General features: G+C 42.9%; 3 protein-coding genes across 11 annotated transcripts; 1 reads left to right on the forward strand and 2 right to left on the reverse strand.

Moving 5' to 3' along the window:
* Positions 1–169: 169 nt before the first annotated feature.
* On the reverse strand, positions 170–3103 carry LOC100669524 (armadillo repeat containing X-linked 6). The gene is made up of 3 exons (XM_064278622.1): positions 2948–3103; positions 2551–2628; positions 170–1826 (listed from the first exon to the last, which is right to left on the reverse strand). The coding sequence occupies exon 3, from the start codon at positions 1681–1683 to the stop codon at positions 778–780; it is 906 nt and encodes a 301-aa protein (XP_064134692.1). The 5' UTR covers positions 1684–1826; positions 2551–2628; positions 2948–3103; the 3' UTR covers positions 170–777.
* A 6689-nt stretch (positions 3104–9792) lies between these two features.
* On the forward strand, positions 9793–16654 carry ARMCX3 (armadillo repeat containing X-linked 3). 7 transcript variants are annotated; one of them, XM_023541186.2, is made up of 5 exons: positions 9793–9970; positions 10476–10583; positions 10821–10900; positions 11161–11232; positions 11517–16654. In XM_023541186.2, exon 5 carries the CDS (start codon positions 11663–11665, stop codon positions 12800–12802), a length of 1140 nt encoding a protein of 379 aa, XP_023396954.1. In that variant the 5' UTR covers positions 9793–9970; positions 10476–10583; positions 10821–10900; positions 11161–11232; positions 11517–11662; the 3' UTR covers positions 12803–16654. The 7 variants fall into 7 exon arrangements, with proteins under 7 accessions (XP_023396954.1, XP_023396951.1, XP_023396956.1 ...); XM_023541183.2 differs by having other exon boundaries at positions 10821–10888; XM_023541188.2 differs by having other exon boundaries at positions 10824–10900.
* Positions 16655–31664: 15010 nt separating this feature from the next.
* ARMCX2 (armadillo repeat containing X-linked 2) lies at positions 31665–38579 on the reverse strand. 3 transcript variants are annotated; one of them, XM_064278625.1, is made up of 3 exons: positions 38084–38579; positions 36813–36865; positions 31665–36565 (listed from the first exon to the last, which is right to left on the reverse strand). In XM_064278625.1, the coding sequence occupies exon 3, from the start codon at positions 35732–35734 to the stop codon at positions 33782–33784; it is 1953 nt and encodes a 650-aa protein (XP_064134695.1). In that variant the 5' UTR covers positions 35735–36565; positions 36813–36865; positions 38084–38579; the 3' UTR covers positions 31665–33781. The 3 variants fall into 3 exon arrangements, with proteins under 3 accessions (XP_064134695.1, XP_064134694.1, XP_064134693.1); XM_064278624.1 differs by having other exon boundaries at positions 31665–36865; XM_064278623.1 differs by lacking the exon at positions 38084–38579 and having other exon boundaries at positions 36813–37899.
* Positions 38580–71776: the final 33197 nt, after the last annotated feature.

Below are 71776 nucleotides of genomic sequence, written 5' to 3' on the forward strand. Positions count from 1 at the left end.
TCTTGAAGCTTTTACCGAGCACTGCAGCCCACTTCAGCTTCTGCCTCCTGTAAGCACTGGTGAGCGTGCTTTTGTCAGGGAGCCAATGCCCCAGCTGGTTAGCATTTAGTGTGTGTGTTTGTCTTTCTCTTCATGTGGACTGTTAACTCGAGGACGAGGACCATGTCTCTTTTTTTTGCCAATCAAAGCACACAACTTTATTGATGATACACACAAATGAAGACTTGGGTGAGTAAAGTGAAGTCGGTACAATTGACAAAAGCGGAGTGTATGAATAGGTTTTTGATGAATAGTCAGCTCGCAGAGAAGAAAGAGTAGATTTGAAAAAGAGAATTCAATCTAAGCAGCAACAAATGCGTTTCCAGCACAAGCTCTGACATGTGTCTGGTCTCCACAGAACAGTCCAGCTTAAACAGGGAGACCACCACAGGGAACAACATCGCTCTGTGATGCTGTAATAGGATGTTTTTTACCCACAGCTGGCAGCTGTAGTGAGCCCTTCACTAGAAGAAGGCTGCAAGGGAGGGATATACAATGCGCATTGCCTGCAGACTTATAAAACCAAGAGGTTACTCTGAGCTCTGTGGGCACCCCTGCCTGGCCAGTGAGAGTGTGGTCCCTGATTCAGCAACTGTAACTTTCACCCAGTGATGCGGTGATTGGCTAAGGCTGCATCTTCTACAGCACCCACTGCAGATTCCTTGAGTGAGAACACAGGTGAGTGCTCAACAAACGGGCTTTGGGTGGATTCGGTCCATTGCTGTTTGGGATGGCCATTTAAGGGGCCAGGGTGTCCAGGAGAATCTCTCTGTTTCCATTTCTGATAGAGAGGGGCATGAATGACAATAGCTCGTGGGCCCCGAGCAACCCCCCTGCCAAGGCTGGCTTTTCAGACAAACCCATTAGTGGTTTCAAAACCTGAGCCTTAGTACATCCACTTCCTTCTGATATCAAAGGAAGCTTCAAGTCTGAAACGGACTTGGCAAGCATGTTATTAATAGCTGTCATGCTTATTAACACATTTAATCCTGCCTGCTGCAGAAATGAGTTGCAGCAACGAGACACAGTCTCGCGACACACTTGGTTGATGTACATCTTATTCTGGGCCTGATTTTCGGCACTCACGTTGAAGTTACCCAGGGCACAGAAAGCCTTCTCCTCAACAGTGGGGTTGGGAGTGGGTATCATGTTTCCAACAATGGAGAGGCTGGCCAAATGATTATTGATACCGTGGCTACGTGAAAAACCAGCATCCTTGGGCTGAGCAAACAACACTTTTACCTGAATGAAAGGACTCTTGGAGAGGTCAAGAACACAGCTGACATTATTAAAGCCTTGGGGACTCCAAGTGTTTTTATGTCCGTAGGGGAACGGACGCTGTTTAGTAGGGTGTGTTCGGTTGGCCTTGCCTCCACCTGAGTGCCTGTCCTCATTGCCACCTGGGGCCCCAGGTTTGGTCCAATCCCCATCATCAGTCCACGGCCGAGCCATAGTTGTGAAATCAAAGTGCATCTCAGACTCTTCCTCACCCAGTTCCTCATCGCCATCCCATTCTTCCTCTTCTTCCTCCTCCAACTTGTCACTGTCCTCTCTTCCCACGGTCAGTTTGTAAACGCAGTAGCAGGCACCAGCCCCAATCATTAGTCCTGCTGCCATCCAACCCACTTCCCGAGCTCGACTCATACTCAAGTCTATGGCAGCCTTGGGGCAGGATAGAACACCTTGCTCAGCCTGATTGAAGGGGTCTTTTAGGGCCCAAATGAGTGGTGGTGGAGGGTGGTAGTCTTCAGCCTTTCTTAGGCTCCTTCAAGTCTCTTGTGATGAATCTATGCATGAAAAAGAGCGTTAGGGTTTTGGGCTAGGGTTTGTGCCTCACCAGGCAGGCAGACAGTTGGTGAGAAAGGTGAATTATTAGCTAACTATTTCTTTCTTCCTTTTTGTCACCCCCTATCTATCCCCAGGGCCCATCATTTCTCTTCTAGGCCTCACGGAGAAGGTGGAGAGATGGGGTCCTGCTAAGATGACCAGAAGGGTGCCAGGGAGAGGCAAACCCTCAGCTAGTCAGTTTCACCTACCAAACTCTACCGATAAAAATCTCTACCTGAGTCAGGTAAATTCCTTTTTCCCTTGTTCTGTTGGCAGTGCTCCCTACACAGTGATGGGTGGGCAGTTCGGCAGAAGGACAGATGGAAAGACTGAAAGGTGGAAGTGGAAAACTGAAAGTGTAGTGCATGTATCAGCACTGAGGACATCGGTCCCAAGACTCGCTTTTCTGAATTCTTGACCCTGAGTTTAAAATCTTTCCCACACTCTTCCGACTTTTCCCAGCCCGACTTTTCCCAATGCGAGCTTTCCCGGCCCCCCTCGTCGTCCGCCATTTCCCCTGCAAAGGCCGCCACACCCCTTTCCTTGCACTGAAATGGGAGGGGGTGTGGAGAAAGAAGGGGCCGGGAGAGGGCGACTCGGACCTGGCCCGCACAGATTCCAGACCCGCTGCCACCACCGCCACCCCCACCCAGGGTCCCGGACTAATCCCTCCTTCACACCGACCTGTATGGTTCCAGCGCAGTTTGCTCTTTCCCTCTCCGCGACTGGAGCTGCGACCTACAGGCCAACAGATCTACAAATCTGCAGAGAGACAGGAGACAGAGGGGACGGACGGTTTGGCTGCTTGGTGGACGGACCAGCACCAGGGACACGGGTGCCCTGTTTGTGGAACCTTTCTTTCCTCCGAGTCTCCAGAACCGCCGTCCGCTTCCCCCACCCCCATTCGAAGCCTGCCAGCTTTCTCTACGAACAGGGGCAGAGGACAAGAGGGGGGAGGGGTATTAAGAAAGTAGGCTAGGAGGGGACAACAGCCCGATGGGTCCGATGAGCCTGACCCCGTGGCGCTCTTGGCCCTCTCCCACCCCTCCTCCCTCAAAGCAGCGCCCACCCTCACACAGACCTGCATGGTACAGAGTTTCCTTCTTCCTTCAACCCGCCCGCAGAGTAATAGGGGGCTGGTACCCAGACGGAGGCGACTAGCAGGACTTCTGCTCTAAGCAGCCCTTGGTCACGTGAGGACCACGTCACCAGTGAGCTCTGCCCCCCAATTTCCACTCCCACAAGCAGTGCGGCAGGCGCCAGTCCGCCCCGTACCTCCCCCCACTACCCTGGGCCCTGTCACTCTTTTTCTCTTTAACAATACCAGAGACCAGAAGTGGCCCTGCCTCCCTGGAGTTTGAATTTGCTTTTTTGTAATTACAGCAAAGGAGCCCGGGTGGCGCAATGGTTAAGCGCTTGGCTGCTAAGCGAAAGGTTGACAATTGGAGCTCACCTAGCGTCTCCGCGGGAGAAAGATCAGGCGATCTACTCCCCTAAAGATTACAGCCTAGGAAACCCAATGAGGCAGTTCTGCTCTGTCACATGGGGTCACTATGAGTCTGAATCAGTGGATGGCACCCAACAACAATTACGGGAAGGGGCAGCATCTTTTCCTGGGGCTACCATTCGCTTACATACATCTTGGGGGAATTGTCTCATCCTTTTCTAGGCTCTGAAACTTCTGCACCCCCTCTCCTTGATTTCTACCTCTTCCATCCAGTCCCTGCACCAAATGGGGAGCGGGGTTGTCAGAAAAGGAACTCCAAATAGTAGTGAGATTTTTATTAATATTTTTGATACGTTTATGTTCTATTTCTTCTGCCCTTTTTGTATTGGCTTAAGCAACACTTTTGTGTAATCAGAAAATACAACAAAGCTATTTTCACTTGGAGAAAAAAGAATAAAATATTTTTTAATGAAAGATATATAAAATAAGTAAGCATTCCCAGTTCATTGGAAGACCTCATTGACTTGGTTAAGCTAATTTGTATCGCATTGAAAACATCTTCTTCTGGCTTCATAGGCAATAGCAGCTTTTACACAGTAAGTGTGTTAAAATGATAATAATTATATAAGCCTTACAAACAAAACCAGTGTGCTTTCAATCTGAGAAGGTCAGTGGTCTAATTGTGGCCATTTTAGATAAGTAAACCACTGTTCCTTTTCCTCCTGTCTCAATTCATGGTATTAGATGTCAGTCAGCTGAGATGGTCTTCATAGACAGTTGCTAGATGGCTTTCACTCTGGCTGCAGACCTCCAGCTCCAGCTGAATCTTGCTGTTGTTACTTGCGGTTGAGTCAATTCCGGCTCATGGCAACCCCATGTGTGCAGAGTAGAACTGCTCATAGGGTTTTCAAGACTGTGGCCTTTTTGGAAGCAGATTTCCAGGCCTGTGCTGAAGTTCCTCGGGTGGGTTTCAGCCGCCAACCTTTTGGCTTGTAGTGGACCACATTGAAAACCTTATGGAGCAGTTCTGTTAACTCCATGGCAACTAACAACAAGTCTTAACAGAAGCATATCAACAGAGCTTTTCTTCTGCTGTACCACCGAGTGGGTTCAAACTGCCACCCTTTAGGTTAGCAGCCCAGTTTGCACCACCTAGAAACCTTCAGGTGAATGCTGAACCTTACAATTAGTCACTTCATATATTAGCCTGCTTTCCATTAAAAGGGCTTTATTTAAAATCTGTTCAGCAGTGGGATGTAGACGTCAAATTCTCATAAAAAGATCAGACTTAATAATGATCTGAGACTAGAAGGACCCTGGAGGTCATGGTCCCCAGACCTTCTGTTAGCCCAAGACAGGAACCATTCCTGAAGCCAACTCTACAGACAGGGATTGGACTGGACTGTAAGGTAGAATATGATACTGGTGAGGAGTGAGCTTCTTGGATCAAGTAGACACATGAGACTATGTGGGCGGCTCCTGTCTGGAGGCGAGATGAGAAGGCAGAGGGGGATAGGAGCTGGCTGAATGGATGCGGGGAATACAGGGTGGAGAGGAGGAGTGTGCTGTCTCATTAGGGGGAGAGCAACTAGGAGTACATAGCAAGGTGTGTATAAGTTTTTGTATGAGAGACTGACATGATTTGTAAACTTTCACCTAAAGCACAATAAAAAAAATTTAAATGGAAAAAAAAATCTGTTGAGAAGTTTCATGGTGCAACTCATAAATCATCCAGAAATTTGAGAATTCCCTGATTTCTCACTGATGGAAATTAGGCTTAGCTGGTGGAATTTTCCTTCTATCATGGCACTGGTGAGAGAGATATCTCCAGTGTCCATCACTCATGTAACTATAGCAGTGGCTAGGTCCCTGGGTATTGCAAACAGTTTGCGCCCAATTACTAACTGAATCGGTGGTGGTTTGAATCCACCCAGCGGTGCTGTGCCAACTTCAGGAAGATTACAGCCATTGAAAATACTATGGAGCGCAGTTCTACTCTGAAACACGTGGGGTCGCCATGAGTCAGAATTGACTCCCTAGCAACATTTTTTTTTCCTTTTTTAGTGCTCAGCACTTTCCAGTGGAGATGGTGGTGAGGGCCTGTGGATGACTGCAAATCACTGCAACACCCCTTGGATGTCCGGGTCATTTTTCCCTCATGTAGAAGGACAGGATCCCAAGCAGTCGCCAGGAGAAAGAGACCCTTTCATTCCCTGTTTTCTGTTCCAGTTTCACTGTACCACCCACTCAAGCCCCTCAGAATAACCCCAGAACTCAGGGACAACATATGCAGAATTTAGTCCCCAGACATCCACCTGTCCCTGCCCAGAGTCATACTCTAAATATAGACCCTCCAGGCAGCCTCTTTCTTAGAACGCTGAAATATGACACCCTAGCAGGAAGCTCCCCCTTTTAGGGGCCCCAGTGTAAGGAAGGCCCTTCCCTGAGGCTAGCCAGGGAGCCTACAGAGTTTTGCTGGTGAATTTTCAGAAGAACATGTCCCCACTTTCTGGTCTTTCTCAAATTTTTCTAATTCACACTCACCAATCTTATATTCCACCTCTCCTAGACTACTACCACATTTGTTTCCCCAGCATTCCCTTGGAATGTTCTTTTTTTAGTGTACATTAGATGAAGGTTTACAGAACAAACTAGTTTCTCATTAAACAGTTAGTACACATATTGTTTTATGACATTGGCTAACAACCCCACGACATGTCAACACTCTCCCTTCTCAACCCTGGGTTCCGTATTACCAGTTTTCCTGTCCCCTCCTGCCTTCTATTCCTTGCCCCTGGGCTGGTGTGCCCCTTTAGTCCTGTTTTGTTTTACCGGCCTGTCTAATCTTTGGCTGAAGGGTGAACCTCAGGAGTGACCTCATTACTGAGCTAAAACGGTGTTCAGGGACCATACTCTCAGAGTTTCTCCAGTGTCTGTCAGGCCAGCAAGTCTGGTCTTTCTTTTTGAATTTAGACTGTTCTTTTTATCACCCTTTGTTCGCTTCTCCTAGACAAATGAATTCCATTTATGACGCCTTCCAAACAGGCATTTCAGATTTAATTGGTCATCATTCGGTTTTTGGTTCCTAGGTACTTATATAAGTGGGTCTTATTGGTTTTGAATATATACACTAGAAAGGACTAAAAAGTATGTAAAGCTTAGCAAAGACAGGTGTCTTGTCATAGACATGGTTCTATAATAAGGACTCATTTTCACAACCCTCCGTCAGGCTTCAAGGACAAACGCTTCACTTTTACCTCTCCTCGCTAGTGATAAAATATCCCCCTTTGTACATTCTCCAGTTATTTCAGTGTATGACTCCCACTCCTCAGACCCCCATTCTCCCACAGTCTGTCAGAAAATTTACAGGTTTGAATCTCTATCTAAAAACCCCACAGGCGTGACAACCTTTTCATTTCTCTCACTTGGTCATTCTGACCCATAATTCCTACCAAGGAACCTGGGAACTAGTACTTAAAAATGACTTTGCTCTCCATTATAGATCTACTAACATTTATTTCGGGGCATGTTTATGCCTGCCATACTCTTTCAAAAGCAAAAAGGGAAAAATCCTTAAGCAATATTTCAAACACGCCTGTTAAAAGTTCCTGAGCCTGCAAAAGAGTATGCGAAGCCACAGCCAAAAGGAATGTTTTGGCTTAAATCAGTATGTGGTCAAATGTGGTATGCTGTATAGTGCCTGAAAACAAAAAAGGGATCTGCAGATGGTAACACTGATGGAATTGGAGAGGGTGAGGAAAATACATTATAGAGGATTGTTATCTTGAAAAATGATATTACTTTCTGCATTGGGATATTGATTATTAGTTAAGCTTCTTTGGTTGCAAGCAATATAACCCAAACCTGGTTAACTTAAACAATGAGAGAATGTTGACAACCAGGGTCAGCTCTCAGGGGTCTGGGTAGCAGGAATTGATAGATGGTTTTGTCAGGATACCATAATTCCAATGATTTTCAGCTTTTTATCTCTCTGCTCAAGATTCAAATTTTAGCAAGAGAGCATTTGGTTGGCCTGTTTTGGTCACATGTCCAGCCTTTTGGTGGGAAAATGAAAAGGTATATCAAATGTAAAATGAACTTCTTTTCCCAGAGAGAAATATGAACTATTTCAAACGTTGTTTATTTGTAGGAGCCCTAAAAAAAAATTTTTTTTTTCTGGCATAGTGGTTAAGTGCTACAGCTGCTAACCAAAAGGTTGGCAGTTTGAATCTACCAGGTGCTCCTTGGAAACCCTATGGGGCAGTTCCACTCTATCCTATCGGGTCATTATGAATTACGAGTTGGAATCGACTTGACAGCAATTTTTTTTTTTTACCCGCTTTGGATAGTAAACCTTTGTCTAGCTGTGATTGAAGCACTGGGGGCCTATCGACAGCCCAAAAACCCAGTGCCGTTGAGTCGATTCCGACTCACAGCAACCCTATAGGACAGAGTAGAACTGCCCCATAGAGTTTCCAAGGAGCACCTGGCAGATTGGAACTGCCGACCCTTTGGTTAGCAGCCGTAGCACTTAACCACTACGCCACCAGGGTTTCCCTATGGACCACAGCATATCTTAATTGTAGTGTAACCTAACATTAGGGGGGTACAGTTCAGAAATAGTGATACACACGGTTGTCCTTTGACCCAAGGCCACCTAGCTTCCCTGACAGGATACCACAAGGTTGTATCTCCAGTTCAGTCTTGTCCTCAGTGTTAAGTGATCAACCTCTGACTCTGTACAATAAGAGCAAATGCCTCTGTCAAGGGAAGTCTCCCATTCACAGAAACTTACATAAATTTAGATTTGCATGCTCAAACCCATGGATCTCTGCATTCTGTCTCTGTAAGTAGGCCATGAGGGAAGCTAAGTCTTAACAGAGTACTAGCTGAATAATTTACCCTGAGAAATACAACTGTGAGGGGGTACTGGAGGTTTTTGTCAGTCAGCCTGTTCTCTCCATGTAGGCAAGCTACTATTTGGGAAGTCACATCTTCAGAAGGTTGCTTGGTGAGCCTGCGATCAGAGAAAGGACAGTCGGTTCACCTTAAGAAGTAGCTTTCAGCTAAGGGAGCTTGAAGCACTTACACATCATGGGGATGGCTCTGGCAAGGAAAGCTAAATGTTCCATTTATCTTAGCCAAGGCTTCTCCCCAGACAGTGCTTGGGTTGGAAACTACCAACATTTCACTCTGACTTTCCTTTTCATATATTTCTATGCTTAAATAATTCCCTTCACATGATATATCTGTAAACACAGAGCCATATAGTTGATGTGGTTTCTGTTTACTAAATTTCAATCATATCCTAGTACTGCCTTCCAGAAGTTACTCGATATGAATTTTCTTGGAGCTTTACCTGTTCCCAAACTCTGCAGACTCTTGATTTACTCTCATATTGTCTGTAGATTTTTAAAAGTTATACACAGGCCCTGTTCTGACATTATTACTTCTCCCATTTAAAAAAAAAAGTTAAATAATTGGTGATAGATGTATCATTGAGATCATCAAACCAGTCAGTGGAAGAGTTTCACTCTATTGCTAGATGCAGAGTTCAGCCAATTTTGTCTTGGTCTCAGTGTTCCTCAATATCTATTTCATTTCAAGGTGATATTTTCTATTTCTACCCAAGACTATCTTGTAATGGTCTTTGCAGGTCACTCACTTTGTCAGTGTGCGTGCTTCTTTATCTTATAGATACCCACCAAGAAGTTGTGATTTCTACTCCACCTTTTCTGTGCTTCTGGCTTCTGAGGGCTCAATGCCTCTTCCTTGATAACAGATGGGGGCAAAAGTCTGTAGCTTTCCCATGTAAAAGACCAGCCTAGCCAGAAGATTTACAAATTCTCAGACGCAATGATTAGTTAGCTTGTTCAGGGTTGTGTTATGTGCCAGGGCCCAGAAAACATTAAGATTGTTTTAAGTGAAGTGGGTAACGCTGCCCATAAAGGGAGAAAATGTGGAACTTTTGGAGGCCATCACCTAACGTCAATCTCCCACTCCTCCTTTTTTCCCACTCAAATGAAAATAGCTTTATTGTATTTTTTTTTTCTCATAGAAAGAATGCAGACTGGAGGTGGGAGCAGGGGCAGACAAAAAGAACAAAAAAGTATTAAGAAAGTAAAAACCACACTCTCACTCCTAGGCCTCCTTTTCCGATGGCTTGTGCATTTCAGATCTAGGACTAGATTTCAGAGGAAATGGTAGACATTAATAGCTGGAAGGAGAGGAGGTGGAGGGAGAGTCTGCTGTCCCAGGAGCCCAGGAAGGAGGAGGTAAAATTTCAAAAAAAAAGTACAAGTAGCCAGTAGCCCCAGGGGAGGATGCTGTCCCTTTCTGGTAGTCAAAGGAAGGCGAATACAACCACAGGGAGATGGGATTAGCGAGGAGGAAAGAAGTGACAAGGCCGAGTACAGGGGAAGGAAAGGAGGGGGGCGGGCCCTCTTCTGCCGCACTGCTGGTGGGAGGGGAAATTGGGGACCCGAGTTGGTGGATGACGTAGATATCACGTGACCAAGAGCTGACGTGTGCAGAAGTCCTTCTTGTCCTGGTCGTTGTTCCCGTCTGAGTACCAGCTCCCCATTGCCCTGAGGGCGGGCGGGCCTGCTGCAGGGGGAAGAAGGAGGAGGAGAAGGAAATTGTCCCGGATTCTTGCAGGTCAGTGCCTAGGAGATTCCATAAGGTGGGGTTAGCCCAAGGCGTAGGGCGGAGACCGTCGCGGGTCCTGGGGCGCCTTGGTCCGTCTCTCCCCCTCGCCTCCCGCTGTCCGAGACGTATGTCCCGCTCGCAGGCCGTTTAGATGCTTCGAAACGGTGAGCAGGGGCATATTTGGGGTGGAGCCCAGAGATCTGGAGGTGGGAATCTGCTGGGAGCAGAGGCTTGCAATCCGGAAAGGGAGCTGCAGCCTGGGTGTTGGCTCCCAGTTTACCAGGACAGTGCCGGCGGGTAAAGCTGGGTATGGGGAGGTGGTGGGGTGCAACGCGGTGTGTTAGCGGAGCCCCGAGAGAGGTAATAAGGGTGGGAACCCTTTGACAATCGGGCCTCCGAATTTGAAAAGAGTTTCGTGTTCTGGGGACTGGTCCGTCCAGCAAGCACTCAGTAGCGGCTGTTTCCCGTCTTTCTGTCTGTGTCTGTGGCTTCCTGACCGTGGCTCTGTGTCTAGTGGGTCCGATCCTCTCTCGGGTGGCCAGTCTTTACGTAGGTTTCGGCACAACGCTGGGCAAGAGAAGAGGAAGGAAATCAACCTCGATCGGTGAAGGTCGATTTGAGGGTAAGGTCATCTGCGGACCCCAGGAGGGGCGGGCGTGGGGGTGGGGAGAAACCAGAGATGGTAATCTAGGTTCAGCTCTGAGTCTGAGTATTTTTCTCACTCCCGGGACTGTGGGGAAATGGCGTGCGTTGGGGAAGAGGGGAGAGGGTGGCAGGAGGGAAACCTATCAGATAGTTTGTTCATAATCCTCCTCTCTCATCCAGCAGTTAGTCCCCATGTTTTCGATCTGTCATCCAGCAGGTCTGCTGTAGCAGGTGGCACCGCTTGAAGCGAGGGAGGAAGTTTCCCCCCCATCAGCAGTCGAGGTTCGTGTGGAGGTAGGGGCTGTCTGGGGGGGGGGGGGCGGAGATCAGCTGAAGTTTGGACCAGCTCATCCGCTGCTGCCTTATTTTCCTTCCATCCCTCCCATTTCAGGCTAAGGGAGAGGGGCAGGCATGAGCATGTTTTGAATGGAGTAGAGGGGTAGAGAGGTTAAAGAAAATGACAATCGGATTGTGAATCGGGAAACTGACAGGGGAACAGGGTACTAGTCTGTGCATGGAGCCCTCAGTCCTCACTGGCTCTGGTCTCTCTGCAGATCCCAAGGGTTGCTGGGCGTGGCACACCTCCAGGGGAGGGAAGAAGGAGCAAACTGCCCTGTCTTGTGGAGGTTAGTGAAAGGGTGCTATTCCCTGGGAATGGCTGAGGGGCGAGGGGTGGGGCTGAGCCCTAGCAGAGTCCCTGGGCTCCATTGCTTTTATCTAGGTCCGGGTGGGAGTGAGCTGGGAGGGGGGCGGTGCTGGGAGAGGGTGAAATGAAGGGCGTAGAGTTTAACAATCCACCTTTGACACCAAGCACTCAGTTACTACTCTCCTGTCCCTTGGTGCAACTCTCCTCTTGGGAGGACACAAAGAGAAGCGAAAGTCAAATTCCGTTTCATTCCTCCACTCTTAGGTCCACCTGCAGTATCAGCTGTTGTGGCCTTGAAGTGGCTGAAGACTACTACCCTCCACAGGCCTAAATCCAGGCCCACAGCCATCCTCCCCCGGCCTGAGTGACTACTCTGTTCCTTGGTCCCTGCTATTGTCAGGGACGATTGCATGGGCTACGCTAGGAAAGTAGGCTGGGTGACAGCGGGACTGGTGATCGGGGCTGGTGCCTGCTATTGCATTTATAGACTGACCAGAGGAAGAAAACAGAACAAAGAGAAAATGGCTGAGGGCGGGTCTGGGGATATGGATGATACTGGCGACTGTTCTGGGGGCAGGTACAACGACTGGTCTGATGATGATGACGACAACAATGAGAACAAGGGCGTTGTATGGTACCCGCCTTGGGCCCGGATTGGGACTGAGGCCGGGACCAGAGCTAGGGCCAGGGCCAGGGCCAGGGCCACCCGGGCACGTCGGGCCGTCCAGAAACGGGCTTCCCCCAATTCAGATGATACTATTTTGTCCCCTCTAGAGCTGCAAAAAGTTCTTTGCTTGGTTGAGATGTCTGAAAAGCCTTATATTCTTGAAGCAGCTTTAATTGCTCTGGGTAACAATGCTGCTTATGCATTTAATAGAGACATTATTCGGGATCTGGGTGGTCTCCCAATCGTTGCAAAGATTCTCAATACCCGCGATCCCATAGTTAAGGAAAAAGCTTTAATTGTTCTGAATAACTTGAGCGTGAATGCTGAAAATCAGCGCAGGCTTAAGATATACATGAATCAAGTGTGTGACGACACAGTCACGTCTCGCTTGAACTCATCTGTGCAGCTGGCTGGACTAAGACTGCTTACAAATATGACTGTTACCAATGAGCATCAGCACATGCTTGCTAATTCCATTTCAGACTTTTTTCGTTTATTTTCAGCAGGAAATGAAGAAACCAAGCTTCAGGTTTTGAAACTCCTTTTGAATCTGGCTGAAAATCCAGCCATGACTAGAGAACTGCTCAGGGCCCAAGTACCGTCTTCACTGGGTTCCCTCTTTAATAAGAAGGAGAACAAAGATATTATTCTTAAACTTTTGATCATATTTGAGAATATAAGTGACAATTTTAAATGGGAAGAAAATGAACCTACTCAGAACCACTTCGGCGAAGGTTCACTTTTTTTCTTTTTTAAAGAATTTCAAGTATGTGCTGATAAGGTTTTGGGAATAGAAAGTCACCATGATTTTTTGGTGAAAGTAAAAATTGGAAAATTCATGGCCAAACTGGCTGAGCATATGTTTCCAAAGAGCCAGGAATAACGTCTTAATTTTGCAGTCTAGAAGCAATGTGTATTATAAGCTAGTCCTTTTCTCCACCTTGTTTATTTGGTAAAGGAATCCTTTCAGCTGCCAATTTTGAATAATGAATATCATACTGTATCATCAATGCTGATATTTTCCAAGTTGGCCTTCAGGTTTCAGCTGGATGAATGAATATTATACTTGTTCTGAAAACATGTTTGTTGCTTTTTATCTTGCTGCCTAGATGGAAATGTTTTTACTATTTTCTCAGCATAAGTGACAGTGAACCAATTCATCGTAAGTGAGCTCCTTTCTGTCATTTGCATTGACTTCATTCGTGTCTCATCAATAGAATTGTGGAAAGAAAAGGGGAAGGAAAAAAAGGGAAAGGACGACAGAAACCATCTTTGTCTTTTGGTTTATAATCTAGTTGAAGAGATAAGAAACGTACAGACAGAAAGATAACAGAATAGCTTGAGCGTATGCTTGTTGTCAAATGTGCACTCTCAGAGTACAGAGGAGACAGAGGTTTCTGTGGGTAAGGATAGTCAGCTAAAGCTTCTTGGAGGAGATAGGAGTGAGGGAGGATGGGGTGAGAAAAGCATAGAGGTAGGAACCCTGTTTCGGTGAGGAAACCAATCTGTTTACAGTGGAGAGTGTGGGAAGCGGGAGTAGGGCGTACATTTGGAGGGCTGGATGAGGCTAGTTTGTGGAAAGCTGTTTGAATATTATCTCATTGAACACTGAGAGCCTCTAAATATTTTCAACTAGATAGAATATTTGGGACCCATATAAAAATCTTTCTCTCCTACTGTGCAGTGTTGGAAAGAGCGTGGCAAAATGGACACTTTCAAACCCTGGCAATGGGAATGAGTTTACGCTGGCACCAGGTTTGCGGAGGGCCATTTGGTAATATATAGCATAAGCTTCAAACATGTAAACTCTTTGACTCACAGGAATTTGTCCTAAGTAAAAAACTGAATAATTGGCCAAACAGTATATGTACAAGGCTGTTCATCCTAGTGCTATCTAAAGTAGTAAAAATTGGGAACAACCTAAGTGTCTAGTACACTGGGTGGGTTAAATAAATTATGGCATGTTCACACAGTGGAATGCAATAAATATGTTGATGAAAATTTACATTGCCAGGAAAAGATATTCACCATGCATTGTTGAGTGAGAAAGGTAGAGTTAGATAGCAGTAATCATAGTATGATTGCACTTTTTTTTTAATAGTAAAGCATATGTTTAAATAGACATTACAAACTCTGGAAATATAGATACCCAAACAGTCTTATCTCTGGGTGGGAAATGAGTGATTTTTACCTTTTTACTTTTTATTCATCTATGTGTTCTCATTTACCTATAATGAGCATTGATTTTTAGGAAATTTTTGAAAAAGAAAAGTATTGGGAATGAAGCAGGTGATCGACTGGAGTATGTACTGAGTGGAAAAACATTTGGATTAAAAATTCAGTGCTTCCTCTCTGAAATCGAAGCTTCCTCTCTGAAATGACAGATAAGTGGAGAAGATGGGCCTTGTCATGAGGATTAAATGAAGTAATACATGCAAAGTACTTACAATGTTCTGGCACATAGCAGTTAATCGAGAAAAGTGAGCACCCTTAATTCCTTAGAATGCAGGGGTGATAGTTTTTTGGTTGACCTTTGTTTTGCTGGGGTATTCTGCCATGTGTCAGTGTCATTTAATTAAAAAAAATAACAATAAAAGTTAACATTTATTAAGTGACTATTTGTAGAGTTCTGTCATTCCTGCAAAGCAACCTTCCAAATAGTTTCTCAAAGGAATAAAGTTTTTGTTCTTTTTTAAGAGACCAAGTGTTTCCTCAGACATGATCTCACCAACCTCCACAACATAGTCCTACTTGGTTTGGAAGGCCAGATGATGGTATCCTATTTTATTGTATGAGGCCAGGAAAGAGTAAAATCTTCTGGCTAGTTCAATACTAGTTTTAACTCCAGGTCTCTAGATACTCTAATGTCTGTAGTAGACAAAAGGATCAGAGACTGGTTGGTTTACAGTTATTGGGTATGGTGACCCTACTGAACCATGTACAAGTGGGGACTCATTTGACACGAGTTTTAAGGGGCGGGGATGAGGGGAAGGGAATTAAAATTTTCCTTGCTCCTATTGTTAGGTGGAAGAAACAGATTTGGGAGGGAACGAGGATGAATCCAGCTTAAAATAAATAGAGTTTGAAAGGTACCTAGTTAGCCCAGATGGTTTGCACTTGGCTGGTAACCAAAAGATTGGTGGTTCGAATCCACCCAGTGGCACCATGGAAGAAACAGGCCTGGCGATCTGCTTCTGTAAGTTACAGCCAAGAATGCCCTGTGGAGCAGTTCTGCTGTGTAACACAGGGGTCTCTTAAGTCACAAATTAACCACAACAACAACAACAACAAAAAAACGAAAAACCAACAATAAAATAATGTTTGAGGTACCTGTTGGGACATTGAGATAGGAACACACTGTTGTCATTTGAATGCATTAATCAGAGTTCAGAGGAGAAGTCCGGGCTGCAAATAGGATTTGGGATTGAGGACACAGGAGTGGATGTGGTCCTTCAGAGAGAAGATGCAGAGTGAAGGGCCGAGGGCTGCAAATAGAATTCTGTAAGGGACTGTGACAGCTGTGGAGTGCAGGACAGAATTGAAACTGAGTGTATACCCTTCCAGACATTTTTACTACACATATATCTATATATTCTTCACATGAGGTTGGATCATGCTGCAGATACATTTTCAGAATCTGATTTAATTTTTTCCTCACAAAAATAATAAATAATAATAAATATTTACTAGAGATAGTTGAGAAAATAGAGGCAATGACTGCAAACTTGTCCCCTGACCCAGATATGCAACTTAAGCATCTAAGAAATATTCATTTCAAGGCATGTTGATCTTGAGGTGCTGAGTGACTCTTGCAGCTGGGGTGAACATGACATTAACTTCCCAGTAATAAGAAGCCAAGGGGCCCTGGTGGCGCAATGGTTACGTGCTTGACTGCTAACAGGAAGGTCAGCGGTTTGAACACACGAGTGGGAGAAAAGACCTGGCAATGTGCTCCCATAAAGGTTACAGCCAGAAAGCCCTATGGAGCAGTTCTACTCTGACCTATAGGGTCGCTGTGAGCCGGAATTGACTCTACAGCACACAACAATGATAATAAAAAGCCACAGCGAGGCAGGGGCACAAGCCTTCGGGAGAAAGATGTGGCAGTCTGCCTCTGTAAAGATTTACAGCCTTGGAAGCCCTATGGAGCTGCCCTATAGGGTTGCTATGAGTCAGAATCTACGCAACGGCAGTGGATTTGGTTTGGTTGTCCCTTCTCATTTTTCTTTCTTCCTCCCTCATACTTTTTTATTTCCTCCCGGAGAGATAATTGGTGATAGTTTTTAGGGGTTGATGTGCTTCTGTGTCTTTCGAGATGACCCTTTAATTCTCATGAAACTATCGCACACACCAAAAACAAACCTGTTGCTGTTGGGTTGATTCCAACTTATAGCAACCTTATAGGACAAGAGTAGAATAGTCCCATAAGGTTTTCAAGGCTGTAATCTTTACAGAAGCAGATTGACACAGCTTTCTCCTATGGAGTGACTGGTGGGTTCAAACTGCCAACCTTTCTGTTAGCAGAACCGCTGCTTAACCACTGTGCAACCAGGCCTCCTTTCTCATGCACCATTGGGCATTTAATACGGAATAGTAATTGTCGTTGTTATAGTCATAAGGTGACTCTGGTTGCAACTGAATACCAAGATTTTTTGGAACCCTTGTTGAACAGAGACTGGGAAAGAATGAACTAGCCTTAGACTGACACAGCCCTCCGTGCACTGCATGCACTTTTGACGTCCCCCACCCGGCTTTTCTGGCCTTCGAGAGAAGTGCTGTGTGAGCCAGTTGCGTAACTGCCTGATCCAGGCCGGTCACAGGGTCGGGCTACACACCAATGTCCTAATGTTTTCACTTTGGACATTACCACTCTCACACTTTTGGGGGATTGTCGTGGTGAACTTGTTCATGAGGACAGGGAGGAGGCAGGATCCTCTCTTTAGACACGATGGCTGCTCCTGAGCAGCTAAGGAAATTGGAAAACTCAGAGAAAAGCCTGCTGTTTTGTTCTCATTTAACTGTTTTAGGAATAGGGGAGGGTCCTATCTCAGTTCAAATTTTGCTCAAAGTGATTTTACAAGGATGGGATTCAGCTCGCTTATCAAAACATAATGCCCAAAACATAATATTTTACCAGGGCTCCATTTCAGTGGCAGATAATATAAATTTTGAAATGCACAATGAATATGATTAATGACCTATGGAAATAATACAAGAGACTGGAGAATTCTGGAGAACTGAAAATTCCTAGGAAGGTCTTGTGGGAGCAGGACTAGGATTTGAGTGAGATTTGATCGAAATCAGTTTCATGGTTCTGTGTTTATTCACTGCTGCGTCAGTGCTTTGCTTCATATATTGTTCTTTAGACATACCGAGAGATGTCTGGAAACCCTGGTGGCATAGTGGTTAAGTGCTACTGCTGCTAACCAAAAGGTCGGCGGTTCGAATCCACCAGGTGCTCCTTGGAAACTCTACGGGGCAGTTCTACTCTGTCCTATAGGGTCCCTATGAGTCGGAATCGACTCGACGGCAGTGGGTTTGGTTTTTTGGTTTAGAGATGTCTACCTGAGAGGTAGATTAAAGATTTTCAGAAAGTCTTTTTACACTTCTACCCATAATTCATTTTGTTTTTTTTTTTTTTTACTCATAATTCATCCGTTTTCCCACTCTGTTCCCTCTTCCCTTTCCAGGTCTCTAATATTTCACCTAACAGGCACAGTGCTGCAACTACCATTACTGTATATTGATCATCTTAGTTGTAGCATAAAAGAGATGTGTTCAGGATTTAGTGTCTAGGAGAAAGCAAGGTGCAAACAAATAAGCTAGATAGAGATTGTGACAGATACCATTTCCCAGTGGACTCATTCTACTTATGTACCCAAGGGAAACCTCTGAATAGTCAAAAAGAAGAATATATATAATGATTTACTAAGGGGTGGGGTGACAGACACAAAAAGCTATTAAACATTTCTATGTACTCCCTGACTGGAATCCTGGAAAGAGAGTGTCATTTCTTCTTTTGTTTGGAGATGATTTCTTATTTATTGTTAGAGATAGAATATTACACTTGAGATTAAACATGTAATATCACACGCAAGCAAAATTTTGCTGAAGATCATTCAAAAATGGCTGCAGCAGTATATCAACAGGGAACTGCCAGAAATTCAGACCGGTTTCAGAAGAGGATGTGGAACCAGGGATATCATTGCTGATGTCAGATGGATCCTGGCTGAAAGCAGAGAATACCAGAAGGATGTTCACCTGTGTTTTATTGACTGTGCAAAGGCATTCGACTGTGTGGATCATAACAAACTGTGGATAACATTGCGAAGAATGGGAATTCCAGAACACTTAATTGTGCTCATGAGGAACCTTTACATGGATCAAGAGGCAGTTGTTCGGACAGAACAAGGGGATACTGATTGGTTTAAAGTCAAGAAAGATGTGCATCAGGATTGTATTCTTTCACCATACCTATTCAATCTGTATGCTGAACAAGTAATCCGTGAAGCTGGACTGTATTAAGAGGAACAGGGCATCAGGACTGGAGGAAGACTCATTAACAACGTGCGTTATGCAGATGACACAACCTTGCTTGCTGAAAGTGAAGAGGACTTGAAGCACTTAGTAATGAAGATCAAAGACCACAGCCTTCAGTATGGATTGCACCTCAACATAAAGAAAACAAAAATCCTCACAACTGGACCAATGAGCAACATCATGATAAATGGAGAAAAGATTGAAGTTGTCAAGGATTTCATTTTACTTGGATCCACAATCAACACCCATGGAAGCAGCAGTCGAGAAATCAAAAGACACACTGCGTTGGGTAAATCTGTTGCAAAGGACCTCTTCAAAGTGTTGAAGAGCAAAGATGTCACCCTGAAGACTAAGGTGCACCTGACCCAAGCCATGGTATTTTCAATCACATCATATGCATGTGAAAGCTGGACAACGAATAAGGAAGACCAAAGAAGAGTTGATGCTTTTGAATTGTGGTGTTGGGGAAGAATATTGAATATACCACGGACTGCCAAAAGAACGAACAAATCTGTCTTGGAAGAAGTGTGGCCAGAATGCTCCTTAGAAATAAGGATGGCCAGACTGCATCTTACATACTTTGGACATGTTGTCAGGAGGGATCAGTCCCTGAATAAGGACATCATGCTTGGCAGAGTACAGGGTCAGCGGAAAAGAGGAAGACCCTCAACGAGGTGGACTGACACAGTGGCTGCAACAATGAGCTCAAGCATAACAACGATTGTGGGGATGGCTCAGGACCGGGCAGTGTTTCGTTCTGTTGTGCATAGGGTCGCTGTGAGTCAGAACCGACTCGATGGCACCTAACAACAACACATTTATATGTGTGATTATTTGACAGAGTATTAGGCAGTTGCAGATTAATATTTATGTTAGTTTATGGCATTTGGGTTCCTTCACATGCAGAAACTGTGAATTCAATTCCATGCCTATGGATAGAGTTGGCCTGTGTTCCTATTGCTCCCAGGGTTTCTTTATCAATCCGTTAAAAAACCTCCTAAAACCCATTGTCGTCGAGTAGAATTCACAGTGACCCTATAGGACAGTGTAGAGCCGCCCCATGGACTTTTCAAGGCTGTAAATCTTTATGGAAGCAGATCTTCCTGGAGTGGCTAGTTTAAACTGCCAACCTTTCAGTTATCAGCTGAGTGCTTAACTACTGTGCCACCAGGGCTCCTTATCCACCCGTGGTCTCACACAGAACACAATTATATTTCTTGTCAAGTATCTTACTATCTTTGGTGTGGGGAAGGTTTTTCTAATCATGATTTAATGTCCTGGTTGCACTTCAGGCGGGCCTGGATTTAGAAAGGAGCTCAGTACCAGATTTCCATCTTCCCCTGCTTAGAGACATCGCCTCCTGTCCTTATGTGGAATTAAAACACTGGTCCCCAGCCGTTAAAGCCAATATCCATTTATTTGTCTTTAGCTCCTGCTCTGCTGTTAATTCTTTCTTTTTTCGGAGATTTTCATTTCATGATTATGAACTTGACCATATTACTATTTTTAGAGGGATACATATTCTATCATTTCTGTGAATTTTGAAGTGGGAAGGAGAAAGCTTTCCAAGTCAGTTCACTCTGCTATTGACTAGAAAGTTCCTAGGATATGTTAGTTGGACTGGATTGTGTAGGTGACTTGTGTCATACCTTTTCAGAGACAGTTGGGGTGGGGGGGATGGCTGTTTTATATTGCTTTCAGACAGGTAGTATAGGTTCCTACCAAGCTTTCTATCCTAGCATGGCAATGGCCCAGAAGCAGCAGAGAAAGTACCAATCCCTCAGGGATGACACAGAAGCAAAATAGAGAGCTCACATATCTGAAGGGACCATGAAGAAGGAATGAGAGTAGTGAATTGTGTAGAACAATGACACTAGGACCACATGGACCTTTTCCTTGAACAACTCTAAGGCACTTTGTAAGCATTCTTGAGCTGAAACCCAACCATGGGGAAAATAATAGATCTTGCATGGATTTAATTTCAGCCACCCCAGTGGAATGGTAGGACAAAATGGCAATTATAAGTATTAATATAACCCCAAAACCAAACTCATTGCCATCCAGTCGATTCTGACCCATAGTGACCCTATAGGACAGAGTAGACCTGCCCCATGTGGTTTCCAAGGAGCGCCTAGTGGATTTGAACTGCTGACTTTTTGGTTAGCAGCTGTAGCTCTTACCCACTTTGCCACCAGGAATTCCTTGTACATATATGGAATTATAATTATACACGTATTTGTGATTATTTGATTAATGTATACCCCCCTCTAGTCTGTGAGCTTCATGAATGTGAAGACCTAGTCTGTTTTTCTCACCAGTGTGTTCTTAGTGTCTTGCACAGATGATTGATAAAAACTTATTAAATGAATAAAAGAAAACATTTCTGCATTGTTTGAATATTTTTACAATGACTATGCATTAATTTTATTACCAAAACAAAATAAAAATATCCTATTAGGAACAAATTTAAACATAGAACTTCTGGGCGAAAGATCCGTATTATTTTGGGGGTCACCCTTCCACACTTGGTAATTATGGCCTTTCTTTATGAAAAATCCACATACAGCCTCCCTCTACCACCAACACACAACTTTACATAAGTTTCCAGGAATTCATAGACTTGGCCAGTTGAGAACACCTGATCTAAGTTAATCAGCATCATTAGCAAGTGATTTCCTTGGACACTGGCCCAAGTCTGGCTGAGGGGTCACTGGGGAGAAGGTGGATTGGCAGGCAGCAATCCTGCAGCATATCTAGGCTCCTCCTGGGTTCCTGGAGATGCAGAGTTCAAAGATGAGCGACCAAGCAGGCTGCACCTCTCAGTACAGGTAAAAGGTAGCAGACAGCATCTAGGAAGTTTTCCACCTGGGCACCATGAGTAAGGGGAGATAGCAGGCAGGCCTGGAGGGTTCTCCCCACAGCAATCACCTTTCCAGGCTTCTTGAAAACCATCAGCTGCAGTGGTAAGTGGGAATAATCCCTTCTGTGCTTCCTCTGGTCAGCAGTTCAAATCCACCAGGTGCTCCTTGGAAACTCTATGAGGCAGTTCTACTCTGTCCTATACAGTCGCTATGAATTGGAACTTACTAGATGGCAAAGGTTTTTTTTTTTTTTTTTATGTTTCCTCTGAGTTACCTCTGTGGGAACTTGGTGGAGGGAGGAAGAGTGGGAGGAAAGGAAGGAAAGAGCCAAAGGCATCTACTCAGGTCATCAACTTGGTCATCTGTCCGTGTATATTTTTGGAGTGAGCAACAGAATCAAGAGCCTGAAGGCAGGGGATAAGAGGCTCTGGAATATGGGAGGGGTGGGGGAGCAGAAGCTCCCCCAACTCTTGACAGGGCAGGAAGGATCAGATCATTAGCTGCCTCAACCTCACAGTTCTTCCCTTGGTTGAGAGCTAAATCTCACTGTTTAGGAGGATTCAGTCTAAAAACTTATCAAATACCTTAGCATGTTTAGAAATACTTCTTGTGTAGAAAAACAATACATTTGTGAAAATTTAATTGGACTAAGGCACTTTCATGAAGTGGTGCCTCCCTCTTAAGTTGAAAATCTTTTTTATGATAGATTTTTTTTCCCCAAATAGATTCCTTGTAAATTTTCCAATGAAAATAACTCTATTGCTTTTTTTTCTGATGGTAAAAGATTGCATGCTGATGCTTATCTTTTGGGCTGCAATAATACTGGAAAATAGGAGAAAGTAAGTACAAATCATGGGGCCTCTAGGTGGTGCAAATGGTTAATGCGCTTGGCTGCTAACCAGAAGGTTAAAGGTTCAAGTCCATTCAGAGGTGCCTCAGAAGAAAGGCCTAGCCATCTACTTCTGAAAAATTAGCCATTGAAAACCCTATGGAACACAGTTCTACTCCGACACACATGGGGTTGCCATGAGTCAGCAACTGGTTAAGCACAAATTTTAATGTTCACTCCTTGCCTCTGCTTCCTACTTTCACCCTCTTCCTTAGAGACAACGGTTCTAATATATTCGATGTGTATATTTTTGTTTGTCTGAGTTCTTTTAAAACTGACATTATTGTGTATGCATGAATTTTTAATTTACGTAATGGTGTGATGCTGTGATTCGCATCCTAAAGTCTCACCATCCTCGCTACCAAGGAGCATTCTGGTCGTACTTCTTCCAAGACAGTTTTATTCATTCTTTTGGCAGTCCGTGGTATATTCAGTATTCTTCTCCAATGCCACAATTAGAAAGCGTCAATTCTTCTTCGGTCTTCCTTATTCATTGTCCAGCTTTCACATGCATATGATGTGATTGAAAATACCATGGCTTGGGTCAGGCGCACCTTAGTCTTCAGGGTGACATCTTTGCTCTTCAACACTTTGAAGAGGTCCTTTGCAGCAGATTTGCCCAAAGCAATGCACCTTTTGATTTCTTGACTGCTGCTTCCATGGCTGTTGATTGTGGATCTTCTATATTATCTTCTATTTACTTTATAATTTTACCTTTCATATTTAGGCCTTTCATCCTCTGGAGTTCAGATTTATACTTGGTGTTAGGAAAGGATCCAGTTTTATTTTTCTTCAAAATAATGAGCCAGTCTTCCCAAGACCTTATACTTAACAGTTCACCCTTTCTCCATTAATTTGTGGTACCGGTTTTATAGGATATTAAGTTTCCACATGTATACAAGTCTGTCTCTAAGCCTTTCCATTTATTTATTTATCTCTTCTTGCACCAATACTGTATTATTTTTATTTCTATGATATGACAGAGACTCGTGAGTTATTTAGAAGCATGTTTTAAAATTTCCAAACACATGGGTTTTTTAAGTGCTATCTTGTTATTGATTTCTATCCTAATTGCATTTTGGTCAGACAATGTGATCTTTATGATACTGATTTTTGAAAATGTGTTGAAACCTGCTTCATGGTCGATTACAAGACCAGTTATTGTAAATGTTCTATGTATGTTTGAGAAGAACGTGTATTCTTTCATTATCGGATGCAGAATTCCAATTATGTCCACTAAATCAGCATATTTCTGTAGCTTTTCTTTTGTTCTCCTTGTCCTTAAAGTACTTGAGAGAAGTCTGTTGAAATCTCCCGCGTGATTTTAGATTTATTCGTTTCTTATTATAGTTCCATAACCTTTTTCTTTGTATATTTCGAGGTTACTTTATTAAATGCCCATAAATTTAGAATTGTTTTTATATTTTTAGGTGAATTAAACCTTTTATCATCCAAAAGCTTTTTACTCTGGAAATAATTATAGATTCACAGGGAGTTGCAAAGTATAGAGATGTCTCATGTATAGGGTTGCAATGGGTTGGAATCGACTTGATGGCAATGGTTTTTTTTTTCATATACCCTTCACCCAGTTTCCCCCAATGGTTAAACTTTCCACAACTATAGTACAATATCAAAACTACGAAATTGACATTGATACAATTATCTCACTACTTCAGTCAAAATACGTAACCATTCTATCACCACAAAGATCTCCCTTATGCTACTCCTTTACAGTCACACCCATTCCTCTGCTTCTCCACCATCCCTAACATCTGGCAACCACTAATATGTTCTCCAGCTCTTTAATTTTTTTCATTTCAAGAATGTTATACAAATGGAATCATACAATTTGTGTCCTTTTGATGTTGGCTTTTGTCTTATTTTTATTTTACTCGGCATAATGCCCTTGTGATTCATCCAAGTTTTTGTGTGTGTCAATGGTTCATTCGTCTTTTTTGCTAAGTAGTTTTCCATGGTATGGATACACCACAGTTTGTTTAACATTTCGCCTATTCTTTATCTTTAATAATGCTTTCCATCTTAAGATCTATTTTATCTCATATTAATTTGATTATGCCATCTTCCCTTTGGTTAGTGCTTGCATGATATAACTTTTCCTGTAATTTTATTTCAAAGTTTTATGTGCTTATTCTTTAGCATACAGTTGGATTTTTAAAATCTGACAGTATGTTTTAACTAGTAAGTTTAGACTATTTCCACTTATTGTTGTTACTGATACATTTAAACTGTGTGCTTTATATTTGCCTTGATTTTTTGAGCCTTCACCTTTCTCCTTTCTCACCTTCTTTTGGAGTAAATGTTTTTTTCTTACTGCATTTTTTTCTTTACTGCTTTAGACATTGTACATTCTATCTCTATTATTTTAGTAGTTTGTCTTGAAATTTTACCATTCATATCTAATAAAAGTCTAGAGCTAGTCAATATATTATCAATATATTTATAATAGGTAAAAGTCCTGTTTATGATTAACATGGACTCGTCTAAACGTAGGCACACTCATAATCTATAATTCTTCTCTTCTTCATACTGATATTGCAATATCACCCTTAGACCCAAGATGTTTTCATATTTCCAAGTATGAATCTCAGTGAGGGTCTATGAGGCAAAGTGCTATTTTCCTTGTAAGGGAAGAACAGTGGGAACTATTTCCAAAAGGCCCAAGGAGGGTCAGGATTTCTCAGATCACCCATTTCAGTTACCAGTGTTCCCAGTTGCAATAAAGAACTCTGGTAAGGTGGTGAACTCAACTGATCCTACAATTACTTCACAGAAAAGGCCAGTTCCTAAACTCATTCTTCAAGTGGTGTTGATAACTTTAAGTAGAAAGGCATTCCTGCAGTAGGATTCTTCACATTTAATCAGGAATTCCATCTTCTTTCCTGCTCATTGTCGTCACTGGAAGTTGTTCAGTGTCCTTAGAAACAACATCTGATCCCACCCAATTCCTCTTGCCCATGAAATCATTCTATGAGAGCAACTACCTTGTCACCTAGAACCTACTGTCAAAAGGAAAATACTCTCAGTTAATTGTAGGCTGTTAGTTTCCAACCCCAGACTGTGGAAGGAAGTGTCATTATACATTGCCCTACCTCATCTCCAATATCCCACGTTTTGTCTGAGACTCTATATTGCTTACTACTTCATTTCTGGTCTTAGTCTGTAGCCATTTGCTTAAAGCAGAAAAAGGGAGTTAAAGGTAAGATATCGTGATATTTCTTTCCACTACTTTTTTTGTGGTGAATGCATATGTAACAAAACAGGTGCCATTTCAACATGCTTCACATGTACATTTCAGTGACATTCATTGTATTCATCAACTTTTTCCTTCCTTAATAGAAGCTCAGTGTCTCCAAAGCAGTGAGTCTCCTTTCCTCCCTCCCTCCTACCCTCCCCTGGTAGCCACTAATAACCTTAGGTCTATATACATTTGCCTGTTCTCACCTTTCATATAAGTGGAAACACACAGTATTTGTCCTTTTGTGGCTTATTTCACTCAGCATGATGTTTTTAAGGTTCATCCACGTTGTAGCATGTATCATTGTGGTATTTCTTACAGGTAATGGTAAAGTTGGATAACCTGGCCTGATAAAGGGTGGAAACAAGTGCAGCTTCAGGGACGTGAAAAGGAGTTTGTATTGCTTCATCCTTGTGCTCTGCCACTAAAATAAAAGCTCTTTATTCTCAGTCCTTGGATTTATCAGTTCATATTCTCATAAAAAGAGAACATTGTCACTTCTTGATTCAATTGTTCACCCAGATCAATAAATTAAAGCAAGGAAGGCAGGACTATGCAGTGCAAACATGGCTGTGAGAACTGCCCCACTTCACCCATGTACTGAACATGCAATATAAAAGGTAAAAACTATAGTATAGAATACCCGAGGAATATTTCACCAGAAACATTTTAGGAATAATGTAGCTGATGCTCAATCCTTGGTACCTATTGTTATTATTTTACTAAGTTAAACCTTTAAAAAAAATTGTTCTTATAAGACTCAGCCACACTTGAACTATGCTGTTGATCTTTTACATGTGATGTGATTTAAGACACAAAACTCCGGATTTTAGGAAATGAGGTATTTGCCTATTGCTTGATTCTTAGCTCATTCAAAAAACCAGACAACACAATTCTGCATGGGAATAAGTTTCACCTGAAGGAAATGGAAGTTTCTACTGTTAATCAGAGCAAAGAAGCTGGTTGGGTTACCTTAATAAGCCAAGAGATGCTAATGCAACCATCTCATCATATGAGCTCCAATAATCACCTCTACTTCACCCAGAAGAAGACATTATTGTTTCAGGGCTGACATCTTTTCAGCTTCTCCCTATTAAAGGTTCAAAAACATCTTGGGTTTCGTCTCACTCATCCAGGGGCATCTTGTTATGACAGCAATGATATTCTTTATTAAATGGTCATGGGTTCAATGTTATACGGGTTACAACGGTCACAGTAAAAGTGAGTAGGATCAACATCGGGCCCTAGGGCACTCCATCATCTTAGAAGGAGAAAAGGAAGAAAAGCTGTCTCCACTATTATCTCCAGCAATCTTCTTGAGAAAAAATCTTTACGTATTACAAGCTGTCAAGCTCATGGTTGAGGATGCAAGTTCCCGAAATTCTAATTTTGCTTCAGAGCTCAAATTTTATTTTTGGTGACAAATATTGTCAGTTGTTTTCTTTGAAAGAGAACTTTATTAATTTTCAAGAAAATATCTGCCAAATATCCAAGTCTGAAAAACCATAGTTTGTCTGCCAGTCATTCTTTTAAGTAAAAATGGTGTTTCAAGAAAAAAAGCAGCTAATTCAGCGCTCACTCAAACAATCATGCAAATATGTTCCTCTGAAACCAACATTATATTAACCTATGCAGCCGAAGTGCTTTGTGCATACTTCTTATTCCGTTACACAGAATATTAAGACATGGATTCAAGCACTGATATTTAATAAAATCTATAATATTTACAGTTTTATTAACGGCATTTGAAAATAATTTATTTTGTTCTTATTAAAAATACACACAGCCGAACATACACCAATTCAACAATTTCATTTTCTTTTTATTGTGATTTAGGTGAAAGTTTTCAGAGCAAATTGGTTTCTTATTAAACAGTTAATACACAAATTGTTTTGTGATATTGGTTGACAACCCAGCTATGCGTCAACACTCTCCCCTTCTCCACCTCGGTTCCCTGTTTCCTTTCGTCCAGTTTTTCTGTCCCTTCTTGCCTTCTCCTTTTTGCTTTTGGGCTGGTGTGCCCGTTAATCTTGTATACATGATCGAACTATGAAGCATGCCCCTCACGTGTGTTATCGTTGGCCCTATAGACCTGTCTAATCTTTGGCTGAAGGATGAACCTCAGGAGTGACTTCAGTACTGAGTAAAAGGGTGTCCGTGAACCACACTATTGGGATATTTCCAGTCTGAGTCAGATGAGCAAGCCTGGTCTTTTTTTTTAATTTGAATTTTGCTCTACATTTTTTCCCCCACTCTCTCTGGGACCCTCTATTTTGACCCCTGCTAGACCAGTCAGTGGTGGTAACCAGGCACCATCTAGTTGTTATGGGCTCAGTCTGGTGGAGGTTGTGGTGATTGTAGTCCATTAGCAATTCAACAATTTCTACATGTACACTTCAGTGACATTGATTACATTCTTTGAGTTATGCAACCATTCTCACCTTCCTTTTCCAAACTGTTCCTCCCCCATTAACACAAACTCACTGCCCCCTAAGCTTCCTATGTAACCTTTTGAGTTGCTATTGTCAATTTGATCCCATATATCTAGTTCTTAAAAGAGCATAATGCTCAAGGCAGACAATTTTTACTAGTTAAGCTGAACTATTGTTTGATTTTAAGGAGACTTCAGGGAATACTTTTAGCTTCAGGTTTAAAGATTATCTCAAGGCAATAGTTTCAGGGTCTCACCCAGCCTCTGCGGCTCCAGAAAGTCTGGATTCCATGAAGATTTTAAATTCTGTCCCATTAAGGACCTTTTTAAGTGAAGCTAGATTTAAAAAAAAATAGTGTGTGTGGCTGTAAAGAATAAAATCACCTCTAGTATAGTTTGGGGACACTCTCTTGATTCATGGTAAGGCCCCTGCAGTTTTACCCACCATTACTTTTCCACCATCAGGGCAAATGCTAGCATAGTGAGAATAGCAAATAACATGTTAGTATTATTTTGAGAATAGTTCTGACTTTATGGTCCCAGATGCCTGCATTGGTCTATGGACTACACTATGAAAACTACTGATGTGCAGTATAATTCCAATTTTGTGTGACTACACAGAGATGTACTTAATAAACATGTGAAAAATTTTTCACTGAGTTTCAATCATGTGAACCTTTTTAATTGATACCACAGGCATATGATGAATGTCTTCTCATGCCAATAAATATAGTATATCACAGTTTTTAGTAGTTGCATAATATTATACCATCTATTTTTTTTTTTATTGTTTAGCCAATTCCTTAGTGTTAGACTTAGTGCTGCCAATTGGGCCATTTGATTTGGCTGGTCCAATGGTGCTTGAAGTGTCAGCGGCAGATAGAGATGCCTTTGGGAATCTTTGGCAGGCCCCTATTGATGAATCACGGTGCAGACCCTTAGGATTTTGGGGCAAAGCTCTGCCGTCCTCTGCAGGTAACTACTCTCCTTTTGAGAAACAGCTTTTGGCTTCTCTGGGCCTTTAGTAGAGACTGAATGTTTAACCACGGGCCACCAAGTCACTATGCAGCCTGAGTTGCCCATGATGAACTGGGTGTTGTCTGACCCACAGAGTCATAAATTTGGATGTGCACAGCAGCACTGCATCTTTAAATGGAAGCGGTATGTACAAGATCAGTCCTGAGCAGGACCTGAAGGCATAAGTTAGCTGCATGAGGAAGTGGCCCAAATGCCCATGGTCTCCACTCCTGTCACACTACCTTCCACCTCCCAGTCTGCACCTATGGCCTCATGGGGAGTTCCTTATGACCAGTTAACTGAGGTAAGAAAACTCGTGCCTGGTTTATAGATAGTTCTGCGTGATATGCAGACACCACTTGAAAGTGGACAGTGGCAGCACTACAGCCCTTTCTGGGACCTCCCTGAAGGACAGTGGTGAAGGGAAACCCTCCCAATGGGCAGAGCTTTGAGCAGTGTACCTAGTTGTTCACTTTGCTTGGAGGGAGAAATGGTCAGGTGTGCGATTGTATACTGATTCATGGGCTGTGGCCGATGGTTTGGCTGGATGGTCAGGGGCTTGGAAGGAACATGATTAGAAAATCCGAGACAAGGATTTATGGGGAAGAGGTATGTGGACAGACCTTTCTGAATGGGCCAAAGAAGTGAAGATATTTGTGTCTCATGTGAATGCTTACCGAAGGGTGAGCTCAGCAGAGTATTATTTTAATAATCAAGTGCATAGGATGACACGTTCTATGGAAACCAGTCATCCTCTTTCCCCAGCTACTTTCATCATTGCTCAATGGGCTCACGAACAAAGTGGTCATCATGGCAGGTATGGAGATTATGCATGAGCTCAGCTACATGGACTTCTACTCACCAAGGCTGACTTGCTACAGCCACTGCTGAGTGCCCAATCTGCCAGCAGCAGAGACCAACCCTGAGTCTCCAGTATGGCACTCTCCCTTCAGGTGATCAGCCAGCAATCAGCCAGCAAGTTGATTACATTGGACGACTTCCTTCATGGAAATGGCAGCAGTTTGTTCTTACTGGAATAGGCACTTACTCTGGATATGGATTTGCCTTCCCTTCACACAATGCTTCTGCCAAAATCACCTTCATGGACTTACAGAATGCTTTATCCACCATCATGCTATCCCACACAGCATCGCCTCAGATAGAGGCACTCACTTCACAGCAAATGAAGTGCAGCAATGGGCCCATGCTCATGGAATTCACTGGTCTTACCACGTTCCCCATCATCCTGAAGCAACTGGCTTGATAAAATGATGGAATGGCCTTCTCAAGACACAATTAAGGTGCCAGCTAGGTGGCAATATCTTGCAGGGCTGGGGCGGTGTTCTCCAGGAGGCTGTATATGCTCTAAACTACATCCAATATATGGTGCTATTTCTCCCATAGCCAAGATCCATGGGTCCAGGAATCAAGGGGTGGAAATGGGAGTAGCACCACTCACTATTACCCCTAGTGACCCACTTGCAAATTTTTTTTGCTACCTGTCCCCATGACCCTATGCTCTGTCAGTCTAGAGGTCTTAGTTTCAAAGGGGGAATGGTCCCACCTGAAGACACATCCCTTATTCCACTGAACTGAAGTTAAGAATGACACCTAGCCACTTTGGAGTCCTTACGCCTCTGGATCAACAGGCAGAGAGTTACCATATTGGCTGGTGTGATTGATCCAGATTACCAAGAGGAAATTGGATTGATATTACATAATGGAGGTAAAGAAGAGTATGTCTGGAATGCAGGAGATCCCTTAGGGCACCTCTTATAGTACTACCATACCCTGTGATTAAAGTGAGGGGAAAACTACAGCAACCCAGTTCTAACACTACTACTAATGGCACAGACCCTTCAGGAATGAAAGTTTGGATCACCCCACCAGGCAAAGAACCATGACCAGCTGAGGTGCTTGCTGAGGGCAAAGAGAATATGGAATGTGTGGTGGAAGACAGTAGTTCTAAATACCAGTTACCACCACATGACCAGCTGCAGAAACAAGGACGGTAACTGTTATGAGTATTTCTGCCTTGTATGTGTGCGCACCAATGTTTTTGTTTTTTTCACTTCTAAAATGTAAGCTATAAATAGGGCTAGTGCATATTTGATTGTATGTGTGTTCTTTGTATCATGTTAGACACAAGTATGACTTTATAATTGTCTTTTTTTCAGAGATTGTGTATGGTTTAAGGAGATGTGTACAGGTGCCAAGTTGACAAGTGATCATTAAGGTTGTGCGTCAACTTGGCTGGGTCATGATTCTCAGTGGTTTGGCAGTTATGATGTAGTTTGGCAGTCATATAATGATGTGATCACTTACAGGATGGGATTTGATATAATGTGATCACCTCCATGATAGGATCTGCTGTGAGTAGCCAATCAGTTGAAAGGGAGTTTCCTTGGGTGCATGGCCTGCATCGAATAAAAGTGAACTTCCTGGCAAGGCTCATGGAAGGCTTTTTCTTGCTCTGGATGCTGCAGCTGGCTCCTGTTCATCTGACCTTGGGTTCTTGGAACTTGAGCTACCAGCTTACCTGCGGTCTTGCCTGCTGATCTTGGGATTCATCAGTTTTTGCAGCCTGTGAGCAAGAGCCTTGCTGTCTTACCTGTCGATCTTGGGTTTGCTAGACCCTGTGGCTATGTGAATCAGGAGAAACCTCCAGGGTTACCCATGAACTTGTGACATTCTAACCTCTACAGCCATGTGAGCCATTTCCTTGATATAAATCTCTACCTCTCTATATATTTATATGCTTTACTGGTTCTGTTTCTCTAGAGAACCCAGGGTAAAACAGACATTTAAGTTATTTTTAGTTTTTCACTCTTAGAAACAGTGCTGAATTGACCATTTTTGTATATTCTTTTTTGTACAATTATTTGATTCTTTCCTTAAGGGGGGAAACTCTACGAGTTGGACAAAGGGCATGCACATTTTTAAGACTTCTTATGCATATTGCTAAATTATCCCCCAAATAATAAGTTATACCAATATGTAATGCCAATCTATCCTTTTTCTATATGTCTCCTTCCTAGGTGTCCCTATCCCCATCACTGCCACAGCCTACCATACACTTGTAGAAAAATGAGGGTTTTATGAAGGATGTCAGCAAAGTAGGCTGGTTTTGAAAAATCTCTGGGACGCCTTCCATGTGCTTCTTTCATTGTTTCAGTGAGCCAGGGAGGGGAGGAAGGAAGGTACATCTGTTCTTAAGTGAAGTCACGAGGACCCCCAAAGAGGGTCTCCCTCCCATTAAGGCCACACCACTGTCCCTCTTCCAAAAGAAGGCCGACCTAGACCTCAAACACTTGTCTGCACCAAGCATCATTCTTTCTGCCCCATTTTTTTAAAATGATTTTTATTGTGCTTTAAGTGAAAGTTTACAAATCAAGTCAGTCTCTCACACAAAAACTTTATACACCTTGCTACACACTCCCAATTACTCTCCCCCTAATGAGACAGCCTGCTCTCTCCCTCCACTCTCTTTTCTTGTCCTTTTCACCAGCTTCTAACCCCCTCCACCCTCTCATCTCCCCTCCAGGCAGGAGATGCCAACATAGTCTCAAGTGTCCACCTGATCCAAGAAGTTCATTCCTCACCAGCATCCCTCTCCAACCCATTGTCCAGTCCAATCCATGTCTGAAGAGTTGGCTTCCGGAAGCCCCATTGCTTTTTTGTCATCCTTTGAAATGGTAACCCACTTTGGCCTTTGGTGGTCACCAGAGTTGTCCTAGAAAGAGAGGCTTTCCCTGTCAGGACCTGCACTGGACCATACAATCCTCCCTCTCTGTCGCCCCGTACCCAAGCCTCCAGCAGAAGTACCAGCAGATCCTGGTACTTCTCTTTTCAGAGGAGTCGCTTATTACCATCTTTCCCTAACAGTTCTTATAATCACCACCACTTTATTTTACCCTTTATCATCTCATGCTTAGTCTATTACGACAATTTCTTAACAAATGTCCTCATATTCAGTCACCACCCTTATCTCCAACCCAACTTCAATTCGGCTTGCACATTGCCACCAGATTATTTTTCCTTTAGTCAAAAATGTTCATTGATTCCCAGAACATGACAGGATAATATTCTAATACATCAGCTTAGGGTTCAGGATCTTCCCTAAACTTGCCTCACCCTAAATTTTCACCTTTATCTCGCATCACTCCTCTCTCCACAGCTTCCACTCCAGGCAAACTGGTTTCCTTCCTATCACAGCAACGTATTTCCAACCTCCATGCCTTTGTTCATACCATTTCCCTCTCCTGGAATGCCCGTCTGATTTTTCTCATGCTGTCCCTTAGGGCCCACCTTAAGTGTATCCTTTCTTCTTGAAACTTCCTCAGCAACCTGTGCTTCATTTAACCAGATAGCACACATTCGACAATGAGTAATCCTTTGGTATTTATGTGCCTTATCTCTTCAGCTATATTTTAAATTCAAGCATAAGAACAATTTTTTGTCAGTTGAAACATACAACTTTATTGATGATACACAAATGAAATCTTTGGTGGATAAATTCAAGTCAAAGCAAATGATAGAAATGTAGGCTATTCATGATGGACAGGTTCACTTTCAATTCATATAGAGGAAACAGTAAAAATATTTCCATCCAAGCAGTGAGATTATAGTCACAAATGTGTTTTCAGTACAAGAGGACTATTTATTTGGTATTCAAAAAATGGTTCAGCTTAAAGCTGGAGACTGTCACGGATAACATCACTCTGGATGATACATTATTCAAAACTGGCAGCTGAAAAGATCCTTTTACTATATGAGCAAAGTGGAAAGGCAGTAACTTTCACTTTTCAATGCTTCCAAATTGCATAAACCAAGAAATTTCTTCAAGTTCTTTGAGAGTACACAGCCAATCAGAATTTATCCACTAGTTTTATAACTTTCACTTTCACCAAAAGGTCATGATGATTTGCTAAAGCTCGGATTTTCTTAACACACACTCCAGATGCAGTGCATAAGAAAAAAAGGGAGCCCTTATTGAATTCTCTGTAGTTGAATACTTCCGCTCTGAGATTGTCATAGATGATCTCAAATAGAGTAAGTGCATTAATAAGAATTTCTGATTCCACATAAGAATTATAGAGTGAACTAAAGGATGCTGGCACTTGGGTACTGAGCAGCTTTCTTAGCATGTCTGGATTTTCAGCAAAATTTGAAAGTATTTTCAAAATCTCAACCTTGATTTTTCCACCTCCCTGAGACAACAAACGGAAAAAGTTTGCAATGGAATTGACAAGCAGGTGCTGGTAGTCATTAGTAATAGTCATGTTTGTTAAAAATTTTAGCCCAACTACCTGTACTGCTGAGTTCAGATTAGAGGCCATGATATCATCCATCACTTTATTCATGTACACCTGAAGCCGGCCCTGATTTTCATAATTCTCACTCAGGTTATTCATGACCATTAAGGCTTTTTCCTTAATGTGAGGATCAGTTTTGTTGATCATGTTTGCAATAATTGGGAGGCCTCCCAATTTTCGAATTGTGTCTTGGTTGCATGAATAATTGGCATTGTTGCTCAGGGTGAGCAGAGCTACCTGCTGGATGAAAGGATCATCTGTTTTCTGAAGCAAGGTAAGGACTTTCCTGAGGTCTCGGGCACCCAGGATCTCATCAATTTCATAAGGAAAGGGGCGCTTCTGCATGTGAACTGGTCTCTTCCCCCTCCCTCTGCGCTGGGTCTCAGGCTCAGAGTCTGAATCGGACTCTGTATCAGTCCATCCGGACTCACCTTCCTCAGAATCAGGGATCTCCGCCAGGAAAGCCTGTCCCCCATTAGCTGAGGCTGCAGCAGCTACTGCTGCCCCATCCCCAGGGCGGAAGCCCAACCCCAATTCGTCTACTTCAACTTTGTTTTTCTTGCCCTTGCCTTTGCCTCCAGCACGGGACTTGGTTCCACCCTTGGCCCCGCCTTTGGGTACAGCTCCAGTCGCTGACCCGGCCTTAGGTATAGCCCCAGTGTGTGCCCCTGGGGTCGCTCTCTTGGTGGCTGCTGTTCCAGGAACTGGAGCTATTCTAGAGGACCTAGAAGTTCCAGGAGGCTCTGTAGGACCTGTTGGCTCTGCGGCCTGGGTAGACGCTGCCGCCCCAGGAGTCTGCATCACCTCAGCAGGTGCTGCCACCTCAGGTGCCTCTGCCACCTCAGTAGGCGCTGCAGCGGTGGGAGCCTCCATCACCCTCACACTTTCTGTTGCCTTCGGAGGTGCCACTGCAGGAGCCTCATCTGCACTGGGGGTTTCTGCCAACTTGGGAGCCCCTGGAATTGTGGGAGCCTCTGGCATTGTGCGAGCCTCTGGCATTGTGGGAGCCTCTGGCATTGTGAGAGCCTCTGGCATTGTGGGAGCCTCTGTAGCTCCAGGAGCCTGTGCCTCGCCGGGAGGTGGTGCCATTGCAGAAGGCGCTGCAGTTCCAACTTCCGATTCAGCCTTAGGCCCAGCCCCAGCCCCAGCCCCACCAGCCTCTTGGGCCTGACTTCCTGCCCCACTCTGAGCCTCAGCACTGGCCGCAGCTGGGACCATTGCCTCAGCTCCACCATTGTTCAGTGCAGAGTCTCCATCCTGATCCCTGTCCTGTGCCCCAGCCAGCACTGGGGCTGGAGGTCCAAATCCAGGCCTAAGGTCGATTGTGAATCCTGCCCTTAGCCCGGCTCTAGCCTTGGCTCCAGTACGAGCCACGGCCTTGGGCTTGGCCTTGACCAGTCTCTTCTTCTGGTCTCTTCCCCTGGAGTATTTGAACACACAGTACCATGCTCCAGCCCCGATCACTATCCCCGCGGCTACGCAGCCAGCATCCCGAACGCGGCTCATGGTGCAGCTGAGGTGATTCTCTGATTCAGGGCGCAGAGCTGGCTTGCCCAAGCGGGATGCGTGCGCGCCTGGGCGAGATGCTACAGCTCAGGCTAGCAAGTTCTGCTGAGGTTACAAGCTGAGCAGGACCTAAGGGTACAGGATAGAAACGAGACTTTGGGCTCCAGCTCACCTTGTGCCTACCCAGGCCTGCTTTAAGTAGAGAGTGGGGACACAATGCTTGGTGGTAGGCTAGCACCCAGGACACTGTGCCAAAGCCCGCGTTTGTTCATTCAGGGCCCTGGTTGTCCAACGTTTTGTCTTCATCCCTAGCCTGCCCTGCCAATCCAACACACAATTTTCCAGCACCTAGATGGGGGAGGGGGATGGGGCCTGGGTGGCACGAACTGTTTGCACTGGACTACTAACCTAAAGGTTGGTGGTTGGGACCCACACAGTGGCACCTCGCGGAAGAAAGGCCTGGAGATCTGCTTCCATAAAGATTACAGCCAAGAAAACCCTATGGAGCTCAGTTCCACACTGTAACACATGGGGTTGCCATGTCTCAGAATCACCTGGATGGCAACAGGTTTGGTTTAAGAGGGAGATCAGAGGCAGTATGAGCGTCAAGAAAGCTGATGGAGAGCAGAGAAAGGCAGTAGAAATCCCATATTCTGCTCTGATGCCTACCCTCCTACCTCCCCACCCCAAGGGTCCGCAGAGGGTGCTCATACACATACCAACCTGCCGGAATCAGGAGCAGATTGCTCTTTTCCCTTCAAGCCTGTGGTTGTGCAGGGGCCGAAAGGAGCCTCGATGGTCTGACACCGGTCCCTTTGCTGATTTGAACCCCTGTGGGTCAAGAGTTTCTCCCTCTCAGGGCTCTTCTTCCTTTCCCTACCCCCTTCCCCTTAAATTATTTCCTAAGGCTGATGCCACACCCCTTTCCCTGCACCAAAAAGGATGGGGGCGGGGCAAGGGTGCTAGTAGAAGGGAGAAGATGGAAGGGGAGGAGGAGCCTCTGATCCGAGACTCTGCTCTGGTTTCTGTCACGCCCACACCAGGGTTTCCCAGACAGTTCCCACTCCTCAACACTGACCTCCAAGGATTCAGGGCTGTTTATCCCTCCTTCAGTTCAGTTAGAACTTCATCCTAAGGACAGACCAAAAGGCAGACATACAGACAGCAGACGCTGGAGACTGACAGCCTTGTGGATGGATCAGCACCAGAACAAGAGTCCCAATAATTGCCTTCTGGAATTCATACATCAGAATGTCAAACATTTCTACCTCCCAAATTCCCTCAACTCTTCCCACCCCTCTCCTCTCATTCCAATCCCTCCTCCGGCGCAGTCTCCTCAGGCACTCAACGCCTCCTTCCACTCTGCACCGCCCCGTCTTCCGCCATTTCTCAGGGACACGCCACCGCCACACCCCTTCTCTGCACTGAAGTGGGAGGGGGCGGGGCGAGGTGCAGCGAAAGCTGGATGGGACACGGGACCGAGGATTACTGCTGAACAGTCTAGTTGTCCCCCTCCTGTGATCACCCTCTCTTCACTCTCCAGCCCCCTCAGGCCTAGCCTTAGTCTGCAGAACACAGGCCTCCATGACTGCGTTCTTGGGTTCGAGTCGTGATTTTCCACTGTTTCTCCACTCTGGGCTCCGCCTCCCACCCAGATCCCCAGATAACCGCCATTTCTCCGGCTTGAGAACCCGAATTCCCTTTCCAGGACTGAAAAGACGGGTGTGTGGGGGTGGCGAAGGGCGGTGTGGGTCCGAAGTATCTGGAAGGCGGTCTGGGAGCTACTACGGCGGTTTAACCCCAGATTTTCTCCTGTGAAGCCCAGACAGCGCCAAACCCGCCACCCCCCGACAGGGGCTGGCACACCCCTTTTTCAGCACCCCAAAGGCCAGGGGGCGGAGGAACAGAGTGCGTGGATCGGTGGTCGGAGGAGGTGTCTGCAAAATGAGTGGGAGTGAATCAGCCAGAAGGTTCCTAGATTGCATGCCCCTCGGTCCAGCCTTTTTTAGTGTTTCCACTGGCCTTAGATGCGCTGCTACGTTTATTTCTCTTCCCTCCTCTTCTCAAAACAGGACCCGGTGTCGGGGCACGGGGCCTGAGTGTCAAAAACAAAGTGGGACGACACTGGCTGCCAGAGGGAGTAAGCAGATTCTTCGCGAAGTCTAGCAAAGTCTTTCTGCTCCCCCTCCCCCTGTCCCCGCCGCCCACCAAAAGGAGCTGCGACTGAGCGCTGTTGTCGGGAAAGCCGGCCAGGAGTGGGCGAGGCAGAGGCTCCCCTGGCCTCCGACGCCCGTACCTCTGGGCTGCCCCTGCTCAGGGCTCCCAAGCCGTGCCCACCCTTACACCCACCTGCCCAGATTTGGCAGAATTTTCTCCTCCTCCTCCTCTTCGCCTGGGTTAAACGCACTGCTGTGCACAGCGAAATAGAGAGTTGGTACCCAGAGGAGGAGGGAGGACGGCGGTCAGGGCTTTAAGTACCTTTGCCCACGTCAGCTCCTGATCACGTGAAAGCCGCATCGCCAGTAAGCTTGGGTCCCCAATTTCCACTCCCACCAGGAGTATAAGCCCTCTGCTTTACCCCCCCAACCTCACCTCACCCTACCACACCAGGTGCTGTCACTCATTTTTTTTTTTGTCTTTGTAGCCCCAGGGGCCAAAAGTAGCCCTTTCTCCCCGTTGTCAGTATGTGCCTTTCTCTGGGTACCAGGTAGGGTCTGCATCTTCTTGGAGGGCTATTGGCAAATTCTACTTTTTTGTTGGGGAATTGTTTCATCTTTTCTTGGGCTACTGGATACCTTCTCCTCTCTCTTCCTCCAATCCCCCAGCCACTTGTGCTCACCATTTTCCTGGCAGTGTGGTCCCTACTCCAATATGGGCAAGGAGACACGGAGTTGAGAGTGGGGTCTGTATTTTTGTAATACTCTTCTGCTTTGTTTTTAAAACTATCACCATGCTTTGTTTTTACAGTAAGAACACACAATAAGACAAGAGCTCACAGAGGGAAACAGCAATGAAAAAGAGGGGCATGCTCTATAAAAAAAAAGATTCCCCGTTTAAACTGGAAGGCACCATTAATTTGGGTTAATTTTTTTCCCATAGAAAATTAATTTTATTGGCCACGTAGGACCATTTCAAAACATGCTAAGGTATTTGCAAATCTAAACATGGTAATTTTCTCAACAAGACTAGCATATTTCCACATGATCTGTAAATCGATCCATGGGGAGATGTTTGGTTGTCCAATTTTATTTATTTTGGACAAATAATATCCTACTTTTTCTCCTCCCGGGACAGCTTGTCAGATGGATAAATAAATGATCCTGTCTTCTTCTGTTAGAGAAACACATTTATTTAATGTTCCCAAACCATTGCTGACTGCTGTGTGAATCTCCTGTAATTTGATGGCTGTAACCACGACAGTTTTGAACACCTGTCCCTGGATTAGGTCCCAGGCTGGTGATTTAGTTTTTGGGCAAAGGGAAGAGCTGTGAGGCCCAGGCAGCTGAAGGTCTGAGGACTGCAGAGATGGTCTGATCCTTCCTGCCCTGTCAAGAGGTGGGGAAGGTGCTGTTCCCTCCACGCTCCCATAATCCATAGACTCATCTTCTGCTTCAGACACCTGACTGTTGCTCACTCCAAAAATATACATGGACAGGTGACCAAGCTGGTGATCAAGCTGGTGGCTCTTTCCTTCCCTCCTCCCTTTTTCCACCAAATTCACCAAGAAGAAACTCAGCCTTTGAGAACTGCTATTCCCACCTACCCCTGAAGCCGGTGGTTTTCAAGAAGCCTGAAGAAGTGATTGCTGAGAGGAGAGCACCCAGGCCTGCCCGTTCTCTGCCCTTAGTCGCTGCTGACACCCACATAGCCTGAGAAGTGCACCCTGTTGGGCCACTAATCTCTGGTCTCCTTAACACCAGGGCATCCAGGAAGAACTTAGCCTTGATGCAGGGTCACTGTTTTCCAGTCCACACCCACCTTGGTGCCCCCTCAGGCAAATTTATGCCTGAGCCCAAGGCATTCTCCCCATGATCATACTGATAAAGCTAGCGTAGGTGTGTTCACCTGACCAAGTCCGTGGACTACCTGAAATTGTGTGCCAAGTTGTGTTTGTGAGTGCATGTGTAGTTAAGTGCATTTTTTTTTGTGGGAATAGAGATCATTGATCTCATCAGTCTCTTAAGGGTCTGTAATTCCTCCCCCAAGTATTACGGACCAATACGATGCCCTAGAGTCTGTGTTATATATAACTGTCCAGATTAGGGATCTTGCATTTTTTTTCCTTTCTGGTAAACTAAACCCACTGCCATCAAGTTGATTCTGACTCATAGCAACACTATAGGACAGAGAAGAACTGCCCCGTAGGGTTTCTAAGGCTGTAATATTTACAAAAGCAGACTGGCAGGTTTTTTTCCTGCAGAGTGGCTGGTGGGTTTGAACCGTCGACCTTTTGGTTAGCAGCCGAGCACATAACCATTATGCCACCAGGGTTCCTAAGGTAATATATACTAGTGGTAAAAATTCTAATAATATGGAAATATATGACATATATAAAAGTATATATAATATATGGAAACCACGGTGGCGTAGTGGTTAAGAGTTTGGCTGCTAACCAAAATGTCGGCTGTTCGAGTCCACCAGGTGCTCCTTGGGAACCCGATGGGGCAGTTCTACTCTGTCCTATATGGTCACTGTGAGTTGCAATCAACTTGATGGCAACGCTTTTTTTTTGTTTGTTTTATATAATATATAAAGTATGTATAATATATTTAAAATATGTGTATATATATATATAATGTATTAGGCCAGGTTCTCTAGAGAAGCAAAACCAGCGAAGCATATAAATATCTATATAAAGAGACTTCCATCAAGGAAATGGCTCATGGGCTCATGTGGTTGTAGAGGCTTGAATGTTCTAAATTCATAGGTCAGGCTGGAGGCGTCTCCTGACTCACATAGCCACAGGGGCTGGCAAACCCAAGATCAACAGGTTAGACAGCAGGGCTCTTGCTCATAAGCTGCGAAGACCGAGATCGGCAGGCAAGACCACAGGTAAGCTGGTAGCTCGAGTTCCAAAAACTGGAGGTCAGATAAACAGGAGCCAGCTGCAGCATCCAGAGCAAGTAAAAGCCTGTGAGTCTTGCCAGAGAGTCCACTTATATTCGATGCAGGCCACATACCCAAGGAAACTTCCTTTACACTGATTGGCTACTTACAGCAGATCCCTTCATGGAGGTGATCATATTACATCAAATCTCATCATGGAAGTAATCACATCATCATATGACTGCCAAACTACATCATAACTGCCAAACCACTGAGAATCATGACCCAGCCAAGTTGACACACAACCTTAATGATCACTTGTCAACTTGGCACCTGTACCCATCTCCTTAATCCATACATAATCTCTGAATAAAGACAATTATGAAGTCATACTTGTGCCTAACATGATACAACAAACACACATACAATCAGATATGCACTAGCTCTATTTACATCTTATATTTTAGAAGTGAAGAAAACAAAAATATTTGATGCATACATACAAGGCAGAAATACTTATAACAATTACCGTCCTCATTTCTGCAACTGGTCACCTGGCTGTAAATGTATTTAGAACTACCTTCTTCCACTATGCATTCTGTATTCCCTTTGCCCTCAGCAAGCACCTCAGCTGGTTGTGATTGTTTGCCTGGTGGGGTGACCCAAACCTTCATTCCTGAAGGGTCTGGGCCATTTGTAGTCATGTCAGAATTGGGTTGCTGTAGTTTTCCATCGACTTTAATCACAGGGTCTGGTAGTACTAAGAGATGCCTTAAGAGGTCTCCCGCATTCCAGACATATCCTTCTTTACCTCCATCATGTAATATCAGTCTGATTTTCTCTTGGTAATCAGGATCAATCACACCAGCCAATATGGTAACACTTCTTTGCCTGTTGATCCAGAGGCAGAAGGAGCCCAAAGTGGCCATGTGGGATTCTTAACTTCTTAACTTCCAATTCAATGGGATCACACATGTGTCTCCAGATGGGAGCATTCCTCCCTTTGGAACTAAGACCTCTAGACAGAGCATAGGGTTGTGAGGACCCAACCAAAACCAAACCCAGTGCCGTCGAGTCGATTCCGACTCATAGCGATCCTATAGGACAGAGTAGAACTGCCCGCATACAATTTCCAAGGAGCACCTGGCATATTCGAACGGCCGACCTTTTGGTTAGCAGCCATAGCACTTAACCACTACACCACAAGGGTTTCCGTTGTGAGGACAGGAAGCAAAAATTTTGCAAGTGGGTCACTAGGGGTAATAGTGAGTGGTGCCACTCTCATTCCACCCCTTATTCCTGGACCCATAAGTCCTTGCTATGGGAGAAACCACACTATATGTTGGACACTGGTTTAGAGAATATTCAGGCTCCTGGAGAACATTGCCCCAACCCTGCCAAGTAATGACACCTAGATGGCACCGTAATTGTGTCTTTAGAAGGCCATTCCATTATTCACTCAAGCCAGCTGCTTCAGGATGAAGGGGAACGTGGTAAGACCAGTGAATTCCATGAGCATGGTCCCATTGCCATACTTCATTTGCTGTGAAGTGAGTCCCTTTATCTGAGGCGATGCTGTGTGGGATACCATGATGGTGGATAAGGCATTCTATAGGTCCACGGAGGTAATTTTGGCAGAAGCTTTGTGTGCAGGGACGGTAAATCCATATCCAGGGTAAGTGTCTATTCCAGTAAGAACAAACTGCTGCTCTTTCCATGATGGAAGTGGTCCAATGTAATCAACTTGCCACCAGGTTGCTGGCTGATACCTCAAGGGATGGTGCCATATCAGGGACTCAGTGTTGGTCTCTGCTGCTGGCAGGCTGGGCACTCAGCAGTGGCGGTAGCCAAGTTGGCCTTGGTGAGTGGAAGTCCATGTGGCTGAGCCCATGCATCATCTCCATTCCTGCCACCATGGCCACTTTGTTCATGAGCCCATTGAGCAATGACGGGAGTGGCTGGGAAAAGAGGATGACTAGTTTCCACAGAGCGTGTCACCCTATCCACTTGATTGTTAAAATTCTCCTCTGCTGAGGTCACCCTTTGGAGTATTCACATGAGACACAAATATCTTCAAGTCTTTGGCCCATTCAGAGAGGTCTATCTCCATATCTCTTCCCCATAAACGCTTGTCTCCAATTTTCCAGTCACATTCATTCCATGTCCCTGACCATCCAGCCAAACCATTGGCCACAGCCCATGAATTAGTATACAGTCTCACATTTGGCCATTTCCCTTTCCAAGCAAAGTGAACAACCAGGTACAGTGCTCAAAGTTCTGCCCATTAGGAAGATTTCTCTTCACTACTGTCCTTTAGGGAGGTCCCAGGGAAGGGCTGTAGTACTGCCGCTGTCCACTTTCGAGTGGTGCCTGCATATTGTGCAAAACCATCTATAAACCTGGCACGAGTTTTCTCTTCCTTAGTCAACTGATCGTTAAAGAACTTCCCATGAGGCCAAAGGTGCAAACTGGGAGATGGAAGGTAATGTGACAGGACTGGAGGCCATGGGCATTTGGGCCACTTTCTCATGCAACTTACTTGTGCCTTCAGATCCTGCTCAGGCCCAATCTCATATATACCACTTCCATTTAATGATTAGCGCTGCTGTGCGTGTCCAACTTTATGGCTCTGTAGATCAGACAACACCCAGTTTGTGATGGGCAGCTCAGGCTGCACGGTGACTTGCTGTCCCATGGTTGAGCATTCAGTCTCTACTAAGTCCCAGTAACAAGCCAAAAGCTGTTTCTCAAAAAGAAAGTAGTTATCTGCAGAGGATGATAAGGCTTTACTCCAAAACCCAAGGGGTCTGTGCTGTGATTCACCAATAGCGGCATGCCAAAGACTCCCAACAGCATCTCTATCTGCCACTGACACTTCAAGCACCATTGGATCAGCTGGATCATATGGCCCAAGTGGAAGAATCCCTTGCATGGCAGCCTGAACCTGTTGCAGAACCTTCTCTTGTTCTGGGCCCTACCTCAAAACTAGCAACTTTCAAGTCACTTGATAAATAGGCCAGGGTAGCACACTCAAATAAGGAATATGTTGCTTCCAAAGTCCAAAGAGCCCCACTAGGCATTGTGCCTCCTTTTTAGTTGTGGGAGCGGCCAGGTGCAATAACTTATCCTTCACTTTAGAAGGAATATCTTGACATTCCCCATACTACTGAACCCCTAGAAATTTCACTGAGGTGGAAGACACCTGAATTTTTGCGGGCTTAATTTCCCACTCTCTAGCACGTGAATGTTTTACCAATAAGTCCAGAGTCATTGATGCTTTTTCCTTACTAGATCCAATCAGCATAACGTCATCGATGTAATGGACCAGTGTGACGTCTTGTGGAAGAGAAAGGTGATCAAGTTCCCTGCAGATGAAATTATGACATAGGACTAGAGAGTTGATGTAGCCCTGACATAGGCAACTGAAAGGTGCATTTCTGGCCTTACCAGCTGAAGGCAAACTGCTTTTGGTGATCCTTTGAAACAGGTATGGAGAAAAAGGCATTAGCCAGATCAATAGCTGCAATAGCTGCATATCAGGGACTAATTGTGGAACAAACCATCAATCGTTCATATGTAAGTTCAAGTTGAAGTTGAAGAAAACTGAAACAAGTCCATGAGAGCCAAAGTACAACCTTGAGTATATCCCACCTGAATTTAGAGACCATTTCAAGAACGGATTTGACGCATTGAACACTAAGGACTGGAGACCAGATGATTTGTGAAGTGACATCAAGGGTATCATACATGAAGAAAGCAAGAGATCATTAAAAAGAGAGGAAAGAAAGGAAAGACCAAAATTGATGTCAGAAGAGACTCTGAAAGTTACTCTTGAACATAGAGTAGCTAAAACAAAAGGGAGAAATGAAGTAAAAGAGCTGAACAGAAGATTTGAAAGGGATGCTAGAGAAGACAAAGTAGAGTATTATAATGAAATGTGCAAAGACCTGGAGACAGAAAACCAAAAGGGAAAAACTCACTCAGCATTTCTCAAAGTGAAAGAACCGAAGGAAAAATTCAAGCCTCAAGTTGCAATTTTGAAGGATTCTGTGGAGGAAAATATTGAACTAATGAGGAAGCATCAAAAGAAGATGGAAGGAACACAGAGTCACTGTACCAAAAAGAATCAGTTGACATTCAGCCATTTCAGGAGGTAGCATAGTATCAAGAACCGATGGTACTGAAGGAAGAGGTCCAAGCTACACTGAAAGCATGTGCAAAAAACAAGGCTCCAGGAACTGATGGAATACCAACTGAGGTGTTTCAACAAATGAATGTGGCGCTGGAAGTGCTCATTCCTCTCTGCCAAGAAATTTGGAAGGCAGCTACCTGGCCAACTGACCGGAAGAGATCCATACTTGTGCTCATTCCAAAGAAAGATGATCCAACAGAATATGGAAATTATCAAACAATATCATTAATATCACACAAAGTAAAATTTTGCTGAAAATCATTCAAAAGCAGTTGCAGCAGTACATCAACAGGGAAGTACCAGAAATTCAAGGTGAATTCAGAATAGGATGTGGAACAAGAGATATCATTGCTGATGTCAATGGGTCCTGGCTGAAAGCAGAGAATACCAAAAAGATGTTTACCTTGTTTTATTGACTGCTCAAAGGCATTTGACTGTGAATCATAAATTATGGATAGCATTGCAAAGAATAGGAATTCCAGAACACTTAATTGTGCTCATGAGTAACCTGAATTTAGACCAAGAGGCAGTCGTTTGGACAGAGCAAGGGGATACTGCATGGTTTACAGTCAGGAAAGGCGTGTGTCAGGGTTGTATCCTTTCACCATACCTATTCAGTCTGTATGCTGAGCAAATAATCCGAGAAGCTGGACTATATGAAGGAGAATGGGCATGAGGATTGGTGGAAGACTCATTAGCAACCTGCGTTATGCGGATGACACAACCTAGTGATTAAGATCAAAGACCACAGCCTTCAGTATGGATTACACCTCAACATAAAGAAAACAAAAATCTTCACAACTGGATCAATAAGCACCATCATGATAAATGGAGAAAAGGTTAAAGTTGTCAAGGATTTCATTTCACTTGGATCTACAATCAACAGCCATGGAAGCAGCAGCCAAGAAATCAAAAGACGCATTGCATGGGGCAAATCTGCTGCAAAAGATGTCTTTAAAGGGTTAAAAAGCAAAGATGTCACTTTAAGGACTAAGGTGCCAAGCCAAGGTGTTTTCAATCACCTCATATGCATGTGAAAGCTGGACAATGAATAAGGAAGACTGAAGAGAAATTGATGCTTTTGAATTTGAAGAATTGATGCCTTTGAATTTTGGTGTTGGTGAAGATTACTGAATATACCATGGACTGCCAGAAGAATGAACAAATCTGTTTTGGAAGAAGTACAGCCAGAATGCTCCCTAGAAGCAAGGATGGTGAGACTACATCTCACATACTTTGGAAATGTAATCAGGAGGGACCATTCCCTGGAGAAGAACATCATGCTTGGTAGAGGGTCAGCAAAAAAGAGGAAGAGCCTCAAGGAGATGGATTGACAGTAGCTGCAACAATGGGCTCAAACGTAACAATGATTGTGAGGATGGCGCAGGACCTGGCAGTGTTTCCTTTTGTTGTGCACAGGGTCGCTGTGAGTCAGAACCCACTCGAAGGCACCTAACAACAACATAATGGGAAAAAACTCTGTAATATCTTTTCCATTCCCAGCCACTGCTAACAATTTTCAACTTTCTTTTTATGCACATATTATTAAGTACATTTTTGCTTGTTAATCAAGTTCTAAATTGCTAAACAAAAAATAAGTATTGGAACTGAAGCCACTCCCGAAATCCCCCTTTTTGGCCAAAGATGACACAGGCCTATAAACAAACAATAACACACGTGAGGAACTTGCTTCTTAGTTCAATCAAGTATACAAGACCAAATGGGCGTGAACACCTGCCCAAAAGCAAAGACCAGAAGGCGGGAAGGGACAGGAAAACTGGACAAATGGATGAGAGGAACCTGGGGTGTAAATGAAAAAGGGGAGGGAGAGTGATGACACATTGTGGGGATTGCAAGCAATGTCACAAAACAATTTGTCCATGAATTTTTGAATGAGAAACTAATTTGCACTGTAAACTTTCACTTAAAGCACAGTACAATTAAAAACGAAGGTGTCGGGATTTGCGATGGAATTGCTTTAAATTTGCAGGCTAATTTAAGCAACATTAACGTCTGAAAATTGAGACTTTCCCTTCAGGAATATGGCGTGTCTACATTTTGCTCAATTCAATTTTTATATTTATTGGTCAAGTTTTGTAAGTTTCTTCAGCTAAGTAATTCACATTATTTGTTAGTTTTTTCCTAGGTATTTAGTAGTCTTTGTTGCAGAAATGCTACTTCTTTTTCAAATGACAATTTCTGATAGGCAATTTTCTGTTCATGGGAAAATTATATATATATTTTTTTATCTGCCAATTTTGGGGATTTCTCTTACTAATTCTGTTTTCAGGTGATACCATTGGTTTTTCCATGCATGCATACATAATCATCTACAAATGATGATCTTTCATTTCTTCCTTTCCGATATTTGTATCTCTTTTTCTTTCCTTTTTTTTGAAGGTATTACACTGACCAGAACCTCCAGAACTATGCTGAATAATAGTAGTGATTGAGAGCCTCTTGGTATTGTTCTTGGAGTGAATGGAAATGTCTCTTTTATTTCATCATTTGGTACAATTTTTTCTCTTTCTGATATTTTCTCTCTTTTTTTCAAGATTACTTTTGCTTATGTTTACCACAGCCACGAAAAGGTAGTATAAAGAGGTAATGTCAGTGAGTGGAGGCAAGCCATACGTATATTTTGTGGTCTTGGTAGCCCACAGGTCAGATGAGCCTCTGAACATATTCTTCACCACATCGAGGATATTTTCTTTTATATCTAGTTTAATTTAACCAAGAATGGCTGATTAAATTATAATTCTTGACTACATAAATTATTACATTTATCACTAAATGATTACACTTATTACATGCTTTGATTGTAAGATTTTCCTGCCTCTGATTTCTGTTGTATTGAATGATGTAGATACACCAGTCTCTGTCATTCTTATCCTCCTATAGTCTATTCTCAATACATCCTCCTTGTTCCCCATCACCTTCCCATGTTGTTTACAGCAAATGTAAATATCTTTAACTACAACCTTCAAGGCCCTACTCTGTTCAAACTTAATAGCTCTCTGACCTCCTCTTCTACTGCTCTCCCCTAGCTCACTCTTCTCTAGCCATCCCGACGTCCTTAATATTCCTGGAACATACGGGTCCTGTTCCCTTCAAGGGCTTTTGTACTTGCTTCCTCCCCTGCCTAGAATGTTCTTCCCCTAGCTATAACCATACCTAGTTCCCTCGCCGACTTCAGGTCTTTACTCCAAGGTCACCTTTCTAGTGAGTTCTTCCCTGGTCACTCTATCTAAAAGTACAACCCGTCCTGATTTTTCATTACCTTCTTTTCTTGCCTTTTATTTTTTCTCTTTAGCATTTATCACTATCTTACCAGCATAACTATTTATTTTGTTTGCTCAGCTTGTTTATCATTTGTCTCCCTCACTGGAATGTAAAGCCCGTGAAATTAGAAACTTAGGTCAGCTTTATTCACTTCTGTAACCCCAGCATCTAGAACAATGCATGGCATATACTAGGTGCTCAAATAAATGTACTGATAAGTAAATGAATGAATGGCTTTCCAACACTGAACTGCCCTTGCATCCCAGAAATAAAGTCTATTTGGTATGGCATATTAGCTGATTTATAAACTTGCAGATAAATGATTAGCTAAATCAGGGTCTTATCATGTGACAAGATGTAGAAGACATTAGGGTTGTGTTAAGTGATGTGTGTAAAACTCATATGTAGTGAGAACTATTGTTATGATTCATGTCTTTTTTTTAAAAGTGAGTTTTTTTCTTAAATGAAAACAGTTGTATTTTCTGATAATAGAAAGAATGCATTCCCATATTAAAAAAAAAAAAGGAACAGAATAGTGTTAGGAAGTAAGTAACAAAATCCATTCCTACTCTCTGCTTCCTTTCTTGACATCCTTTCCTCCAATTCCATTGCCAGGTATTTTCAGGACTGCAGAAGTGGACATTAGTGCTTCCAAAGAAAAAAGGCGGAGGGAGCAGAGAAGAGGATGGGACCATTCCCCAGAGAAGAAGTAGAAATGGTCAGTAGCCCAGGAGAGGATGTTGCCCTTTCAGGAGAAAGACAGCACTTTCCTTGGCTGTGCAAAGACTAACAAGACGGACAGTGCCCTGCGTGGTGGTGGTGGTGGGAGGGAGGGAGCAGGCCGCCCTCTGCTTTGCTGATAATAAAAAATCCGCTGCCATGGGGTCCATTCCGACTCAGAGCGACCCTATAGGACGGAGTAGAACTTCCCCATACGGTTTCCAAGAGCGCCTGAGTGGATTTGAATTGCCGACCTTTTGGTTAGGAGCCTTAGCCCTTAACCACTACGCCACCAACGTTTTGGGAGGGGAAATTTGGGACTCCAACTCACCAGTGACGCGGACTCACGTGACCAAGGGCCGATATGCTGCTGTCTTGGTCCAGATAGCGGTTCCAGCTCAGGTACCAGCTCCATATATCCTTGGTGCCCAGCGGACTGTGGCCAAGGAAGGAGGAGAAAGGCGAGGAGGAAACGGCAGGTGGGTGTGAGAATGGGCATTAATTGGCGATCCCTGGAGTGGGAGATGGAGGGTAGCAGCACAATTTTCGAGTTTGTGCCAATCTGTTTCCCCAGGGGGACACCTGAACCCAGCCTCTCTCTCATTTCACGCCTTGTAAAAGGCAGGGCAGTGCCAGCAGCAGAAATGGTTGACGTTAGTGACTTGGAAAGGCGGAGGGGTGGAAGCAGTTGCGGAGAGCAGAGCAATGAGGGACAGTGAGGTGAGAGACAGGCCTCACGACCTGGACCCTGAACAGGGAAAGGCTAGGGTTGGGATGCAAGTTCGGATGTTGGTGCACCTACCGAGCACTCAGTCCTCATTGTCACCTTTTTTGGCTGTCTGCCTCTAGCTTTGGTCTGTCCGTGTCTGCCGGTCAGTCCCTCAGCGGTGGGTTGGGGATGCTGAAGGAGAAGCCCAACGCCTTTCTTCCCCCACCCCCACCACCCTCCGCGCGCGCCCTAGATCCTGTTTGGCGGCAGCTTCAGACTCCCGCCCCCACCGCGCTCTCACTAGCCTAAGGGAGACCCCTGAGGTATTCGCACCAGCGGCAGCATGGGCGGTGCCCAGAATTTGGGCTTGATGGCGACGGGACTGGTGATTGGGGCTGGCGCCTGTTACTGCATATACCAACTGACCTGTGGCGAAGAGCAGAAGAAGAGACCGGCTGATTTAAAAAAACATGAATCCTGCCTACAAAAAGTTTAGAAAATATAGAAAACTGTAAGGAAGAAAATAAAAATAAGCCACCAATGCTTAACCACTACTTGTCTTTCTGTGTAAGAATGTGGGTGCATGTGTGTGTTTATTTAACATTATTGCAGTTATAGCCTTTATGTTGTCCTGGAATTATTTCTTTCAGGTTACATTACAGGGTATAACTTTTCTTAGTAAAGGAGAAAAAAAAAAAAAAAAAGGAGAAGGCTTCGTAAATACCCTGTCAACGATTGCTTCATAATAGTGAAATATAATCATAACATTCTGCTTTTGCTGGTCTTTCATGTAGCAAGTATGAAACTTAGTTCTCAAACTAAGGTGTGAAAGAAATATTAAGCCAAACCTGATGCCCTCCAGTCGATTCTGACTCATAGCGACCCTCTGGGACAGAGTAGACCTGCCCCATAGAGTTTCCAAGGAGCGCCTGGTGGGTTCCAACTGCTGACCTTTTGCTTAGCAGCCATAGCTCTTAATCACTGTGCCACCAGGGTTTCCAGAAATATCAGATGTCTTTATTTTCTAAAATGTACTTCTAGGCAGACTCTAAATCCCCATCCTGCCAGGATGGCAGGACATCCTATCACAGTGATTTGGGAGGCTGCCCTCACTGAGTAGTGCCAAAGTTCTGGGGTTACATATTTCCAAGATATGACGGGATATCTTTCCATACTAGTTACAGCTGTGATGCTTATCATCCCAGTTTTCACAAGCCCTTCAGATGGGCCAGTGAGGCAGCGTTTGTGCCAGGCTTGAGGTAGAGGGCACAAGAATTTAGTGAGGCTGGGGACTCCTGGCTGGGATCCAGCCTCCCAGGTGGATCATGTGGCCATCAGCATCAAGTGCCTACAATTTCCTCTGGGCTGCCAGAGAGCAGGTACAATCCAATCAAGGGGACTCAGAGACCTCATTCTCCTCCCCTCCAGTGGAACAGGGCGGCGGGGATTTCTTTTTAGTCTGGGGAAATCCCTCACTTCCCAAGCTCTGTTTTTCACAATAGGTTTGGGGATATTTGGAAATAAAATCCGGGAAGTCCTGCCACAAACTTTCTCTGAGGCAAGGAAGTTCAGTATGCTTGACTGAGAAAGGGAAAGTAAGCAGACAGGGAGATGAAACTTAGTACATAAATAAGTAGGATTCCCTAGAAGCAGAGCCTGAGCTGGGGATTCCTATGAAAGTAGTTTATTGAGGGAGTGTTCTCAGATGAAACCTGTACGGAGCCGAGGGTAGCAGCATGGGGCAGGGGAAGAAGCTAGGCAAAAACATGTAGCTGAGCTGAAATCTAGCCTCAGCCTGAGCCCAGGAGACCTCTGGAGCATGAAAGGCAGCACAGAATTCACCTGCCTTGAGACAAGGGAGCCAAGCTTTCGTGTTCATTGACTGCAAGCCAGGGTGTGGGAGAAGAGTGCCATGAGGGGAGGGAGGTTTTAATTGCCCAAGTATCTCTGGACAAAGTGACTCTGAGAAGGATGCATCTATGAAGCTTTAGAAGGCAACACTCACAACAGCTAGGGGCTGGATGCACTGGCCCAGTAAAGGGGATCTGGGCAGTGCACCATTGGTGTCTTCCATGTCTAATGTAACTAATCAATCTGCATGCTAGCAATGAAAACGTGTTTCCTATCTACGTGCCCCCTCCCTAGGAGGCTTCACGTCAGCACTACTAGCTGTGGAGTCTCTTCACGGGTGCAGCCTGCCAGGAAATGCCCAGCTTCCCCATAAGCAAAACAAAAAGACGAGGGTGCCTAGTGCTTGTCTCAGAAATGTTCTCCCTCAGAGACTAGTTTTCTCTTTCTAACCTGACTAGGAATCCAATTCCCGCCTCCAATGTAGGAATTCTGAAGGGGACCTTGTGACCTGGTGGAACAGTGGTTAAGAGTTTGGCTGCTAACCAAAAGGTCAGCAGTTCTAATCCACCAGCAGCAGCTCCTTGGAAACTGTCATGGATTGAATTGTGTCCCCTCAAAATATCTGTCAACTTGACTATGTCGTGATTCCCAGTATTGTGTGATTGTCCATTTTGTCATCTGATGTGATTTTCCTATGTGTTGTGAATGCTATCTCTATGATGTTAAGGAGATGGAATTAGTGGCTGTTATGGTAACTCAATCTACAAGATTAATCTACAATTTAAGCCAATCTTTATTGAGCTACAAAAGGGAGAAGCAAGCAGAGAGACAGGGGACCTCAGACCACCAAGAAACAAGAGCCAGGATAAAAGCGTGTCCTTTGTACCTGGGGTCCTTGCACTGAGAAGCTCCTAGACCTGGAAGACTGATGACAAGGACCTTCCCCCAGAGCTGACAGACAGAGAAAGCCTTTCCCTGGAGCTGGCACCCTGAATTTGGACTTCTAGTCTACTAGACTGTGAGAGAAGAAATTTCTCTTTTTTAAAGCCTTCCACTTGTGATATTTCTGTTGTAGCAGCACTAGATAACTAAGACAGAAACTCTACGGGGGCAAGTCTACTCTGTCCTATATAGGGTAACTATGAGTCAGCATGGACTCGATGGCAAAGGGTTTGGTTTTTTTGGTTGCGACACACAGTTGAGTACTTAGTGAAAATGCGTTCTGCCTGTAATGAGATTAGAGGCTGGTAAAAAAGTTGAGGGAGATGGACAATTATTTATATGAGGCAGGCTCTTCAGGGTCAGTTCTGGAAGGGGTCCACTGTGGACCCTCCCCTGAGGCCCAGGATGGAGACGGAGCTGGTAAGGCACAGCCCTTCATTCCTGTTCACCGTGGGTTCTGGGCTTTTAAGGGTAGAATGTGCCTTGGAGGAGCTGAAATTTTGAGACCCCATCTTGCTGATAAGGAAAATTCAGCATCATTTATTTTTGTGGTTCTCTCACTCTTGGAGTGCTGCCAAAATTTGAGAGCCAGGGTATATTAGGGAGGCAGGCCCCTCCACCTGAGTTACTGCTGAGACACATTGTTCCAGATGGCAAAGTTATTTCAGGCTCAGTGGCTCTGGTGCTTTTGTACTATGCTAGGGCAACAGAGATCTTTGTCAAAGCTGGACTTGCTGGACTTAGGAACCAGTTTCCCTCATGCATCTCATGGCCGTCTTGCCTGAGACTTGTCACATCTCTGAGACACTGATGGTGTGGGAGACAGGCCTTTCCTTGCTCAGAAGCCCTCCTTTCTTCACCTCCACTAACCTGGGAGAAATTCCTGTCTCCTTAAACCACAAGTAATGCTATTAAACTTGACAGATGAGGTCAGGAGAGAGTAAGTAAGTTAACCAAGACCCCCTATAGACAGTAATGGGTCATTGGATAAGTATTTTCTTATTTTACAGCATATAAAGCCATTGCGGTCAAGTCAACACCAACTTCTAGCGACCCTATAGGACAGAGTATAACTGTCCCGTAGGGTTTCCAAGGCTGTAAATCTTTACGGAAGCAGACTGCCACACCTTTCCCCAACAGAATGGCTGGTGGGTTCGAACTGCCAACATTTTGGTTAGCAGCTGAACACTTAACCAGGGCTCCTTTTATAGCATATAGCCAGTTGAAATAATTAAATATTGAGACATTTTACTATAAATTTAATTTACTTCCCTCTCCTAGATTGGTTTTATTTAAAATTAAAAGTTATAACTTCTAATGTTTTGAGATAAGTAAATATTATATCATTACAAGGTATTACAGGACAGTCTATAAAAAATGTCTACAAAATGAGGATTCCCAAGTCCCAGCTAATGGCCTATTTTTATTCAGTACAAGAATTTCTCCCACAACCATGCTTTTATAATTTAAATTGGATGAGTCGGAATCCGCTCGATGGCAACCGGTTTGGGTTTGGTTTTTTTGGTATAACATAAATGATCAATTAGGAAACATAATTTGCATTATGCAAAGAGTGGCTGATAATAACGCCAATCAAAATCAGAAACCACTATCGCCTGTATTAAAAAAAAATAAGCTATTAAATTTGAGCTTAAGACAAACCACTTGGCTGAGATGCCTTTAAGCTTTATCCTAACCGTGATAAAGGTGATAAAAATTGATAAGAATGTTTAAGAAGCTTTGTGGTAAAGATAGAGCTGGTAGCAATAAGGAAAAGAAAAGCTATTGACGCCTGAAAAAATGCTCCATGTAATCAAACCCTGAATTTGTTCACTGACGTCTATGTTTTATAGCTGTACACTTACAGCTCTAATAAAATATTTATTATTTAAATTCCAGCAGCAAATGTAACTTCGTTGTTGCAAATCTCAACTTCTCTAGACCTTAATTCTACTTTCCCCATTAAAACAAAAGTTTTTAGAAGAGAGTTTTTGAAAAAATGAGGTTTTCTTTGAAATTCAAATCCTGGTTTAGAGAACAGCGAGCGAGGTGTGCTTGTGAATTACTTGAACCAGTAGGTAACCATGACAATCACGCCTACTAAATGGAGAAATGCTTTTCTGTTATCTGGAGCTAGGGCCCTCAGGGCCAGAAATGCCATAAAAATGTCTTTCACCTATTTCCGTTTTATCTTACAGGGAGAATCTGGAACTGTTTCACTGCCTGATCACACAATTAAAATCTCATCAAGAAGGATTCTGAGACTCCAGACCAATCTGGTGGAATGTGTGAGCTTCCCATGTCCTATATTGTCATATATTTACATAATATGGTATTTTGGAAAAGAGTACCCTTACCTTGATCTCCCAGAACCAATACCAGAAGTGCCCCATCAGGCTCTGAATAGCCTTGTGGCTTCCTCCTTACCTAGAAAATACAAAGTTGATTATAGCTCATGGAAATAGCATGTTTCTCAGGCACTCTTTTTTTTCTTCCTGATGCCTGACATAAAAGCACTGGTGTAGCAGATTGTCCTGGAGCAGGAATAATAACAATAAAAAGAAGTATGATAATGATAACAGTAACAAAAAACAAATGTGATGATAGCTTTCTAGGTGTTATCTATTTCAATCTTCAAAAAATTTCATTGGAGGTAGGTATTAGTTTAGAGATGAGGAAATAGAGACTCAGAAAAGTTAAGTAATTTTGCTAAAGTACACATAGCTATTAGTGGAGGTAAGGTCTGAACTCTCTACAACCTACATGCTTCACCACTAGATTAAGCTGTCTTCTTAATGTACATGTCTAGGAAGTCCTCGCCGGCAGGTTCTCGCAGACAGAACTGCACAAACGGCCTGAACAAGTGGGGCCAGCGGAGGAAAAGAAAACAACCATCCCCAAAGGAGAACACCTTGAGTCCTCAAAGGCCCAAAGAAGACAAGAATAGTAAAAGGATGACAATCCCCTCCTCAGCCAGTCCCGCCCCTGAAACACAGACACATAGTAAGTAGGAAGCCATAGTAGGAAGGAAAGAAATAACACTATCGGCTGTATGATCTAAGAGGTCCTCCTCCTTTCTACACCATGTGACATATATTTGGCCTCTGCTGTCTGATGGCTTCCTCCTGTTCTTCTTCTCCTCCAGTTTCATGGTCTGGCTTTCTCTAGTTAGCTGACTAGCCCCTGGGGTTCTGTAGGCTGAAGACACATCTTCATCTCCCAGCGCAGGCCTTTCGCCCCACCTCCAGACACATATAACCAACTGCTCTCCATTTGGAGAACTCACTGGCTCCTCTAACTCAACTTCTGTCCAACTAGGCTCCTTAGCTTTTTCCTCAAACCTGTTCCTCCTTCTCCTCCACTCAGGGTCCTCACTCTCAGCCAAGGGCCTCAACATTCCACCCTGTAGCCCAAGCCAGACTCCTTTCTCTGCCCCACCTCTACATCCCATCCACTCTGCCTCTGAAATGTCTCTCAGTGGGTCCTTCCTCCTTGGTGGCCCTGTGTGCCAACCTTGCCCAGGCCACTCTGCCCTGGATGACTGCAGCAGCCTCTCAACAGGTCTACCTGCTTCTGCTGTGGAGATGAGGGTGTGGGTGTGGGCCTGGGGGAAGCTCCACTACACTCTGCAACCAAAGAGATCTTCCTGAGATGAGAGGTCTCTCATGTCAAGGGCTGGCTTCCCACTGCATTTGGGATACAGTCCAAACAATCCTAACATGGCAGCATGGCAGACAAGGCCTTCCACAGCCTTGCCCCTGCTTACTTCCCCTCCACTCACACTGAGCTTTTTTAAGTTCTCTGAATGCGTCATGCTCCCTGTCACCTACTAGCCTTTGCACGTGTTGTCCCTTCTGCCTGAAGCACAGTCGTTCTTCCCCTTCATCTGGCTGGTTCCCACTGAACCTTGACTGGCATGTCAGGTGTGGGCATATTCTGCTGTGAGACCTAGACAGGCAGACCTTTGATGGTGTCCTACAGTCTACTCTTCACATCCCTTGTGACTGGCTTCTACTTTAGCTTTCAGAGGGAAGTCTTATTTCCAAGTTCTTGTTTGTACATGTCTTTACCTCATTGTAGCACCTATCTATCAAAATTATACCTCTCCTTTGAGTTTTTTTTTTTTTTTTTAATATGAGGAGATATTTTATCTCAGGGCAATAGTTTTGTAGGCTCATCTAGCCTCTATGGCTCCAGAAAGTCTGGATTCCATGAGAATTTGAAATTATGTCCTGCCTTCTTTCCTTTTCGATCAGCATTCCTGTATAGAATCTTTGATCAAACTGTTCAGTAATGGTATCTGGGCATCGTCCAGTTCTTCTGGTCTCATGGCAAAGGAGACAGTCATTCATGGAGTCAATTAGCCACGCATTCCATATCCTCCTTCTGTTCCTGACACTCTTTATTCCTCTGTTGCTGCAGGCGAATGGAATCTCTCAACAGCCTTTTTTTTTTTTTTGTACTTTAGGTGAAAGTTTACAGTCAGTTAATTTCTCAGTCAAAAATTTATACACAAATTGTTTTGTGACATTGGTGCAATCCCCACAATGTGACAGCACCCTCCCTGTTTCCACCCTGGGTTCCCTGTGTCTATTCAACCAGTTCCTGTCCCTTCCTACCTTCTCATCCTGCTTTTGGACAGGAGCTGCCCATTTGGTCTCGTATATCTGATTGAACTTAGCAGCACGTTCCTCATGTGTATTATTTTTTGTTTTAATGTTGTTGTCATGTGCCATTGAGTCACTTCTGACTCATAGCGACCCTGTGTACAACAGAATGAAACACTGTCCAGTCCTGTACCACGCTCACAATCGTTGCTATGCTTGAGTCTGTACTTGCAGCTGCTGGGTCAATCCATCTCATTGAAGGTCTTCCTTTCTTTTGGTAACCCTCTGCTTTACAAAGCATGACATTCTTCTCTAGGGACTGATCCCTCCTGAAAACCACATCCAAAATATGGGAGATGATGTCTTGTAACCCTCGCTTCTAAGGAGCATTCTGACTGTACTTCTTCCCAGACAGATTTGGTCATCCTTTTGGCAGTCCATATATATTCAATACTCTTTGCCAACACCACAATTCAAAGGTGTTGTCTTCTGTCTTCCTTATTTATTGTCCATTTTGCTATATAATGTACATGTAATATTAGTAAAATATTAATTGGGTATTATCTATGAATAAACACATATAGGTTGGTGTGCATGCTAATTTTTTTTAACCAATAGGGGCACATAACCAAAATATCTGGAGTCCACTGACTTAGAATATTAGGCAGCAGACTCAAATATTCTAAATATAGCAACTTGGGGTATTCTTTGTCACTAAGAGCTAGAAGACATTGAAGTTTCTCTGAGTAAACTGTGCAACATGCTCACTGATTGTTCCAGTCCACCTTTTGCAAATTCTGGAGTTGTCATAGCCCAAAGCTTATCATGTCAAATCTTGCATGAAGAACCGCATATGTAATTAATTCAGCGGCACATGATTAGTATCACAACACTACATTATTAATTAAATTCATAAGAAAACTGTTTCCTTAACATTAACTCTATGGGCCTAATGTTAAAACTTGCAATTAAAAATTGTCATTGCCTGTAACAAAGAATGATGTCAATTTACAAGGTGATATGACCCTCAGCATATTAAAAATGTCTTAATAATGAGTTAATTTTGAAAATCAAGCTAACAGATGCTGGGCATACTCAAACTAATGACTATCAGACATGCTCAAATAGAAAGGCTTTATCCTATCAGCCTTCTGCTGTAATATGGGGTTTGCCCTCTGGTAGGTGGGTTTTTACTTGCTTGATCACCAAACAAATCTAGCCAGTACTAGTACTGTTGGTAGTTTTTTTTTTTTTTAATTCCAAGACCGTATTTCTCTAAATTCTAATTCTAATGGTAGATTTCCAGTTACATTCACATTCTAAAAATATTAGATTAAGCCATAAAAAATTGTTTGAAATGATAATGCCACACTGGTGGTAAGTTTTATTCAGTCAAAATATACATCAATAACTCCCATAATTATTTCCCAGTGGGAAATTGGGAGAGTATAAATAAACAGTTGCTATAAATAAAGAGTATAAATAAATTACTGCTTCTTGAGTGATAAATGTTTTGTTTCTTAGAAAGAGTACCGTGATGAAAAAGATGATAGTACCTTGGGGAACGTTCCAGTAGGTATGGTGAATGTGAAAATATTTCATAGCCCAATTCAGTTTGTTCTCTAAAGGTAGTTTGTGATGTGTGTAGTCGAGTTGTCATGCAAAAGTATGGATCCTTATCTAGTAATCAATGTGGTTACTTTCAGATCTGTTTTAAAAAGAAATCAGATTTTTTGAGGTATAATTTATACACAATGAAATAATTTTAAATGTACTTTGAAGGGACTTTGACAAATATATCCAGTCATGTAACTACCACCACAATCAAGGTATAAAACATTTCTATCACCTCAAAAGGAGCCCATTAGTGGTCAGTTCTCATTTTTCCTCAACCCCTTCCCCATTCCTAGGCAATTACCAATCTACTTCCTGTCTCTATGGATTGGCTTATTCTGTACATTTCATATAAAATGCATCATACAATGTGCAACATCTTGTCTTTGGATTCTTTCACCTGGCATAATGTTTTCAAGATTCATCTATGTTTTAGCATGCATCAATACAGTTGTTAGCTGTCATCAAGTCGGCTCTGACTCATGGTGACCTTATGTATAACAGAATGAAATGTTGCCTCGTCCTGTGCCATCTCCATGATCTTTCATATGTTTGAGTCCATTGTTGAGGCTATTATGTCAATCCATCTCATTGAAAGTTTTCCTCTTTTTTGCTGACTCTTTACTTTACCAAGCATGTCCTTTTCTGGTGATTGGTCTTTCCTGATGATATGTCCAAAGTAAGCAAGATGAAGTCTCTCCATCCTCCTTTAGGTTGACTGATTTTGGACAAAGATTCAAAAGCAATTCAATTTTGAACAAATGGTGCTCAAGCTATTGGACTTTCATAAGCAAAAAAAAAAAATATATAAAAACCTTGACCTAAGTCTAACACCTTATACAAAAATTAACTCAAAATGTATCACAGACTTAAATGTAAAACATAAAACTACATGAAAAAAATCTTTCCAGATGTAGGGCTAGGTAAGGAGTTCTTAGATTGGACACCCAAAGCACCATCCAGAAAAGGAAAGATTGATACATTTTATTTCATCAAAATTCAAAATGTTTTCTCTGTGAAGATCAAAAGGAAAGCTAGAAGCTGGGAGAAAATATTTGCAAACTACATATCCAGCAAAGGACGTGAATCTAGAATATATTAACAATAAAAAACAAACAATCCAATTAGAAAATGAGCAAAAATTATGAAGAGAAATAACACTGAAGAGGATATACAGATGACAAATAAGCACATGAAAAGATGTTCAACATCACCAGCCATTTAAGGAAAGCTAGTTAAAGCCGCAATTTGGTATCACCGCACATGTATCAGAATGGCTAAAATTAAATATTGTAACAAAACTAAATGCTGGTAAGGATGTGGGAAAACTGGATTGCTCACACACTGCTGATAGGAATATAAAATAATGCATCTACTCTGAAAAACAGCCTGGTAATTTCTTATAAAACTAAACATGCAATTATCATACAACCCGCAATTGCACTCTCAAGCATTTATCCCAGAGGAAAAAAAAAAACTTATATTCACACAAAAACCTATACACAAATGTTCATAATGGCTTCTTTCGTAGTAGCTAAAAACTGGAATCAGCCCAGATGTCCTTCAGTGGGTGAATGGTTAAACAAACTGGTACATCCATACTCAGTAATAAAAAGGAACAAACTATTGTTACATACAACAACTTGAAAGAATCTCCAGGGAATTATGCTGGGTATAAAAAACCAATCTCAAAAGGATACTTACTCTGTGATTCCATTGATAATAACATTTTTGAAAAGACAGAATTTTAGAAATAGATAACAGATTAATGATACTAGTAGGGGTTAAGAACAGGATTTGGGGTAGAAGGGATGTGGGTGTGACTTTGAAAGGGCAACATTAAGGATGCTTGTCTTGGTAGAACTGTCCTGTATCTTTACTGTGAAAATGGATACATGAATCTACAGGTAACAAAATTATATAGAACTAAACACACACAGGAGTCCCTGGATGGCGCAAATTGTTAAGTGCTCTACTACTAGATGAAAGGTTATTGGTTTGAACCTCACCTCAGAAGAAAGTCCTGGCGATCTGGTTCTGAAAGATTACAACCCTGAAAACCCTATGGAGCACAGTTCTACTCTGCAACACATGGGGTCGCCAAGAGTCAGAATTGAATGGACGACAAGTAATGACAAGCACTCACCCACCCACCCAGCCACCCACCCGCACACACACAAATGAGTACAAGTGAAACTGGTGAAGGGAATTGTATCAATGTCAATATCTTGGTTGTGATATCGTACTATAGTCTTGCAAGATGTTACCACTGGGAGAAATTGGGTAAAGGGATTTTTCTGAACTATTTCTTAAAACTGCAAGTGAATATACGATGATCTCAAAATGAAAAGTCTGAGTAAAAAAAGTATTGACTTTTTTTTTTTTTTTGCTAAGATACAGTACAGGTAGTCCCCGACTTAGAACTAACCACACTTATAACTATCAGTGTATCTGCAGCATTGTATCTTCCTGGGAGGAAGTTACAGGAAAATGCATACAGGGGATATGGAAAAAATTGCTGAGTTATATGAACACGCTCCATGCATTTGATCAGGATAATATGAAGAAAGAGATCGGTGAAAAAATCGCCCATATGGCAAGAACATTGAATTTAGATCTTGATATCGCCGATGTGGAACAGATCATGAGGAATTGACACGTCAGGACTCAATAGATTTTGAAGAGGAAAGAAATGCTAAAGAAAAAAGAAATAATGAAGAAGAGGAAGGAGAGAAATGATAAAAAAAACTTTTACGTGAAAGGATTAGCTGGAGTATTTTCTAAACTATAACAGTGGCTTCAGTTGCTTGAAAACGTAGATCCAAACGCTGATCGCTTTGCTAAAGTCCATAGGCAGATTCTGGAAGCAGTGAGATGTTACTGTGAAATATATGAAGAAAAAAAAAGGACCATACAGACAATTCACTAATTTTCTGACTAGAAATACCATCCCCATTCCCAGGGATAATCCGGATGATTCAGAACCTTCCACAAGTGGAGTTATTATTGGCAACTGACAAAATGCCAGTGTGGTTCAACTCTTCTTCATCTTTGGAGAAAATTTTTATGATTTGTGTATTTTTATGTATGTATGTATTAAAATTTATCTGTAACGTTTCTCATCCCCAAAGACAAGTAAAGATGGGATTTATAAAGATAAAACAAAAGATACTGATAACAAAAGTCAGTAATAATGAAAACTAAAAAAAAAAAAGAGGGAATATTTGACTTAGGTCAGAACCTACTTACAAAGAAGTCATTCGGAATGGAGCCCCATTGTAAGTCGGAGACTACCTGTATTTACTTTGTGGAAAAAGTAAACAATAAAAAACAACTCAATAATAACTGAACACTGAACAGCACAATACTGTTGAAATTTATTAGAACAGTCAGAAATATACGGTTTGTGAATGTTACTAACTGCATTTACTTTTCAGTGGTTGAATATTGGCAATTTCATGTGGTTCAACCTGATAAGATGGCACCCTTAAATAGAATATCTGATAATAGTTATTCTGCACAGCATGGATATTTTTGTGTATGAAACTTCAGAATGAAAATCTATATTATAATTGCCTACATTTTTAGCATTACAATCTAACATATATTTTGCTTTTTTATTCATTAAACACGTGAACCAACTTAATAGTGTTAGGTTAAGCCATATGAAATTGATATTTTCTTGTGGGTCAAAAGTGATCAAATACTTTGACTTTCATATGAATAATCCTAATATATGATGAATATAATGTAATCACAATCCTTTATCTGCAATTGTGAAGTCCCCAAAGCTTTGAAAACCAATCTTTTTTAAGCTTGGCACAAACTAATTTGGTGGCAAACCTGACCTGAAATGATGTGAGGCTATTTATAGTTTATTATCTATCCAATTTAGTGTGAATAATCTTAAATTTTAATGCAAAAATATTCATGTGTTTGATTATGGTGTGCTGCCTCAGGTCCTAATGGGAGTGTTTCATGCTGTTGTTAGGTGCCTTTGAGTCAATTCCAACTCATAGTAACCCTCTGTATAAAAGAACAAAACCACTAACTACCCAGTCCTGTGCCGTCCTCATGATCCTTGTTATGCTTGAGCTCATTGTTGCAGCCACTGTGTCAATCCGTCTCCTTAAGGGTTTCCCTTTTTTTCACCGACCCTTCACTTTACCAAGCATGATGTCATTCCCTAGGGACTGGTCCCCCCTAATAGCATGTCCAAAGTACATGAGATGAAGTCTCACCATGCTCACTACTAAGGAGCATTCTGGTGTACTTCTCCCAAGACAGATTTGTTTGTTCTTCTGGTAGTCCATGGGATATTCAGTGTTCCTTGCCAACATCATAATTCAGTTCTTTTTCAGTCTTCCTTACTCACTGTTCAGCTTTTGCATGCATATGAGGCCATTGAAAATATCATGAGGATTGTCCTCAAAGTGACATCCTTGCTTTTCAACACTTTAAAGAGATCTGTTGCAGCAGATTTGCTCAATACAATATGTCATCTGATTTCTTGACTGCTGCTTCCATGGGGGTTGGTTGTGGATCCAAGTAAAATGAAATCCTTAACAACTTCAGTCTTTTTTTCCATCAGTTATGATGTTGCTTATTGGTCCAGATGTGAAGTTTTTTTTTATGTTGAGGTATAATCCATACTGAAGGCTGTAGTCTTTGATCTTCACCAAGAAGTGTTTCAAGTCCTCTGTACTTTCAGCAAGCAAGATTGTGTCATCTGCATATCACAGGTTGTTAAAGCCTCAACTTGCAATATCGAAGGCTTCTATGGGGAAAATGGAAACTCTGGTGGCGTAGTGGTTAAGTGCTACAGCTGCTAACCAAAAGGTCAGCAGTTCAAATCCACCAGGCGCTCCTTGGGGTTGCTAGAGTCGGAATCAGCTCGACGGCAAGGGGTTTGGTTTTGGTTTCATGGGTAAAATATTGGACAAGGCAGGAAGCATCAAAAGAGGATGGAAGGAATATACAGAATTACTATACCAAAAAGAATTGGTTGATGTTTAACCATTTCAGGAGGTAGCATATGACCAAGAACCAATGGTACTGAAGAAAAAAGTCCAAGCTGCACTGAATGGAATGGTGAAAAAGAAGGATCCAGGAATTGATGGAATACCAATTGAGATGTTTCAACAAATAGATGCAGGACTGGAGGTGCTCATCATCTATGCCTAGAAATTTGGAAGACATCTACCTGGCTAACTGACTGGAAGAGGTTCATGCTTGTGCCTATTCCAAAGAAAGGTGATCCAACAGAATGTGGAAATTATCCGACAATATCATTAGTATCACAGGCAAGTAAAATTTTGCTGAAGATCAGCGGTTCCAGCAGTATGTTGACAGGGAACTGCCAGAAGTTCAAGCCAGACTCCGAAGAGGACGTGGGATGAGGGATATCACTGCTGCTGTTAGATGGATCCTGGCTGAAAGCAGAGAATGCCAGAAAGATGTTTACCTGTGTTTTATTGACTATGCAAAGGCATTCCAATGTGTGGATCATAAGAAATTATGGATAACATTTGTGAAGAATGGGAATTCCAGAACACTTAATTGTGCCCATGAGGAACCTATACATGGTCTAAGAGGCAGTCTTTCAAACCGAACAAGAGGATACTGAGTAGCTTAAAGTCAGGAAAAGTGTGTGTCAGGGTTGTATTCTTTCACCGTACCTATTCAATCTGTATGCTGAGCAAATAATCCGAGAAGCTGGACTGTATGAGAAAGAACACAGCATCAGGCTCGGAGTGTTTGATAATATGTAGTATATGCACCTTATGACCTATATAATGTCTGGAACATTCTGAATTTGAAACTATATCTTGCCTCAAGAGTTTTGGATAGGAAATATAGATTTATATTAGCATATACTAGCAGTAGTAATTTTCCAATTGAGTGATAATTTTAGATATTTAAACATTTAACTTATTTGTTCCATTATAGTATCTCAGAATTCTAAAATGAAAAAGAATGTGTGAATTAAATATATTATATCTATGTATCTGAAACTCCTCAGAGGAACCAAAGGTTTCAATACCAATCAAGAACTTTATCCAAAGTTAAAAAGGTGCAAAAGCTTGGATGAGTTCTGGCTTGAAATGCTGCAAGCAAAAGAACAAATACAATTAAATCATGGTTTTAGTAAGCAATTAAATGCAATTAATGATTGCGGTAGGGAACAATTTATTTTGCTAGCATTTAAAGGAAATAAACACTAAGATACCATTTTATAATAAAGAGAAAATAAAGGAAAAATAATATTTATTCCCATTAAGACAGAGTAGAACTGCCCCATAGAGTTTCCAAGTAGTGCCTGGTGGATTCGAACTGCCAACCTTTTGGTTAGCAGCCATAGCACTTAACCACTATGCCACCAGGCTTTCCTCCCACGTAGCAGGAGGAATCATTTAAATGCTACGTGTATGTACTCAGGATAGCAAATGCAAATAAGCCAAACCCCACCTGGACTAGACAAATGTTAAAATTTATAATACTCATTGTAAATGAGGATTGAGGGAAAGAAGCATGTTCCAGTTTTTGAGAGGGTTTGAATTTATGTAGCTATTTTGGAGGCCAGTTCAACAATGTGTGTTAAAAGCTTTAAAATGTGCATACCCAACGGCCAGTGATTCCTCTCTAAGAAGTTATCTCGTAATTATACATAGTCAAAGATTTACACATAAATCTAGTTACAAGGATGTTCACCACAACTTCCTATATAATAACAAAAATTGGAAGTAACATAAATACCCAACAATAAGGGACTGTTTCATAAGTGATGGCACATTCTTAACAGAGAATGCTATACAGCTATTAAAAAATGGGAAGATTTGAATAACCAGTGAAATAATTGGGCTATAAAGCAGAATGTACAGTGCAAACCTACATTTGTTAAAATATATTATGCACAGATCAAAGATAAGGAGGTTTTACATCAAAAAATGTTCATGCTTTTCTTTGAGTAATGAATTCGTGTGTGATGTTTATTTTCTTCTTTGTGCTTATCAATACTTTCTGTAATAAAATATATTAGTTTTTATAAGAAAAAAGCAAAGTACTTTAAAAAATACTTATGGAAGTCTGGAAGATCTTGTTTAAATATAAACACATACACACACACTCGTTGCCGTTGAGCCCATTTCGACTAATAGCGACCGTATAAGACAGAGTAGAATTGCCCCATAGAGTTTCCAGGGAGCGCCTGGTGGATTTGAACTGTCGCCCTTTCGTTAGCAGCCGTAGCTCTTAACCACTACACCACCAGGGTTTCCTGTTTAAATATGCAGTATTTAAAAATTGGCTTCACAGTCTGATCCATTTTCTTGATGTCTTCATTCATAATTCATAAATATTTGTTGCATATATATGGTAGGCTAAACACTGTACTAGTTGCTTCAAGGTACAGAGATGATGAGATGATAGATATTTATTCATTAATTCAACAAATGTTTGTTGAGGGCCTACTGTGTTCTAAGTGGTCAGAAGAAAACTCTTACTACTGGCCTCCTGGCCTCGTCGTGTCCTTTTACGCAAGGTTCCTAAGGTCTGCAATTCATTGCTTTAAGCTTTGCTCTTCATATCAGCCTCAAAGGCTGCAGTCAGTGACTGTGACAATTCAATTAACCAGGTTGGTGGGTGTGAAGAGTATTGGTCTATACAGAAAAATCACACCACTGGACGGACCTCCCCTGCAGACAGCGTCGCCTCTGTAATTTACTTTTTGTGACATGAAACCATCACCTTCCATTAAACACACACACACACACACAATACACATCTACTCATACACTCTTTTCCTTAGCTGAAGTTGGAACATGCCATACATTGAGCTGGTTAGGTGCCTGTTGTAGATAGCAAACTGTTTCAGAGGCCAGACTGTGTCCTGAAGCACCCACTACTCTGAATACAGCAGCCACTGCAGGAACTCAACATTAGAGGCGTTGTGTATAAAGAAAAAATTGATTATTATAAACAGCTTAAGAAATTATATACACTTCAGGGGCATATTACAAACTTATGTTGTTTTTTTCCCACAATGCGCAAGTGCCATTAGGGAAACTAATCTGGCATCAGCATGTGCAGTGAATTGCATAGGGAATGACAGGGAAGGGATGGAGGGTTATTCTGAGGTCAAACAACACACGGTTGTATGTTTCTCTGCTAGGAGTTATGTGATAGAGAAGGTGATGCTGCTGTTGAGGCTGATGACTTTTTAAAATAATACTAAATACTACTATGTATGTACCAGATAATTATCACAGCACCTCAGTTACTTCCTACAAACACCCAGTAAGACAGACATTAATTTTCCCATTTGACAGATGAGAAAACTAAAGGTTAGTAAGGTGAAGCAACTTGCTCAGCATTACACAGTCCACTAAAAAGTATAAACGATATTTAAACCTAAGTCTGTCTGAGTCTAAAGTCCAAAGGAAATGTAGAAGGCAATTCTCTAGGCTACCTGTCTCTCAAGGCAAGCTCTGACTTCAGAACAAATAAATCACTACAAGGTATACAGACACAAGTGCTAGAATATAGGGACAAACAAAATATTCTGGAACTGAATAAGAAAGGGCAATTAATTTCAACATGGAGCGAGGGTGTCAGGAAAGTCTTCAAGAAGGGTATGGTACTTGATCTGGGCCTAAAAGTATGAATAGGTTTCCTATAGGCAGGAAAGGGGCTGTAAAGATAGGCAGGAAAGGGGCTGTAAAGACATTGTAGGATGAGTAAATTGCATGGGGAAAGCACATAGGTGAGAAAGTGCACTGGATGTTTGGGAAACAGCAGATAGTCCTATGTAGTTTGGATACAGGCCACCTAGCTGGAAGTGGCGAAAGATGGAAATGGAAAGCTGAGATTGTGATGAAAAATGCAGGGCCTGGAAGGTCCCACTGGGAGTTTGAATGACATTTTATAGATAATAAGTTCCTACTAAAGGTTGCTCTTTTGACATAGGGATAAGGATTACTGGGTGAAAGAGTCTCAGCTAGCAACGCACTGGTAAATGTTTAACAACTGCTTCTCTGGGGGGAATAAGCCCTGATCTGTAGGATCTATCAATTTTCGTAGTGCAAATATTCCTACTATGGTCATTGTCAAGCCATGATGTCACTGAACATGGAATAAGAGAGGTGCAGTAGCACACCATTACATAGTTCCACCATTCAGATACAATATGTATAAACAACCTCAAGAGCATATAACTAGTAGTAAAATGTAGTAAAATAACTAGGTAATGATGAGTTTTGAGTATTTATCACCTTTTGTTTTAAATATAATTTATTTAATTCCTATGTTTAACACCCAGCTATCAGAATTCTTGAAAATTTAACAATTGGCTCTCGTAAGCTAGAATGAGCTGGCTCCAGCACACCACTGGTTTAGTTGTGCTTAAAGAAGAACACTTCCTTGCTTTCCTTCATGAATGGATAGATGATGAGTCCATTCAGATGCAGCAACATTTTAGACCCAGGAAGAGCTAAGCCAGGCATGGTAGTATGTGGGCTACACCAAACTATTTGTTCACAAAAGGTAATCAGTTTTAGCTCCTAAGCTAAAATTATATATATATAAATAAAACCCCATCGCTGTTGTCTTAGTCATCTAGTGCTGCTATAACAAATACCACAAGCAGGTGGCTTTAACAAAGAGAAATTTGTTCTCGCACTGTCTAGTAGGCTGCAAATCCAAATTCAGGGCGTCAGCTCCAGGGGAAGGCTTTCTCTGTTGGCTCTGGAGGAAGGTCTGTGTCATCAATCTTCCCTTGGCCTAGGAGTTTCTCCACACAGGAACCTCAGGTTCAAAGAACACACTCTGCTCCCGGCACCGCTTTCTTGGTGGCAGGAGATTCTCATGTCTCACTGCTCACTTCTCTCTTTTGTATCTCAAAAGAGATTGGCTTAAGACACTATCTAATTTTGTAGATCTCACTGACATAACTGCCACTAATCCATCTCATTACATCATAGTGATAGGATTTACAACACATAGGAAAGGCACATCAGATGACAAAATGGTAGACAATCATACAATACTGGGAATCATGACTTAGCCAAGTTGACAGATATTTTTGGGGGACTCAATTCAATCTATGATAGCTGTCAAGTTGATTCCAACTCATAGCGACCCTATAGGACAGAGTAGAACTTCCCCATAGAGTTTCCAAGGAGCCGCTGGTGGATTTGAACTGCCGACCTTTTGATTAGTAGCTACGCTCTTAACCATTGCACCACCAGGGTTCCCTATTATACACCAAACCAAAAAACCAAACCCACTGCTGTCGAGTTGATTCCGACTCAGCGACCCTATAGGACAGAGTAGAACTGTCCCATAGAATTTCCAAGAGAGCCCCTGGTGGATTTGAACTGCCGACCTTTTGGTTAGCAGCCATAGCACTTAACCACTACACCACCAGTGTTTCCCTATTATATACAAAAAAAAGTTTTTGTTTGTTTGTTTTTCTTAGTAAATCATTACTGTGTCTTTTTCTTATTAGCTCCATGGTTTGGCAAACTGCTTATCATACAAGTAGCTTCTCAGTACATTGCTAAATGAGTAAATGAATGCATTGTAGCAATTTTTCTCTCTCACTTTTTTTTTTTTCCTACTCCCATGTCACCACTGGGCCTGGAGGTGAGGTATTTGTCTTTCTTTGTTCTTCCTTGCTATTTCCAGACCATTTCTCTTCTCATCTTTTACATACCCCAACTCCTTTGAAGCCTAGGATATTACACCAAACTACAAACTAACCCTCTTTGCTGTAGTCATTGACAATCCTCCTGGTCATTATTCTCATTCAATGAAGACTTTAGCACCTGGTTCACTGTCTTCTCTTCCATATTCTTGGTGACTTCAACACCTTGTAAACAATCTATCAAACACTTTTCACCTCTTTGGGTCTTATCCTCCACCTCAACTCAGCTAACTACTCCCATTTGTCATACCATAGACCTTATCATCACCAATAATGGAAGCATCTCTAAAATATCAGTTACAAGAACCCCACTCTCCAACCATCACTTCTATTATTTTCTAGGTCATTTGTTCTGGTACCCCTCTCCAACAATTTTTTAGTTGCACTGAGATCTCCAATCCATTGACTCTACCATGTTTTCACTGTTCATCCTCCTGCTCTTATTCTTCCCTCCTGTGATGGTTAAGATTGTGTGTCAGCTTGGCTGGGCCATGATTCTCAGTGTTTTGGCAGTCATATAATGCTGTGATCACTTCCATGTTGAGATTTGATATGTGATCACCCCTAAGATAGGAACTGCTGTGAGTAGCCAATCAGCTGAAAGGGAGTTTCCTTGGGCATGTGGTCTGCATCAAACATAAGCAGAATCCTGGCAAGGATCAAGGGCTTTTTGCTTGTGTTGGATCTTGCAGCTGGCTCCTGTTAGCCTGAACTCCAGTTCTTGGGACTTGAGCTAGCAGTTTACCTGCGGTCTTGCCTGCCAATCTTGCCTGTGAGCAAGAGCCCTACTCTCCGACCTGCCTATCTTGGTTTCATCAGCCCCAGCGGCTACACGAATCAGGAGAAGCATCTATCCTGACCCACAGACTTGATACGTTCCAGCCTCTACAACCACATGAACCATTTCCTTGATATAAACTCTATATTTATGGAAACCCTGGTGGCATTGTGGTTAAGAGCTATGGCTGCTAACCAAAAGGCGTGCAGCTTGAATCCACCAGGTGCTCCTTGGGAGCTGTATGCGGCAGTTCTACCCTGTCCTATAGGGTCACTATGAGTTGGAATTGACTCGATGGCAGTGGGTTTTTTTCTCTCTACATATATCTTTATAGGCTTTACTGGTTTTGCTTCTCTAGAGAACCCAACCTAAGACATTTGGTACCGATAGTGGTTCTGGAGAAACAGAATTGTAAGAATGAGTTTTCTAAATTGGTTCTCAAGTCTGGCTAGTCTTAAAGATGTTGATGACCCTGCTTCCAGTAGTAAAGAGGACACTGCTAATTCGTGGCATGAGGTGGCAATACAAATACGCAAAATATCACCACCAATACATCAGGTATTGGTGAAAGGTGAGGCTCTGGGTGATTGCATGTGTGATACCTTTCTACAATTTTGTCATAATGAGAAGTATAAGGAAGCTGGTTGGTCGATCCTACTTTTGTTGGACAAACTGGTGAAAGAAAGAGATGAGCTTAGTGCTTCGGAGTCAAAGCTTAAGTGCCACATAAACGACCTCAGAGTTTCCGCTTGTGCTTTAAAAGAAAGCCTTATTTCTTGTAGTAACAGAGCTAATATTGTCTAAAGCCAAACCTAGAGTTTTATTGTAAGTGTGGCTGAATTACAACTCCAACTCAATTGCCAACCTTGAGAGGTGTCTGACATTAAAATGAGGGCATTGATTGGGAAGAAACGGGGTCCTGAAAGTTGGAATGGGGATACATGGGCAGATAACCAGGAAGTTGGAGACATTAAGCCCCTAAATTCTGTTGAATCATTCCTGCCAACAGAACCAGCCCTCTCATTCCCATCTGAAGAGATTACTCCATGTTTGTCTGCTAAACCGCCCCCCCAGTAAAACCATTAGCCCCCCCACTCCCATCTAATGAGATTAACACAGGTGCATCTAAAGAGCCCTTGTCAGAGACATTGCCTGGGGCATTCCTGAGGCAGATGCTTTACAAGACAATGCTGAATGTTCTCAAAACACTCCTCCACTACCGATTCTGGCTTCTAGACCTATAACTAGACTTAAGTCCTAGCGAGCCCCAAAAGGTGAAGTACAAAGTGTGACCCAGGAGGAGGTACATTACACTCCAAAAGAACTGCTAGATTTTCTAATATGTACAAACAGAAACCTGGGGAATATGTGTGGGAATGGTTATTAAGGTTGTGGGATGACTGTGCAAGGAACATAAAGATGGGCCATTCTGAGTTTATTGATATGGACCCACTAAGCACAGATTCTTCATTCAATGATTCATCTTGAGAAGTTAAGAAAGGGTCTAATAGTTTATTTGGTCGGGTTGCTGAAGAATGGATTATGCGTTGGCCTACACTAAATCAAGCTGAAGTACCAGACCTGCCTTGGTATACTGTA

Source organism: Loxodonta africana, chromosome X (genome assembly GCF_030014295.1).
Source record: "Loxodonta africana isolate mLoxAfr1 chromosome X, mLoxAfr1.hap2, whole genome shotgun sequence".
Lineage (NCBI taxonomy): Eukaryota > Metazoa > Chordata > Mammalia > Proboscidea > Elephantidae > Loxodonta > Loxodonta africana.

Coding starts and splice junctions, on each gene's coding strand:
- LOC100669524 (XM_064278622.1), bottom strand. CDS start 1,683: ATGAGTCGAGCTCGGGAAGTGGGTTGGATGGCAGCAGGACTAATGATT.
- ARMCX3 (XM_023541186.2), top strand. CDS start 11,663: ATGGGCTACGCTAGGAAAGTAGGCTGGGTGACAGCGGGACTGGTGATC.
- ARMCX2 (XM_064278625.1), bottom strand. CDS start 35,734: ATGAGCCGCGTTCGGGATGCTGGCTGCGTAGCCGCGGGGATAGTGATC.